This window comes from Talpa occidentalis, unplaced genomic scaffold (genome assembly GCF_014898055.3).
Source record: "Talpa occidentalis isolate TD23 unplaced genomic scaffold, MPIMG_talOcc4v2.1 talOcc4.8, whole genome shotgun sequence".
Lineage (NCBI taxonomy): Eukaryota > Metazoa > Chordata > Mammalia > Eulipotyphla > Talpidae > Talpa > Talpa occidentalis.
Window position 1 is genome coordinate 6,388,637 of NW_023605194.1, and position 72,089 is coordinate 6,460,725.

The 72,089-nt window shown below is 43.4% G+C and overlaps 1 protein-coding gene across 1 annotated transcript; it reads right to left on the minus strand.

Annotated features, from left to right (window-relative positions):
* Window positions 1-10,478: 10,478 nt before the first annotated feature.
* Window positions 10,479-54,431, minus strand: WDR11 (WD repeat domain 11). The gene is made up of 29 exons (XM_054690762.1): window positions 54,302-54,431; window positions 53,320-53,431; window positions 50,422-50,575; window positions 49,350-49,523; window positions 46,920-47,106; window positions 44,260-44,425; window positions 43,738-43,852; window positions 42,784-42,979; window positions 42,404-42,507; window positions 37,330-37,506; window positions 35,318-35,402; window positions 30,046-30,152; window positions 29,433-29,508; window positions 27,820-27,928; window positions 25,861-25,985; window positions 25,028-25,175; window positions 21,270-21,376; window positions 20,728-20,842; window positions 20,182-20,353; window positions 19,207-19,315; window positions 18,365-18,427; window positions 17,183-17,248; window positions 16,302-16,479; window positions 15,603-15,698; window positions 15,043-15,208; window positions 14,461-14,558; window positions 13,899-14,044; window positions 13,125-13,205; window positions 10,479-12,033 (listed from the first exon to the last, which is right to left on the minus strand). Exons 1-29 carry the CDS (start codon window positions 54,385-54,387, stop codon window positions 11,883-11,885), a joined length of 3,669 nt encoding a protein of 1,222 aa, XP_054546737.1. The 5' UTR covers window positions 54,388-54,431; the 3' UTR covers window positions 10,479-11,882.
* Between the last annotated feature and the right edge of the window lie 17,658 nt (window positions 54,432-72,089).

Below are 72,089 nucleotides of genomic sequence, written 5' to 3' on the forward strand. Positions count from 1 at the left end.
CCCTGGGGAGAGGAGTCGTGCTCCAAGGGGGCGCAGGAGCCCTGTGGCGGTGGCAAGGATGTGCTGCGAGTGTCTGTGGTCTGGAAGAACAAAAAGCTGTTTCTAGGTTGTGCTTCCCACTGTCAGATGCAGCGGGCTCTTTGGGGGGCTTGTTAAAATGAAGAATCCCGGGTGCACTGATTCAGAAGGGGTCGTATCAGCTCAGGAAGCTGAATTTTAGCAGCCTTCCCCTCCCAAGATGGTGCCATGGTTGGTTCTGACCTGCCCCAGACTCTGCCCCTAGGCCCTGCCTCCAGCTCTGCCCCTAGGCCCTGCCTCCAGCTCTGCCCCAGGCTTTGCCCACAGGTCTGCCCTAGGCCCAGCCCCAGGTCTGCCCAATCAGCAGCCATCTTCAGCAGACCGTCTGCAAGCATCTGCATGTCCTCTGTCCCAGCAGGCCTCCCTAAGGTTCCAGAAAGCCCTTTGTAGCAGCCCAGCTATGGGCCCCAAAGCCAGCATCTTTTCAGGGCTGCTTTTCATACCTACAGCCTTTACCTCCCACACTGCCCACAGCACCCAGGCCCAGCCTAGTGGGCAGGCCTCACCCCCCGGTGTTGGCATGGGCCAGGTCCCTGAGCACACCCAAGTTTCCTACAAGTGGCTAGGGAACCTGGCCTCCCATTAAGTGGCCTCTGAAGCTTCCTAGGGCTGCGGACAGGGGTGGACGGCCTCCTAATCGCCCTGTCTAACCACCACCCCTTTGAGGCTCCCTAAGCCCAGGAGTCCCCAAAGCCTTCTGGACATCTGTTCTCTTGGAAGGAACTGGAATCCTGCCTGCACAAATCAGCTGCAGTTCCACCTTCTGCCCCAGTAGCAGATGGGAACCCTGGTCTCTGGTCTGGGGGTTGGGAGACTCGCCCACATTCGGGTGGGTCTCCTGGAGGCGCAGAATCAAGGCCAGACTCTGAGGAGTGCGGGGGTCAGCAGGAGCAGGTCTCCCAGGGCAGGAGGGGCAGCCTTGAGGCGGCTCTGACCGAAACCCAGGCAGAAGGGCACGGGACCTGCTCTGTCTATAGGGTGGGCCTTTGGGCTCGGGGGTGCCCAGTGGGTCCTGTGCCTTGTCCTTCTAGCGTTCACCTTGGTGCCTGGAGCCTGCGCCAACTCCAGGGCTGTGTGGCTGAGCCTCTCCCAGCCCTGTCTCCTGGGGGGTCACAGGGCAGTCAGGATGAGGGGCTAGGGGCAGAAATCTGGACATGTGGGGCTGGGGGACACTCTCTGTTGGGCTGACATGGTTCCTCGATGTCAGTAAAGAGCAAGAGTGGACCTGGGCGGAGGGCAATTTCTGAGATTCTAGATTCCAGCATCCCTCCAGGTGATGGGTAAGATGTCCCTGTCAAGGTAGAAAAGTAGTAAGTGTTCTATGTAGCAGCTAGTTATTTCAATTAATAATATTAATGATAATATATTAATATGATACATGATAATGTAATATATTGATGATAATATATTGGCATCTATGAATATTAATTACCGTTAATGATGTTAATAACACTTTTGCCGCGGCCGCTGTAGATGCCAGGAAGCTGGGGACAGTGAGAGGAAGCTCGGGGTGGAGCTTGGAGCACACGCACGGGGACGCCTGTGCTTCCACCTCCACCTGGTGCCACGGCCCCAAGGTGTTCTCCAGGTCTGGCTGGAGAGGAGCACCCTAAGTCCCCTGCAGGCACCTGCTAGGCCTGCAGCTACCAGCCACCCACCAGATCTGAAGGGTGGGGGTGCTGGGGTACATCCCGGGAAGCCGGGTCTCTTGCCCTCATCCCACCCCGTCTCCCACCAGGTGACCCAAAGGCACTGGGCAGTGTGAGCCCTTCCTGGCAGTGGGCACTGGGCAGTGTGAGCCCTTCCTGGCAGTGGAGTCACGTTGTGCGGGGGCTGGGGCCACCGGAGGGGTGAGACCAGAGACTGTCTGTGTTCTGAATAGAAGTTTGTGGAACCCCAGATCCAGGATCTGCAGGGAACTCCTCTCCGACTGCCCTGAGCGCGTGGGGCCCACCTCAGATACCACGCATCCTCCCCCACGCACCAGGGCCTGGGCCACCTCCAGAGCGCCCCGATCCTGACAGTGTCAGCTCTCAGAGCACTGGCTGGATCGTCCCCGCAGGAACGTAAGGTGGACCCCAGGGAGGAGGGGAGCCCTGTGCAGTGTCCGCAGCAGGCCGCCAGCGTGTGACCTTGGCCATGTCCTCCCGCCCTGGGCCTTGGTCTCCCACGTGCACAATGGCTTGCACAACTTGTAAACATCCCATGTCCTTTGATGTCAGTCCTCGTCGCCTGTGCTACTCACAGAGGAGGACCAGTGGATTCGGAAATGTCTCTTGCAGCCAAGGGTTTTCAAGGGCTAAACCTCCAGACTGAGGCTGCTCTAGAGAAGCCTCCGGTGAGCTCAGCCGGGGTGGAGCCACCAGCAAAGCACATTTCCCATTCTCTGCTGCCCTCTGCTGCCCAACACTGGCGGGTGCAGGCTGCTGAGAGCCGGGTGCAGGGCACCCCAGAACTTGGGCTTTCAGGCTCAGAAGGGGCATTGATCTCCTCCAGGCCACACAAGTCAGCACAGATCCCCCGGGGCTGGGGCCCAGACCAGCAGCAGCAGCCGCAGCCGCGCCCGGGGAGGGGTTGACCAGGCAAGTCCTCGGCCCTACCCCTGAGCTCCTGAGTGAAATGCTTGCGTGGAGCTGAGCACTCAGCTTTTTAGTGAACCATCCGGGCCATGGCACCCCTGTGGGGGGGGCCCTCCGTGGCCGCTGGAATTAGAAGTCCGCGGGAGGAGCGAGCTTTCGTCTCCAGTGTGAATCTTTGAAACTGAAAGGAGACACAAGACCAGGTAGGCCTTTGACAATTTCCTTCTTCTCCTCTGTCTGGGGAGGCCAGGGCCGTGACAGCGGGTGCTCCCAGCACGTGGCGGGCAATCTTCCCGAACTTGCAGAGAACCAGACTCCTCAGGGGCAGACACTTAGGGAGTCCCCTTGGGTGCTGGGTGAGGTGTGGGTCCCCCCAGTGTGTGGCACAGTCTCCACTGCCAGGCAGGACCTCTGCCTTTCGCCCAGTCTCCCCAACCCCGTAGCCATCCATCGCTTCTCTGTACCTGTGAGCTTGGTGGTTTCATTTCTGTTGTTTTTTGTTTGTTTTTTTTTTTAATGTCTTATGTAAAAGTGAGACCATGTGGTATTGGTCTTTCTCCGACTTCACTTAACACAGCGCCCTCCCGATCATCCATGTTGTCACAATGGCAGCTTCGTTCTTTTTTCTTAATGTTTTATTTTCTTACATTGTTTACTGTTGTACAATATTTGATTTCTCCCCTCACGTGTAGTCCCCGTAAATCCTTCCCACCCCCACATCACCCGTGACTGTCCCCAGAGTCCCTTGCGCGCTTCCCTCCTGTTTTGACCCTTCTCCCGCCCTCTGCCCTGCTGGCTGCCTCAGGGGTATGGTTTGCCTGCAACTTTGGGCTTTTTCCTGACCCTTTGTTGGGTTTCTCTTTATTCCCCCGGAAGTGAGACCATCTGATATTTTTCTTTTTCCTTCTGACTTATTTCACTGAGCATCATGCCTTCCGGCTCCATCCATGTTGCCACACATGCCATGAGTTTATCATTTTTGGTCAGGAGTAATATTCCATTGCATACATATCTACACCACCTCTTCCTGAGCCATTCGTCTGTTTGGGGCCTGTAGGTTGTTTCCATACCTCAGCACTTGTAGGCAGGGCTGCAATAGACGGGAATACAGGTTTCCCTTGGAATTATATTCCCTTCGAATGAATGTCTTTGGGCCTATTTCCAGGTGTCAAGTCACCGAATCCTATGGTCCATCCATTTTTGGTGTTTTGAGGAGCCTCCACACGGCTTTCTGTAGTGGTTGGGCCTGTGTGCTTTCCCACCAGCACTGAAGCGTGCGCCTCCTTCTCCACATGCTTGCCAGCATTTGTTGTTGGAGTTTTTTTGTTTTTATTTTCTTAATGTGGGCCATTCTCACCAGCATAAGGTGGTGTCTCATTGTGGTTTTGATTTGCATCTCCCTGATTACAGTGATATTGGACACTGTTTCATAAACCTGTTGGTCATTGGCATTTCTTCTTTGGAGAATTGCTTTGTAGCTCTTCTGCCCATTTTTTAACTGGGTTGTTTATTTTTGTTAAGTTGTGTAAGGTCTTTGTAAATTTTTGATATAAGTCCCTTATCAGTTGTATAGTATGCAAATAGTTTCTCCCATTCAGTGGGGTGTCTCTCTGTTTTGGTTACTGTCTCTCTCCCTCTCTTTTTAACAATTTATTAAAAAAAAAAATAGGCCTGGGGTACAGGCCAGAGGTGTGGGGGTGAGAGGACTCACCAGAGACAGAGTGGGGAACAGAACAGGCAGATCTACTGAAATCCACTGCTGAGGGGAGAAGCAGGCAAGACAGGAGAGGTCTGCTGCACCATGTGGGTAGCTTCCTGGCCAGGGATAGAACTCGTGCTGCAGTGGCTGCGGATAGCTTCATAGTCCTACGTCTTAGCCCCTTGTGCCACCAGGGAGGCCTGGTTACTGTCTATTTTGCTGCACAGAGGCTTTTTAGTTTGATGTAGTCCCAGCTGCTTATCTTTCCCTTCATTCACTGTGCTTCTGGAAGTGAGCCTCTAAGATGTTTCGAGGTATATGCCATGGAGTGTTTTCTTCTACGTATTTTACGGTTTCAGGTTTTATATTCAAATACTTTATCCCAGTTTTTCCAGAACCATTTATTGACGAGACTATTCTTTTTCCAGTGTATAGTCTTTGCTCACTTGTCATAGATTACTTGGACCATATATGTGTGACTTTATTTCTGGGTTTTCAATAAGATTCCATTGGTCTGTGTGTCTTTTTTTGTTACAGTACCATGTTGTTTTTATTATTATGGCTTTGTACTATAAAGTCTGGGAGTATAATGCCTCCATTTTCCTTACATTTAGTTAGGAGAGCTTTGGCTATTCAAGGGTTTTTTTTGATGATTCCATATGACTTTTAGCAATATTCTAATTCTTTGAAGAATGCCATTGAGATTTTTATTGGAATTGCATTGAGCAGTAAATTACTTTTGGTGGGATGGCTGTTTTTTAATGTTAATTCTTCCAATCCATGAGCAGGGAATATTTTTCCATTTCTTTGTGTCTTCCTTTTTCTTTTGACAATGCTTTGTAATTTTCTTTATATAGTCTTTACATCCTTTGTTAGGTTTATTACCAGGTATTTAATTTTTTTTTTTGGTACAACTGTAAATAGGATGGTTTTCTTAATTTCTTCCTCTTCAGCCTGATTGTTTGCATATAGGAAGGCCACTGATTTATTGTTGATTTTGTAACCTGCTACTTTACTGAACTGGTGTATTATTTTAATAGTTTTTCCATGGAATTTCTAGGGTTCTCCCTATACATTGTCTGCAAATAATAATAGTTTTACTTCCTCATTCCCTGTTTGGGTTCCTTATTTGTCTTGCCTAATTGCCCTAGCTAGGACTTCCAGCAGTATATTGAAAAGCAGTGGTGAGAGTGGACATTCTTGTCTAGTCCCAGAGCATAATGGGACGGCTCAGGGTTTCACCATAAAGAATGATGTCAGCTGTGGGTTTGTCCTCTGTAGATGGCTTTTATTATGTTCAGATATGTCCCTCTATTCCCAGAGTATTCTGAAGGCCTTCATCATAAGTGGATGTTGAACTTCATCAAATGCTTTCTTAGCATCTACTGATATGATCATATGGTTTTTATTTTTCTTTTGTGCTGATGTGTTGGATAACAATTGACTTTTGGATGCTAAACCATCCTTGTGTCCCTGGGATAAATTCCACTTGGTCAGGACGTATTATTCTTTGATGCATAGTTGGATTCAGTTTCTAAGATTTTATTAAGGATTTTTGCATCTGTGTTCATTAGCCTGTAGAGTGTGTGTGTGTGTGTGTGTATGTGTGTGGTATTTGTTTGGTTTTGGTATTAAGTGTAATAATGGTGGCTTAGTATGAAATGTATTTGGTAGTATTCCTTCTTTCTTAATTTTTTGACAGTGTTTTTGTAGGATAAGCACCAGTTCATTTTTAGGATTGATTTGTTTATGCATACAAGAACTGGGTTGTAGGCAAGAGGTGCGGGAGATGGGGAGAGAGGAGTTGGTGAGAGGAGTGGGGAGCAGAGACAGAGTGGGGAGCAGAACAGGCAGATTGACTGAAATACACTGCTGAGGGGAGCAGCGGGCGAGACAGGCGAGGTCTGCTGGACCATGTGGGTAGCTCCCTGGCCGGGGATGGAACTCATGCTGCAGCAACTGCTTACAGCTTCATAGTGCTGAGACTTAACCCCTTGCACCACAAGGCAGGCCCAGGTGCCAGTTCCTCTTTGAACACTTTTTCCCCACCCTTTTGAACATTTGGTAGAACCACTTGTAATTCATCTGGTCATGGGCTTTTGTTTTGGGGAAGAGTTTCGGTGATTGTTTCAAGTTTGCTGTTTGTAATTGTTTTGGTTTTCTATTTCTTCTTTATTCAGCTTTGGATGATTGTATAGGGCTAAGTATTTGTCCATCTCATCTAGATTGTTGAACTTGTTTGTATCTAAATGTTCATAATAGTCTGGTTATCCTCTGAATTTCTGCTGTCGTAAATTCTCCTCATTCATTTTTGATCTTATGAGTCTGAGTTTCCTCCCTTTTTCTCTTTGTGAGCCTGGCCAGAGGTCTATTTTTTTTTTCAAAGAACCAGCTTTTGGTTTTATTTCTGCTTGAATTTTTATTTCCTGCTACTGGCTTTGGGGTTTTTGTTGTTGTTGTTTTGGTTCTTCAAGATGGGAGATTAAGTTGTTTTGGGAGGTTCTTGTTTCTTGATGTGGGCCTGTCCTGCTATATACTTTCATTTCTGCTTTTGCTGTGCCCATACATTCTGGAAAGTTGAGTCCTCCTTGTCATTCGTCTCAAGGTATTTTAAAATTTCTTACTTGGCCTCCTCAGTAATCCAGTGGTCTTTCAGTGGTGTGTTCTTTAGTCTCCTTGTAATGATGGGACAGGGGTTCCTTGCTTCCTTTTCGTAGTTGATTTCTACTTTGATGTCTTCACAGTCAGAAGATAGCTGGTATGATTCTGGTTTTCACATATTTGTTGTTTGTCTTGTGGCCCAGAACATGGTCTATCCTCGAGAATGATCTGTGTGCACCTGAGAAAAATGCGTATTTTTTGGGGGGTGGGGGAGCGTAGTGTCTTATAGATGCCTGTTAGGCCCATGTGGTCTTGATCTTTATTTAGGGTTATTGCGTCCTTGTTTATTTTTTGTCTCGGTGATCTGTCCATGGGTGAGAGTGAGGTGTTGAAGTTTCTTACTACGTAAGTATTTTCTCTCATGTCTGTTTTAGAGACAATAGTAATTGTCTAATGTATTTAGCTCCTTCATTTGGTGAGTAGATATTAATGACTGTTCTGTCTTCCTGCTATGTTGTTCCCTGGTCATTATATAGTGACCTGGCTTTTTATTGGTAAGTTTGGTTAATTTACATTTGGGGTGACTACTGATACATGGGAGTCTGCAATGGCCATTTCCGCCCCACCCCCCATCATTTTGTGGTTCTGTTCAGTACCTTGTTCAATTCTTCCTGTTCACTCCTCTGTTTGGTTTAGTTTTTAAGTCTTGTAATGTTTCTTAAAGTGAGGGCTTAGTAGTAGTGAATTTCTGAAGGTTTCATTTGTTTGTGAAGGTCCTTATTTTTCCCTCATAGGAGGAGGAGAGCTTTGTAGGATAAAGTATTCTTGGCTGGCATTTTTTGTCTTGGCAGTTTTTTGAATATGTTACTCCATTCCTTGCCCTTAGTGTTCCCTCAGATGTCTGATGTCGGCCTAATCGCTTTTCCTTTATAGGTTATTCTCCCCCTGTCAGCTTCATTATTTTTTCTTTACCCTGGACTCTTGGACTCTTGACTATTACATGTAGTTTTCCTTTTGTTATGGCAATTTGGTGTTCTTCCGGCTCCCTGTATGTCTATTTTCATTTCCTTCTTCACATTTGGAAATTTCTTGAATAGTTTCTCAGTTCCCTTGTCTCTCTCTTCACCTTCTGGGATTCCTATAACTCACATATTTCCTTTCCTCATGGTGTTTCTTCTGTGGTTTAAAAGTGGCGCTTGAGAGGCTCAGAACGTTGGGGAGCTTGCAGTAGAGAGTGTGATAGGGTACCCAAGAGGCTCTCGATGCTCTCAAAATAGCAGCAAATCTCAAAACCCAGCTTTGAATCATCTCAATTCCCAACTGCATTAAGATAACCTAGTAAATCCTCTCTGGTGGAATAGCGGTACAAGTCCAAACTTTCAAATTATATGTTTTTTTTTTTTTAATATAGAATGACTGATAATAACTTATCAGGGATACTCCAAATGAGTATCAATAAGATTGACAACTGACTTCTCCATAGAAATAACAGCAACTGAAAGATAGTGAAGGATCTTAAACGGGCTCAAAGAAAGTCATTTCCTACTTGGGACTACCCATTAAAAATAACCTGAGGGCGAGAAATGTCTGCTCATGTGGGTTAAGTCTCAGTGGCTAGTGACTACATAAAATAGCAATTGCTGTGTGTGGGGGTGGGGAGTGAGATAAACATCGAATTAAAAGATTTTTGCAACAAAAGGACATAAGCCCGAAGACAATGAGCTAATGAGATTGCTCGAAGGTTCACGTCACAGTCCAGAAACTGATAAAAGTACTAATTTATGTTACAATTTAGGGCAAATGTAAGGTCCTAGCTCATGATGAAATGAGTAGAAAAGCCCTGACAGGAGAGAAGGAACGGAGGGATTCTTTCATTGCTAAAGTGCAATCAAGCACCGTAAGCTAGAAGCAGGCAGAACAGAGAACCAGAGAGACCAGGAGTCTGGAATAGTAAAAGCCATGAATTGGTCTTCATTTATTTAACTATCGTTATTCCTGCTGTGTGCTGTAGCCCCAAGACCCCCAAGCCTGCTTCTCTGGATTCAGCAGAGTGGCTTGGACCTTGGGGACCAAGGGGACAGCTGGACTGACCCCTGAGGAGCCCGCACAGCACCTGGCCTTATGCAGAGAACACAGAGAATGCAGAGGCCTGACTGGGATTTCCGTTTTATTCATATTTTTTTTTTAAGTTAAAGACATTTACATTCTCAGTAATAATGTATAATAGTCACGTTGTATTTCCATTACTGGAAGAACACAAAGACAAAATTAAAGCACAAAGAGAGAGGACTTCAAAAAGGAGGTTACTGTAATGGATCACAGAGGTTAAAATATCAAAAGGCTCCACACAGTGGAACAAAACATAAAGCTTCATTTCCCTGTGAGCCTGAAAGTGCAAGATTTAGCAACTGCCCAAACCAGTGACTCAAAAGTTCTTTCTTTGCAGTAAGAAGACAACGAATGCGCTGGTAGGTCATCCTGGCCGTTTACATTATCTCAGCCTTGCTTGATTCCTGAGTAACTATCTAACACGGGCACAACAGAGTTGAGAACAGGTCTCCCAAACTTCTTTCACTATAGATTTTCACGAACATCTTTACATCTAGTCAATAAAAAATGCAATGCAGTCTCTTGAATTGCAAGTTTTAAAAAACATGAGCAGTACTTTTAGAGTACCAGGACCCAGGAGGTTCCGCTACTGTGAATGCACAGAGGAGTCCAGCCAGCACGGGGCTTCCGAAGCGTCCTGCCAGCCTTTCATTCCAGGTCCCAGGAAGAACACAACCTATCCATTCCCACAGAGGCTTCCGAAGCCCCGGATGAAAAGCTGACCCTCCTCCAGCTCCCCATGGGTGGGAGTTGGGGGTCAAATGTTTGTATCTCAAGAAATACTACCCTAGGATGACCTAAAAGGGTCCCATTTTTTCCCTTAAGATAAAACCTTCTCTGAGAATGTTTCAACTCCTTCCATGTTGCTGCAGGTGGCATGTGTTTGTGTGTTGATTGCTGAGTAGTATTCTATTGTGTGTGGATACCACAGTCATGTGTTTTTGGGCATTTGGGTCATTTCCCCACATTTCCTAGTGTAAACAGTGCTGCAGGAAACATAGGGGTTCAGGTATCCTTTATGAATTAATGGTTTTGTGTCCTTTGGGTAGATCTGTAGTAGTGGAATTGGCGGGTCATGTGGAAGCTCTATTTTTAGTAGTTTCATGAAAAATATCGGTGGTTTCATTTATGGGAGGTATGTAGGGAACCATAGAAGGGACCCGGAAGGAAAAGTGATTGTAATCAAAATTAACAGGCAAGTGTGAATCAGCGACATTGTGCGGGGAGCGGCAGGGAATACGTTGTCACGCAAGGGGCTGTGGTGCTGGTGCACGGGTGACGTGGTGGTGGCGAGAATGAAGTAAAATGTATATAAAATATAATGTAAAAAACCTTGGTATTAACACTCATTCTACCATGACATCACGTTGTGATCATCAACATCATGTCGTGGGCCGTCCCTCCCCTTCTGACCCGCCTCTCCCCCCACCCTGCTAGCCACAGGGAAGTCACTGAGTCGGTGCAGCGAAGTGGAAGAGATGCTTTTATCCATCATAAAAAGCCCTAGATGGGCTTTGAATGTGTTAGCTAAATTTGGTCCCATGTAAGTCTTGTAATCATGGAAGAAAGAACAACTTTAAAGTTGTATTCAGGAAGAACATTGGGTTTTTTTTGAATTTTTAATCAGGAAATCACAATTTTCATTTTTTAATATTAAATTTTTATTGGTCTCCTTGGACTACACCTGTGTATTCTGTAGGGTTATAGGTCCAGTATAGGTCACGGGGCTCCCTCCCTTTGGTCTCTACACCCCCACCCCACCCCCGTCATTGTGTGTACATTCAAGGAAAGTTCATGTTTGCCAATTTCAAGTTATGGCAATTTAATAGAGGTGTCTCGGATTCATGGAAAATACTTCACGGGACGTGGAGCCTGTATTTCCCAAACTAGGCCTCAGCAAGTATTTGGAAAGCATTATGCGCCCAGTGCTGTGATCTACGGCCCGAAGTAGCCTAAAGTGGGAGTGGCGGGTCAGTGAAATGCGCTCATGGGTCCATTTAGCTGATTCGGTACAGGTGGGCTTGAAGACCTTGTTTCAGGTCCTGCCCATCTTTCTCCTCTTGCGTCAGCTGCAAGCTCCTTAATAGGCAGCCTGAACCACTCCAGGCTGGCGGCCTCCCTGGTGGCGCAGGGGCGTAAGGCTCAGTGCGGTCAATGCACGGGCCTAGAGTTCGCGCCCCGGCCGGGGAGCCCAGCGCAGGTATTAGGTGCAGCAGCCCTGTAGTGTTTCCGCTGCTGCATGTGTATGTGCGCGTATGTGCGCGTGTGTGCCCCGGGGGGGGGGGGGGTGTTGTTGTTTCCAATATGAAACTGAAACAAAAGGTTTATTGTCTCACTAATCCTGAGTCTCATTTCCAGAGGCTCTATTCTGACACACTGTGGGAACTGTGGTCTACATCATCTACTGATGCGCTCCCAGAATTCTTCTGGTCTTGTCATATGACCAGATCTGAGCAGTGGGGAGCTTCCTGTGCAGTGTGAATGAGGAGGATTTGGACTCGAGTAGGGGGGGGGGGGGAATTGTAAATGTTCACAGTTCTGCCTAGATCTTCAGGCCAAAATTTCTCAAGACACTGAAAAGGGAGAGGGGAGTTAGACATTTTCAAACTCTGAAGTGGTCACGTTTTTCTGAGCTAAACACGGGACCCAGAGCTCATTCCGAGCATCGTAGGTGCTCATGCCCTGCGGGGAAGCCGCTCCCGAGGCCCTGCGAGCGCAGCACCCTCCTCAGTCAGGACTGCGCCCCTGACCTGATGGCGCCTGGACCAACTCCGGGCCACCCTGCTGGCGAGGTGAGTCCCTGGCTTCCGTGACCGTCACGCCTCTTCGGGCTTGGGGGATTCCAGTTCATTCAGTAAGTCTCTGCCGGCTGCTCCAGCTTTTGAAGCAAAAATAACAGCGCCCTGTTTAAACCCGAGATTCCGCAAGCTCCGGGCATAATCTGCATATATAGCCGCGATGAGTTTCTGTAAATCCCAGTCAAGGAAAAGAAGGGCAAAGGGGTGGTGAAGACACCCCCAGGCAAGAAGGTCTCAGTCTGCAGCCCCCCTACACTTCCCAGCAGCTGGGCCCAAAGCTTCATCTGAGCAGTGGGGGATCTTCCTGTGCTGCTGGAATGAGGATTTGGACCTAACCTCCCCGATTCTCCACATTCACAAGCATGACCACAGACTGGGCAGAGGACAGGAGAGACATGTGTGGCTGAGAGGCTGGCCCTGCGCACTCCAAGCTCACCACCAGCAGTCGAGGCAGGGGCGCTTTCGGGCAGTCGGCTGCAGTGAGGGGTTCCACTCACAAGTCTGTCCCTAAGCAGAAGGCCAGGTCTGGGCTCTGGGAGAGCTCTGTCCTGCTGTTGCTGATAATCAAAATGGCTCCTCGGAACCGGAGTCAACTTTACTGATGAGTAGATAAAGGATTTTGAATATCTTTTACAGAAAACTGAATATCTGAATTAAATAATTCAAGAAAAATTGTGAAAACAAGGAGAGTTCTGCTAACACAAGGAGCTGAGAGCTTATTCTCAAGGCCATTCTTCTCCAAGAAAACACTATCAGGTGATTCTAGAAGGAACACAATTCTCTGGTCCAGGTGTACAACACAGGACACATTGTCCATTTGAAGTCCTGTGTCTTATTCTACATTCGACTGTCATGGTGGGTAACAGTGAGTCTTCCTTTTTTACTTATTATAGCATATATTTTATTAATAAATATGTATGAATCTTACTCCATAGAACGCAGTTTTGAATACTACGTTGAAACAGCAGGCTTCCACACCTCTCCTAAGTTATTGCCCTTATATTCTCTTGCAAGACCACCCAAAACCTTATAAATACCCGCGCCCGCCCCCGCCAGCCTAGCCCTCTCAGGGAGCTGGCGCCACGGCCTTCCTCCCAATCTGTGCCCGTCTCTTCCTCCCTCTTTCTGGCTTTGGTGACTCAGAACGTGGAACGTCCTGCATAGAATGGAGTTCCTGCTCAGGCACAACGAAAAGGAGTCCTAAATCACCCACTCATGTCACCTGCTTCCCCCTCAGTGTAATTGTCCCAGCAAAGGATATCCGTGTCCTCACTGACTTCGATCGCGCCGTACTTGAGACAGGCTTCCACGAACAAGGCGGCTCGATCAAAGTATCTCATGCTGCTCGACAGAACACAGTGAGTCAGGCCACTGTGACGAGGCAGCCAGGGAAGGCGCCTCCAGAGCGTGCGTCTCTGTGAAGCACACGTCTCCCTGGAAAACTGAGCCACACCAAAGCCACGCAGCACCCTTCTAAGCCCTGGTTTCTAGAGGAAAGGAGGGGAGAGCACCCAGGTCCTCTACCCCAAGCTCTTTGTTATTATCACTTTAGATGAACTACACAGAAATCTACAGAAGCGAGCAAGTATCCGTGTGCCCACCGCCCGGTCTGACAAGGGACCTTAGTCATGCTCGCTTCAACCTGCCCCTCACGTTTAAATAAATAAAAAGTTCCATAATGAGTGACGCTGTGAGGCCTCAAGAGGCCCAGAGGGGGCAGCTCCACTTCTCCACACTCTCCGTCCCCTCTGCCCACTCCCTGGCCTTTGTCAGTCTCAGCTGCTCTACCCAGAGCTGAACTGTCCCCATACTCTGAAGACTTCTTTCCTAATGTTTTTAAACAGATACCCATCAGATCTGACTAGAATGTTGGTAGGACATGAACCTTCCACTCCCTTTGGCTTTTTCAAATAAACCCTCATCTCACATGCTTTTCCTTTTCCTGCAGGCTTGAAGGACCACCATCGACCCGCAGAGCCTCAGAAAACACGGAGTGATGGACCTTGGCAGCGAGCCTCACCGGCCCCAGCGTACCTGTGAAGCGTCTCAGCCACGCTGGAAAAGCAGCCCAGGGAGAGGAGCACCAGGAGGGCCTTTGACTTCTGGTTGACTTGTGGAGAGCAAAGGTGGTCAACCCACCGCTTCAGAACATCAGCGCACTCCTCGGAATTTAAGCGGACCTGAGAAGGATGCCCGTGTTAAGTAAACAAAGACACCCTGTTCCATATAAAAGAAAAACATCATTCAACAAAACTGGGACCTGTTCTTACAAAACAAATACTAGGTGAGCACCTAGCACTTAGCACCCTGCCCTGCTGCTTACCTTACTACATCTCGCAGTCTAAGGCCCCATCGATGGGCCATGGGGCCTGGCAACACCCTGGGCTGTAGACCTGGGCTCACACCTGAGCAGGGAGCAGAGGCAGCTGCTTTCACTTAATTGTTACTGATTCAACCGCCATTTTTCAGTAAGAAGAAATATACTTTTAAAAGAGTAGGTATGTGAAAGCTGCAATAAATTATCTGCAAAGCAGCTTTGCAGCCAATACAAAAGCATCTAAACCATGTGTCAGAACTTCAGGACTGAATCACCTACTTTGGCAAGCCACGCTGCCCGGTTCCACTCGCCGTACGTCTGCAGGTAGCGGCAGGCGTCCGCGGCTTTGTCTATCAGGCAGAGCAACTGAACGCCCTCTGGAAGACAAAACAGCAGCCCCCTAAAGTGACACAGCAGCTTGCTCTGTCAAGTTGCTATAACGTAAAATCACCATTTGATTTCACTTAGTCCTGTGCATCCTACACCTATTGAAGGCATTATTGAAATTTTAAAGGATTAAAATGGAGTTTTACAAAGCTACCACTCAGTGACCAGGGTAGGAAGCACAAAGAGAGTCCAGAAAACGAACAGTAAAGCATTCTCACTCACTGGTTTGCATCACTTCATTTCAGTTTGCCCACCGTATGCCTCTTAGGCAATTGTTAATCGCGTCTGTCACTCAGAATTCTGGCTTAGAGGACTGAGTTAAATGGTCATCTTATAAATAGCTAGTAACAATCTACTTTTCTATAATCTACTTTATATAAAAGAGAAAGGTGGAGTCCAATAATGAAATACTTTGCTGGGGTCAGGTCTGATTTTCCAGAACACTGACAGGTGCGGCCATGAAGCATGTCTTACCTGCCAGCTTGCCATTGGCGATCATGTTTGTTGCTACCAGCTTAATGGTGCTCTGGGAGGGGCCTGACGAGGTGACTGTCGTGACCAAACAGGCTTTTAGTGAATCGCAGTAATAATGCTGGTTCTCTGCACTTGTTTCCAACAGCAGCTGCACAGCTCTGTCTGTCTAATAAGAGGAAGAACACTTCTAGTATGAAACCATTTCCCCCAACATAAGCTCTTTTAATCGTGAACACTTGGTTTGCAGATACAAGAATCGCACCCTTAGAGCACTGCACAGTTGGTTTGTAGAAGTGGTCAAGGAACTGCTTGTTCTAGCTGTACAACAATCATTTCAGAAACACAAAAATAAAACTAAATAATTAGATCTCACTTGACATGGAATCAAAATCAGTTTGTTAATCAGATATTTTTTGCTTCTGTTGTTCCTACTTTGTGACAAAGCCTAAACTTACATTTACATTAATTATACTTTCAGGGAGGCACTATAAAGTGTGTCACACACACTATGGTGTGTGTGAGCCTGCATGAAACATGGAAAGTTGCAGAAATTGACTTACTTGACCCAAGAGAAGCAGCTGGTCTGTGCATTTCCTTGTATGATCATAGGTTGACCTTTTTACTTCCTGTAAATTAACCCTTTCCAACTGAAATTTCTATAAAGAAAACAAAAAGGAATCCTGATACTCATAAATTATAAGACTGATGAACTATTTCAATTTTTCTCTACCTAATAATTTCAGTCAACATTACTTTGACTTCTGAGGTTATTACATGATAATCAACTTTATTGAAATCCAACAATGGAACAGGAACTGAAAGAGAAAATGTCGACATGTGTTACCGCTTGTAAGCAAGTCCACCCACTCACAGAAACTGGCCCTTGAACAAAGCTGTATAAAAGCAAGCCACCTTGTGGAAGAACTATAGGCTACAGAATCATGAAGCCTCCTTCTTATCTGCAGAATAGCAACTTCAAAGCCAGTGAAAGAAATGTTTGTTAAAGTAATAATGCGAGAGAATTAAAATAATCTTGTCAATAGTTTTAAGACAAAAAATTAAAGGATTTAATAATAAAAGTTGGAGGTGTATTAAAAAAATTCAGTGTTTGTAAGATTTTCAGGTCCTCAGTAAGGTCTTTATCTGTAAACGTACAGAGACTCATTTCTATGATGTGAACCTTAACTTAGAAAGTTTCCCGAATTTGAGACCCTGCAGAGACGTAAGTAACCAAGATGACAGCTTTGAGGATTCCATACCTGGAAGTAGGCGTTCTCGCAGAGTAAGTCATAGCACATGTCGAGGGGGTCGCCCGCGCCTTCCTGAGGAGCGGGTCCCGCGGCGGCGGGTGTGCCGGCTGGCCGCCCTGGGCCCAGGCTGTGCAGGTAGTGGGCCGCCACCGTCCAGAAGTGGAGCTCGGACTCGTCGCCGTAAAGCCTGAGGAGGAAACCGCAGCGTCCGCTGACCGGACACGGCAGACTGGCGGCCTGAGTGGCTGCCCATGGCGGGGGGGGGGGGGTCACGTGCTGGGAGCCCCGGGCTGCACGCAGAAGACCCATTTGGGACACTTTCACCATATGAGTAAAAGAGGAGAAGCAGTGAGTTCTCCAGCCCCATCTCAAGTACACACAGGCCTGACTGCGGACGGCCGCGGGACGCCACCTCTCCCTCCCCTGCGGTATGAGCAGCACCTCAGTTCTAACAAGGTCACTCTAAGCATGCCTTTCACTGCTTCACACTAAGGAAGAAGATTCTTGGAGATAACTGACAAGATAAGGGAAAAATCTGTAATTTGTTCACTGGGGAATAGAAGGAATTTTTTTTTATAAGTGACTACTATATAGTGGAACAGTACAGGTTACTGCTTGTAAATATAACTCTGTAACATTCAAGGACATACACTCATAGCTCATATTTTAAAAACTATACGGAGATGTCTACAGAGAAGGCATAGATCTCGGTCTAAAATACATTTTTTTAAATTATATTACTACTTTCAAAACTAAGTCAAATCTAAAGGATGAACTGATACATTTTTTCTTAAATTTAAAAGCATTTGGTCTTAATGAAACACCCTTGTAATAGAAATGAGTTAACCTAAACTCCTGTCTCTTGTACAGAAAATTTCTAACAGCCTTACCTTGAAACAAGCAGGCACCTCTGCAAAAGAGTGAATTCTGGATCGAGCAAGAGTTTCTTTATATCACTGCAGACAGGAATTCAGAAAAAGGCAAGACAATTTTTTTTAATCAAATAATAAAACGGGGATAAATCAATGCATTCTTGAAATGGAAAATTCCACTCAAAAGTTACTTTGTCATGACCCTGAACTCACAACAGTTGGGCAGAGCTGCTGGGCAGTCATGCCCATGTAAGACTCTGATGCTGGGGTACATTCTTGTGATAGTTCAACTCACATTTTTAAAACCCTGAACATCTGCCTAACTACTGGAACAAGCACATCACTGCTGATAAAATGTTTTGCTAATTGTCAGCATCAGTGTATGTGGAAGAGAGATGCATTAATTTATTTTTGAAACGATCTCCAAAAAAAAATTTAAGGAAGACCTTTTTTTTCAATAAATTGCTGTATCTAAAACATGAAAGGAAAGGGAAGATAGTGTTTAAATCTATACGTTTGCATTTAAACAGAAATGTTAACCTGTGGATTGAGAAAACAATAAAGCAATTATTTGGATCTTGACATCAATAAAACCTCCTATTATGGTTCATTTATTAATTATAGTTAGAAGTGACAGACTAGATTGCAAAAAAAAAAAGGTGTTATACCTTACCAAGAACTCCTTATGAACCTATATATATATATTTTTTACTTCCTTTACAATATTATTCCCAGAATACACTTTTAAATGCTTTAGGCTCTAGGGCGTATGCTCATTTCTTAGCCAAAGTTGTGCACACACAACCTCTGACACGGAGAACATTTTTAGAAGCGGGAAGCTGACATGGAGGAATCCTCAAGGTGAGGCTTCACAGAGGTTCTGGAGGGGAGGCAGGCTGAGCTATAAGGACTTCGCACCACAGCCTCCACTCTGGCCCAACAGGAGACCAGAGCAACCCAACACTCCGAAAGCTGCTGAAGATAGAGGCTCTGTCCCTGCCCTGTAATTTCTAAACAGCTGCTTGCTCTATAAAACAAAGATGCTAAAGGAAAAACAAACCTTGGTGAACAAGAATGGTCTCTCCTTGAGCCACAAAGTTTCTAAAACACAACTTACCTTAATTTTAAAAAGCCTAAGTTATTCTATTTTTCTTTCTCTTATATTTTTATCTTCCAATAAAACGTAGTTGAAGTGCTTACTTGGACAGTGAATTCAACTGCTCTTGAAGGAGATTCTTTATTTCTTCATTTTCTGGATAATCACTGTACAGAAAAGATTTCAACTGAGTTTATCATCTTTTCACTTACAAGTACTTCTTTCTACACCAGAAAAAAAGCTGTGTTAAGATAGAAATAACTTTTGTATTCCTTGGTCAAAAACCAGGTTATAGGCCAAACAGCAACATTCTACTCAAGAAGCTGCCCTTTGAGGCTTGATTTTATCTCCATAAGAGCAGTTAGGATGAGAAAGGACTCCACTAGTTCTGCCCTGTGCACAGCTGTCTCCTTCTCTAAGGAGATCGTTCTTGCACAACAGTCACCTCACTGTTACTCGCCTCCACCCTTACCACATGAGCTCTAATGGTGTAGTTTCAATAACATCTGTGAGCTTAATAACCACAAATCAGTGTCTGTGACTATTTTTTTTTTTTGCAGTGAGGCAGACGTTGAGTTTACAAAACCTAAAATCCTCTGAAGCAGACCCATTCATGCTGCTTGTAAAAGGAATTGAGCCTGGACCCCAAATCCTCCTGCCTTAACTGGCCCTCTTCACACTCACTCTGCCACGCCCCATGTTGACTGTGAAATGACAGCACAGCCCCCCAGGAGTCAGATGCCCGCAGCTCCCAGCCCCCTGCAGACTCGAACTTCCACAACGGCCACGGGGGGGGGGGGGGGGGGGGGGGCCGGCGGCGCACAGGCATTCTGTTAGATCCTGCCTGCTGTCTGTCCCAGTTTGCTTTTAAGTTCCAGTTCTGTTAGGGCCAGGAAGACAAGCCCAAGAAAATCAAGAAAGAAAAACAAAAACGGAAAAAACTTACACATTAGAGATGTCCAAGGAGTACCGGCCATCCCAAGGCTGGTGCAGTAAGAAAGCTTTCAAGGCAAGGGAGGCCCTTGGGACAAGAAGATAGGGGCACCACACGGGCTCTAGACAAAAATTGTTTTAATGAAATATTTTATTATTTTTATTTTAATGACATATAATTTTATAGTACCTTGGAACTTCAACATAGAGTTTACAAAGAAGTCAGCAGAGGACAATGCAGACGTTTGGGCGTAATTGATCATCTTGACATACAGGCTAAGAGTGAGGAGATTCTCTATGTTCAAATCTTTTTTTTCATCAGCTAAGGATATGTCATGTGACTCACGACAGTCACATAGTAGGAACTTTAGTAAATATGTACTGAGTTAAGGAATGAATGAACCAAATTTCTTTTTAGCCAATGCAAATGAGTATGATTCTACTCTGGAATGTTGTTTCATTTTTGGTCAAATTAAATATATTTTTCTTTCCCTTCTAAAAATGTAAGTCTCCTGTGTGCTATAAAAACACTACTTAAATAAAACATTCAGTACAATGATTCACTGTCTTAAGCTCATTATTTAAAAACACTAAGAATCCTGTCACCTGTGTCCTGCCACCGGACGCCTTCGCTGTCCTGAGGTTATTGAATTAACGTAGCTGCTTAGACCGTCACTAGGGATCACCCCTCTGCTCAATGGCTTTGTCATGAATGGAAATATCCTTGGCCTTTTGACGAAGCACTCAGGAAAGGGTCAGAGAAGGGGGACTTGGTAAATTGGAGTTGGGGAAATGATTGACAGCTGCAGTCACAGGGAGTCTAGCATCTCAGTGGTAACAACATTCAAGCTTTAAGCTAATGTATTTTCTTAAACTCAGATGCTCAGAGAGCAAGACTGAAATGAAATAGAAGTGCTCTTTCCCTAGATGAGAGAAGCTGGTGCAAAATAAAGACAGGTTCAAAGTACCCTTTCATTAGAATTCCTACCGGTCAGCTCCTGCTCATCCATCCTGAAACATGTAGACTTCATAGACATATCGAGGACTCTGACACACCCATCATCTGAGGCCAAGATCACCTTATCTGACGTACACCAGTCCACATCCAGTATACGAAAGGTCACGTTTCTTCCACTTCTTAAACTGCTCACCATCTGAACCTTCAAGAGTGAATTTGGTTGTCACTTTCAGAAAGAAAAGGAAGATGTTTATCATTCTGGATTAAATGGGCAGTGATGTGGCAAAGGACCAGTGCAACTTTAAAACTGAACAGTCTGGCCATTTATCTCCCACACACAGACTGCCTTTTAAAGGCAGACTATTTCTCAAATAACATAAGGAAAACAACCCCATAGAGTTATCACACCTTTCAGACAGAAATACTGTGAAACTAAAAGATTCAAACGAAGAAACTTGCTTTAGGAAGTATGATAAACCCATTATGTAGTTTTCACTCCGAAATCAGGGGGAGAAAAAGTTTCTCTGACCAGAAGCCCCACATGCAGCTGATGCTCATGGAGCTGGGCCTACCTACCTCTTTAGAGTCCCACACTTCAGCACCATCATTGTACATTGCTATTAACTTCTGGTTTCCTTTACCAGGGGCAAAACGAATCTTCCTCACCCAACTTCGATGAGTAGGTATCCCTCTGAGGACATACAGAGCAAACAAAAACCAAAACACCAATATGGTGCACAGCACCATCTTTTCACCAGAAAACTCCCTTTCTTGTTCTTCTTTTGACAAGGTCTCATGATGGCATAACTGCCTTACTTTCTAGGATAGGGGCTACATCTAACAGAAGGGCCTGCCCGTTGACAACAGCTGGAATAATGTCTTAGCACTTCTCTGCATGGACCAACTGCAGAGAAGGATTATGGATGACCCAGAGCCTAGCTCTGGTCCTTTCTCCCAAATTCAAAGGCAAGAGACCCAGGGGTGCAAGCTATAATTGGCTATGCTTACTGAATCTGCAGGCCAAGTTACAAACCCCTAGGGAAACCACATCAAGAGATTAGTTGTTGTTTTTGTTTTTTTTTTTTAATCTACTAACAAGGCTGTATTCTTGTTCATACCTGGACACTCTGCCTTTCAAATCCCAAAAATTTAAATTTCCATCCATATCTCCAAGAACTAGTGTATCACCTTTCCAAGCGATGCAGGTAATACTACCCATGCTTCCCTAGAAAACAATGGCAACAACCATCAGAAATTTCACTGTAACATTATAACAGAAACATATTTGTACTTGATAATGGTGATGAAATGACACTTTAATAAATGGTAAATAAATATAAATGGTTTTGCTTCAGTATAAATTCCCCTAAACACTAACTGGACACTAAAAGTGTTACCAGGCGTATCAGCTTCAACTATGAAATGAAAAAGATTTCAATTTGGTGAACACTAAGTTATCTGAATTAGATTTATAGTGAAGGCTGTCTTGCAGAAGGAATACCTCAGATGAAACAAGATAAAAGATAAAAAGAGAAGGAAAGGAAACCCTTTCCAGCTCATCTCCATCTTCTTTCTCACGGCAAAAGGACAAATAGATCTATTCCAAGAGAAACTCAAAGCTGTTTCACAATTGTGTAGTCATCTTTCTACTGAAAAAGAGGCTCCAGAGTTTCAGATACCTTCTGAAATAATGAAGGGGAAGAGATACTGTTTCCATCCAAAGGCATCTCAATGTGTATGAATTCACAGAAAGCTTTGCAAAGTTACACACAGAAATACCAATATAGTAAGAACCCACTAGTGGAAGGAAGAGAGCTTGCAGCTGTAGAGATGCAGAGAGAGAGCAAGCTGAGGCTCTGCCATCCGCTGCCTGGGCACAATCCAGCTTCATCACAGAATTTGTTGTGTGAATTGGGGCACATTTACTTCACCTTTCTGTGTCTTAGAAAAACGTACATCAATAAAATGGGGCAAGTTCATAAACCCGAGGCATTCCTTGTAGTCATAATACATGTATAAGGCGAAGGCCTGAAAACAATGCCTGCCACGTAATAAAGAGCCAATACACGTTAACTGCTAAATAACATTATTGATCAACATCATCTCTACTTATTAAGAGAAATCTTGTTCTTATTTTTGTAGAACAATATAAAAATCCTCATGTTTAGCTCTCAAGGTATCCACTGAGGAGTAGGGAAGTTCCAAGTATCTCCCGAACTGTTAATAAGCTGGCCACACCCCAAATAATGCAGAAATCCTAATGGCAGCCAAAAAACAAAGAAAAACTGGACTGAAAACCAATGTTTAAGTGAATTCAGTTAAGTAAATAGAATGCTGGATATGATGCAGATCTCATTTCTGCCTCCTAAGCACAGTAACAGGAGGTTTAATTGAGAATTTTCCTTGACATTTACTTTTTAATCTTGAAAACTTGCTTTCTAGGGTCTAAAAATTAGGATATTGACATTTAAATGAGTCCAGCAGTGCCAGCTTAGAATTCAAGTGATGGATTAATGCAATGCACGAATAAGCCAGGCTTGTTGATGGGATGCAAGGCACACGAAGAGTGCAAGGTGCTTTCAGGGGACTTGGCCCCGATTAACACCAAGAGAGCCCACGTAAGATTAAAGCTCAAATTATTACTGCCGGGCACTGATTCTGTGCCTACATGCAAAAGACAAGAGTGAGCAGCCAGTCGGGGGCAGCGTAGCTACTCATCCACTCTCGCACTCGTAGTGTTCTCACAAAAGCAGTGCAGCAACTGTCCTCGCAGACGTAGCCTCACTATGCCAAGCTTTCTTCTTCTGCTTACCATTTTTATATACTCTATAGTTTGGGGACCAAAATCCAGGGAAAGTTTCAATTCAAAATGGCATTCAATACTTTACATTCAGGAAGAGGGTAAGGTAAATATTGGATTAAAAGAAACCTTTGCCTAAAGTCTACATTATCATCACTGGAAATCTTTCAATTATAGAATGGAAAAAACAAACCAAAAGCCTATCCCTTGTGTATTATATATATATAGTGTGATTTGGGGCACATTTCGGAGTTTTGCTGTTCTCCCCCTGCATGCTGGTTCCTTGCCCAGTCGGACCTAGGGACCGTGGCGAAAGCCATTAGCCCTAAAGGTCACTGCAGGGGGAGGTGCAGCACATTTCCTTCCCTAAAAATAATCCATTCTAAAATGTGTACTAATTCCACTGGGGGCTGGATCCGTATCAAGCTGGTTCGCCTTTTTAGGGAAAGCTGCATCTGGCTGTGGAAGACAGGATCTGACAGGCAAAACACCCCCTACCCCCAATACAGGCCATCACGAAAAAAGATGGGACCTTAAAAGCTGCGTGGCACAATTATCACCTAAAAGAAGCACTGATAAAGCAGAAAAACTCATGTGTTTAATGCTCCAAAACTGTACGTTATTTGTTGGGGGTGGGGATGATACTGGCATCTCAAACATACTGGATTCTATCTACATTCTAATCTCAAATGTGACGTGATGAGAAAACAGCCTGAGTTGTTGGCCAGAAGCACTAGAGAACTGAGGTAGGGTCTTCTCTGGGGCCCTCAGTGAGGAGCTGCGTGTATTACTAGGAAAACAAACTGTGATCTTCCACAAAACACCTAGACGCCCTGAAGCCCTATGTCTGCACTCTTCAACAACAGCTTCTTTCCACACACTTAAGTTAGGTGACTTTTCCTATTACAAATTCCAAATATCAAATTTCCACATTTGCATTATTATTTTCATCCTTTCAAACTACTGAAAATTTGGAGCAATATTAGAGACAGTCCAGAATAAATATCAGCATCTCAGATGTGATTTGTTCCGCACATAATAGTAATAAAGATGAAATTATAGTCTGAAAAGCATGTGGCATGTTAAGTTTCTGTTTGCAGGAGTGAAGGAGGTCTGGATGCCCTCAGTTCTCCTAGAGCTGCTAATATGGGAGATGTGGGAGCAAGACTCTAAGAGGTCCACACCGATCCTGCCTTTTGGTATTCATGCCCCTTGCTCAGCCTCCTACGTGCTCTCTCTGGGATCACCTGCTCTCGGGGGAAGTCAGCTGCTGTGTCATGAAGACACTCAGCCAGCCTCATGGAGAAGCATATGTAAGAAATGAGGCCTCTCCACAGAGCCAGCACTAATTTGCAGTCTTGTGGTAGAGCCTGGACCTTCTGGCGCAGCCAGCACCCTGACTGTAGGTCATGAGAGACCCTGAGCCACTTGTATGGGGCTGATATTTGATGAAAATATCCCAGTTGCAGATGATAATTTAAACATGTATCATCATCTCATGCCACCACTAAACCATTTTAAGTATTAGTTAACAAAAACATTTTATTAATCCATTATTAAATACAACCTGTAAGATACACACTGAATACAAATGATTAGCTACAAACCCTCAGGCAGGAGGAAGATAGATGTTAGTAATTACCAGTAACACTATCATCACACGTACAACCTGCTTACTACTATCCAAAAATAACGCAAGGTTGTAAGTGAAATCCTTTAAGGTCGTGCCTAAAATAGAAGAGGAGAGATACTAGTCAGACAGGCAGACCTGAGTTTGTGACACTGCTCTGCCATGGGGGCGCTGCCACCCCGGGATAGTTACTGACTCTCCCTAAGCTTTGTCATAAGTGAAACAGAAATAATTCCTCATGGATTGTCCTGGGGATAAAAATAAGTAGCACACAGTGCACATTTAACGAAAAAGGTCATAATGCTATATTCTCCAACAGTGAGAAACAAGTCTAATCAATGGTAATATTTCTGTAAGTAGTAGTATTTACATTAAACTTTTCTGCAATAGAGTTCTACTTAACCACACTTCACGCTTAGCGAAGATTGGCCAAGGGCTGGACTCACATCGGGGGGAATCCGAGCACTGTCTTTCACGGAGTTTCCTTCGACAGTGAGATGATAAACTTGGCCGTCGTTATCAGTGAACACAAAATGCTCCCGTGCAGAGATGTTCTGACTGAGCTCAGATTTACTTTCTGCCTCCTGCAACAAGCTTTGGGATAGGAAAAAATAAAATAACAAAGTTATTCCTTCCCCGTGAGTGACACCCATACTTGATTAACTTGCCTCATGATAGATGCATTAGCAGTAGGTCCAGAACCAGTGAAAAGATAAAAAAGCTGAAACTAGTCTTTGTCCACTAATAGGAAAACACAAATTACTCTCCAAAACCTCCTACTACGAGGTAACATTTACGCAGAGACCCAGACTCCACAGACAAATACAAACACCTCTTAACTGCTTTACTGAGAACACTCCTTGGCAGAAGAGAGGCCTTATACTGACCCGCCATTCTCTCTGAAGTTCTTATTTGTAAAATTGGTGGGGATGGGTGTACAGAGGTACATAAATTTAGAACTCCCATACATTTTCTTTGGTATGCGTAACAGTATAATCCAGCTGTTCAAGCTTTGCTCACTTGAATTTCTGAAGCTGAAATGCAGCAAACAGGACAGTGAGGGGAGCCCAATGCTGACGCGCGGCTACCACCTCCACAGGCCTGACTGCGAGAAGCAGCAGGGATCAAATGCACGCTTAGGTAATCATGGTATGTGCTCTGTTTGGTAAACTAAGCTCTAAAAGGAGAGTGCACTGGAGACTGAAGATGCCTTTGGATGACACTAGTGAGTTCCCAACCACGACACAGAGTCACAAATGACAGCAGCAGTAAGGAGCACCTGATCACAGAGGACTCCACAACACTCAGTTCGGTATCTGAGACCACGGTCTGGCGTGCCATGGCTTCTCGGGTGGCCAGCTGCTTCTTCCTCAGGCTCTTCAGGTTGTGAGATGGTGACCACTCCTGTGAAGCAAATACAGACAAACCTACCAGCGCCTGGTTTCTTTCTGTCAAAGAATCCTTCCACAACAGAAGGTATATTCCCCACTGCCACATCACAAATTACTACACGTGGATTCACAAACTGTTCTCCCATTTTATCTATTTATGGAAAGACCAAATGAATGCATTTTAATTAGTGCTTAAGGTGGAAGATTTTAGTAACCTACCTCTATCTCCTCTAATCTTTAATTAGAAGTTAAGGTAACAGAGCTTAATGGCAAACTTCCAAAAGGGCTAACCTTCTGATGCTTTTTTTTGACAAAATGAAAATAATAAATTCAATGATGGTATTGCCTACCCTCTACCCACTCAGGTAAACAGAGTGAGGTGATCATGCCCTTCCAGTCATGGTCCATTAATATCCAAAGGTCAACCCCAAACCTTATTTTTTTATTCTTTACATTCCCACCTATTCTAATGCATTTAATCTAATCCGCTCATATGTACAAATTCCTAACATGAAGTTGTCTTGAAGGCACGTATTTGTAATTTACATAAATATCATATCATCCCGTTTCTAACTCTTTTCCCTCAGTATCATGTATATAAGTCCCGTTGCTGCTATTTCTACATGCTGTGTAACTTGTTCACAACACAGCCACCAAATTTCCACTAGTCTGTTTGCTCAGCAAAGGACACCCAGACTACCTCCAAACTCTCATCATGACAGACAGTGCTGCAGTCGATACCCTCACAGAAGTTCCTTCACGACCAGGAGCTGAACAAACAGATGGAACACAGAAGACCTCTGGGCTCTGCAGACAGCCGTCCCAGCCTACAACTTCACCAGCAGTAGACAGGATTTCTACAGCCTGTATTCTACTCATATCTGATGTTATCTGGCTTTCCAATTGTGTTAGTCTAAAAGGTGTATCATGGTTATTTCATTAAAAACTAATGAACTGAGTATCTCTTCCTATCCTCATTGGCTTTCATCAACTGCTCATATACTTTATGCTTTCCATTGGGGTTCCTGTCTTTTCATTGCTTATTTATTTGTAGGAGTTTCTAGAATACCAATCTGGATTAGTTAGTCCCTTGTTGGCTCTAGACACTGGAAAATTTATTTTTTGAACTTGCCTTCTGTACTTGACTTTGCCATTGGGGTCCTTCATTGAACAGTAAGCATCAGTCTTGGTGTAATCAATGATTTGTCTGCCTTTCGGTTTGAGCATCTGATGTCTTCTGCTGTCCTCAGAACACAAAAATCTTCTATATTTGATTATATTAAATTTTATAACTGTCTTTTTTCACAGTTAGGTCTTTAATCCTGTGCCACTCACCTCTAATTATGGCATTAGGCTGAGATTAGTATTTTTCTCCATAATGTGAGCTTTCCCAAAATTGCCTACTAACCACATGGATTTATGTGCTATCGAGTTTCCAAATATTCACAGGCTTGTTAATGAGCTCTTTGCTGTGTTGGTTTACTTTCTGTTCTTGGACCAATACAACATTGCTTTCATTTCCATGTTCTCTAATATGCGCTGTATCAAGTAGGATGGACCCCCACCCACATCACAATCCTGTTTTTAAGGAGTGATCTTTAGTGATCTATTATGATCTTTATTCCTTCATAAATGTTTTCTGAATATGTTTATCATGTCCCTCAAAACGCCTAACTGAAATTGTAACAGGAATTGTGCTAATGCAATATTAAACCAGCCAAGAAAACAGTTATCTTCATTTATTTAGATCATCTTCTCTGAATATTCATTTTTTAACAAGAAAACACATGGCAGTAATGATTTCAATTCAAATTAAAGAAAAATGGCCAATCTTAAATGTGACTTACCAAAGCAGTTACTGCAGGGAAGTTTTTTGACATTTCTCTAAGGATGGTACAAGTCCTAATATCCCATAACTCCAGGGGCTTATCTTTGAATACAACTGCCAAATACTGCCTAAAATAAACAAAATTACTATATAAGCCCCTTTTTGCAAGATTTTCATCATAAAGTATAAATAAAAAGCTCAGTAATCTGAAAATTCAGATGACACATTTTAAACAGACAATTGCAAAATAACTATTCCAATAGACAATAAATAAGAAATTGAAATGAAAAACAAACCGTTTACAATAGCATCAAAGGGAAAAAATAACAAATGATGTGTAAAAACTATATTAAAAACTATAAAATATTACTGAATGAAATTAAAGAAGAGCTAAGTAAGTGAAAAGATACACCATGTTCATGAATCACAAAACCTGCTAAAATGTCGCTCTTCCCCACACTGATGTATGGATTTCAGGTATCCAATCAAAATCCCAGATAGCCTTTTTGGTAAAATGGACAAGATGGTTCTAAAACAATCACAAATATCCTAGAAAAGCTGAAGCAATTTTGAAACTATTTTAGAAAACATACTCCTTTCTTTGTTCTTTTGGTTATCATTGTTTTCTATTTTTAATAATTCTGCTTTACATGTATTTTCACTTGGAACAAAAAACTAAAAAAACTTACTGGGTTTAAATAATAAAGAAAGTGAGTACTTTTACCCAGTAAGTCCATGCTGAGGTGGAAGTGCTTAAGAATTTCATCAGATGACAAATAACAATTCCTTAGTGGACAAAGGGCATTCGCATCAGTTCCACTTAAAGCGGAACCGAGCGGGGTTACCAGATTACCCATCTGATAAAACTCCTTGTGTTGCGTCAGGCAACACCACACTGTCAAAGAAACAGGAGTCGTGGAACAAGCTGTTGTGGCAGGATGCGCCGAGAAGGCAAAACCTGGCATTTTTATTGACTGAATAATTTCATAGAGTCAATTACTCAGAACAAGAGAACAAAGAGAAAAAAGTTAGAAGGAAGCAAGTGTATGCTTAAGTTATCTAGGCTTTTTGGGGAGATGAGCCCCAAAAAGGATTCAGATTAATTTTATGGCCCTTGTTTAAAGATGGAAATCAAGCTTCTGACCCCCACTGGTGGTTCTGATCTTATCAGCAAGGCGTTCCACTGATCGGTCTCTGGGACGCAAAGTTCCATGTGGGTCTACAGCGCTAGGTATACTCACTGCTCCAGGGGTCAAGCCTCCTGCTCTTCTTTAACTTGACAAGAACCTTGCAAGGTCAGCACTTTGCATTCTTGAAGTTCAGGTAACTGATTGACTGGGCCAAATGGACTTTGTACTGAAAAGGCCAAACTGCACAGCCAGCATGGTGGCTTAAGCAGCCCATTAAGCCTAGCAGAACCACAGCCTGGATTCACATGCAAATCACCTCACTTTTCCGAAATGAAGAATTAATTGTGTGATCAGATTGTATTCTTTAACAGGGCTGCATATCACTACTTGCTATCACTAATTAATTCTATATACATTCTAACATATTTTCACGTTGTTAAAAAAAAGAACTTTGAGATTCACTGTGGAAACACCACGGTTTTTTTTTCAGGCTGACACTTACTTCAAGTGAGATACTTTGATCATTTCGATGGGCGATTCATCATTGCCTCGTTCTCCACGAAAGGCAATACTTCTACCTTTAATTGCAAACATTAAAGAAAAAGTGAAAGCAGCGCATAAACAATCTGAGAAACATGAAGCCAAACCAATACAATGTAATCAGCGCCTTCCTCTACTTTCCCGTTCATTCTTCCATCTGTTTCTAAGCTGTACTAATAAAGTAGGTACAAAAGGTATCCTCGAAAGTCTTACACGTTAAAGACCAATACCATAAAAAAACACCTCTTTTGTAAAATAGTTTCTTGAATTTCTTCTCTGGCTTCTTTCAAATAATTTCATTTTAGACATTTAGAAATATCAATCTCTAAAATCTTAATGCCTCTATGTTAAAACAACTGTCTACTGGGCCTCCCCTGGTGGCGCAGTGGTTGAGCGCTGGGCTGCAAGGCTGCCTGCAGCCTCGCAGTGCCGGTTCATTCCCTGGCCACTGGTAAGGGTCCCACAAAAAAAAAAAAAAAAAAAAAAAATTGTCTACTGTTAAAATGTTTTATAAATAGCAACACCTTTGATCAATGACAAACCACTTTGAATAGCTGAAGTCTAAATATACAAACCTGTTGGAAGATCAACCAGCTGAAGTTCATTTCTCACTAATCCCAAGTTGTTTGGTGTTGAGGTAGCAAAAGAAAGAAACCCAGTCAAACTTGTCCATTCAATACCCCTATAATGAGAAATTAAACAAACACTAACTAACACCCTTTCTGTTTGAAACTTTTATTTGATAAAACTGTTTTCCTAAAACCGAAATTTTATTATACAAGTTAATTAAGAAATATTAGTATGATCTCCTATGAGATCATATTACCAAACATTTCCAACACAAGTGAAAATATTTCTAAGTAAAGCTTTATCTGCAAATGTAACCACAAGACAGTCTAGTCATCGGGACTCATAAGGGCATTCAAGTCTGGAGAGGCAGAGAGAGCCACATCATGGTAGTTTCTCTGAACTCTATGACTTAAAAACAGTAATACAGAAAGATTCTGAGAAGAATGCTTAAAGATGGATGCACTTAGAAACTTGTCAGATTTTCTCAGTTCCTAGTTGGTTACAAAGCAGAAACCCCTGCAGCAAAGAATCTGACCTGAGTGCTTTGGTTTGGAAGTGGGTGAAAGTTCCAAATGGTACATTAACTACAGGAAAAAGCACACACACACACACACACACACACACACACACACACAAAAAAACCTCAACAAAAAAACATGCATGACAAGAAAATAAGCAAATGTCCTGGAGTCTCTTTCATGGAGGACTGATCACAGGGAATCTCCGATTTCCTCACCAACAAAACTGGAGAATGCTCAAGATCCTGGCTTCAAGGAACAGAAGAAGGGACAAAGCACAGTGGACACGGCAGAATCACAGAAGTGAGAAATGCGGTACCTGCATCGCCCACAAGGTAACAGAGGCCGGCTGGGAGGGGAGTGTAAAACTCAGCTCACCAGCATTTCTGGGACCTTATTCACAACATACCATCCCCACTGCTTTCATGCAACAATGGCAGAGGTGAGCCGTTGTGACAGAACTGTTAGGGTTTGCAAAGTCTCAAATATTTAGTATCTGGTCCTTACAGACAATGTATGCTGACCCCTGATCTAGTTTATCTAATTCTACCCCAATCTGAATGCTCTGGCCAGATTTATCATCAAATACTGCTGTGCGCACCGTTCCCCTTTGCAAGAAGATATGATGGCTTCCTACATCAGCAATTATCATCTTTACTGTTACTGTCATTTCAAAAGCTGACTCAAGGGGCTTCCCAGGTGGCGCAGGGGTTAAAGACACAGCGCTATCAAGCTATAGCCAGCCACTGCAGCATGAGTTCTATCCCCAGCCGGCCAGGGAGCTGACTCATATGGCACAGCAGACCTCTCCTGTCTCCCCGCTGCTCCCCTCAGCAGTGTATTTCAGTAGATCTGCCTGTTCTGCTCCCCACTCTCTCTGATGAATCCTCTCACCCCCGAACCTCATGCACCTCTGGCTTACACCCCAGTACTTGTGTGCATAAATAAATAAATCTTAAAAATAAAAAAACCTGACTCAAGCCCTGTTCCCTTCATGGGACCCTCCCACTTAATAAACCGAAACCACACCTGTACTGAACACAATATAATTTGGTTAATTATTCACCAGAAAAATTCCTTTGTCTCTTTTTTCTCTTTCACCTAAGATGTAAATAATACTCGTTAACTTTAGGAGAAAAGAATCATTTGGGGCTTAATCAAATCTGTCTGCCCAAAGAGAGCTTAAGACACAGTGCCCAAGTCTTGTTGACGACAATCTGAACTATCACCTTCCAGCACAGTAACACACCCCTGGACACTGAGACTTCTAGCCCTCCCTTTCTGCGTCCATTATTTTAAAAACATATGTAAGTACATAATACATGCTATCACCATGCTGGGCACTGCAACTACAGCTGTGAGCTGTCCTGGAGCTTTCCAATTCAACAGAAACGAGATAGCAAAACAAGTGATTCTGCATCACCTATATGACAGCAAGCAGTGCAAAGTTCAACGGGAGCTTGTGAAGTCACATGGAATTTGATCGCAGAGACCAGGCAGGGCTTCCTGGAGAACCATTAAAGAGGAGACCCAAAGGGCAAGTAGAGTTTTGCCTGAAAGTCTGAGCAACTGGAGAAGACTGCAAGTGGCTAAGAAATACCACAGTGGACTGTACTTTGAAGGGAGGAACCATGTAAGAACTAAGTACAGTCTCATTAAATGAATGTACAGGGAATACTTAGCATTTCTCCTCTTGTTTATCAGTGTCAGACATAGCCAGAAACAGGCTCTCTCCACTGCTGACAAAGGGTCCAGTGTTCAGGACAACACAGAACATGGGTGACTGCTTGTTTCTATCTAGCACTATGAGTATTTTGCCTTTGAGTGGATTGAGAAGCAGTTCATATATCCCATTTCTACTAAGAAATAAAAATCAAGTTGGGCTTCAAAGTGGATTCGACGAGGAGGGGATTATTTCTCAAATGAAAAGCATAGAACTCTTGTCAAACAGCTGAGCACCACACTGCTCCCAGGAAAACTACTGTCCACACTTAACTGTATGCTGAGCTCTATAAGACACTTGTAGAGAGCAACTCATATCTGATTCCCCCTAGGTTTGTTTTATAGGCTTCCTAACTACAAACAACTATAACTTGCAGGTACTTGAGGCTCTGAGTCCTACCAATTCCTAAGTGCAGCCTGTTGGGGTTCACAGAGGATGCTATAGAGGCTACTTCTCAACACTGGTGAGCTGGCGGGGGCGGGTAGAGAAGGGAAGGACACACTTTCTGAAAGACCTTGAAGTTCTACAGTTATATGAAACCAGCTTCTGCAAATTTAGAGACAGGCAAAATAGAGTGTATTTTATTTTCCACAATCACTCATTTTACTCAAAGCAATGCTGAGTAAAGGTTCTAATATCTACATAAACTATGTTACAATAATTTCTGACAATGAAAGTGGTATTGGGCTGTTCTATTATAAATTTGGCACGCTGCACAAAGGCACAAATGAATAATTTAAGAAAATCTACATGTACTACTCCACCTTTGTTTACTTCTAGCATCTTTCACTGAACGTAAGCCTCAAAGGTTTTGTCTGTTTACAGGCATAAAGAAGGTGTACCATACATATTTATAAAGTACATCTGGTTAAAACATCATAGTTTTAAAAAACAGTTACAACTACCTGCACTTAGGCAGGCCCTGGCCACATGTATTTCTAAAATTCTGGTATTGAAAAGTAGGTGGTTTTATTTATTTTTTTTTTTAAGATTTATTTATTTATACAAGAACCAGGGTACAGTCACAAGTGCGGGAGGGTGAGAGAATTCACCAGAGCCAGAGCGAGGAACAGAACAGGCAGACTGACGAAGAAATACACTGCTGAGGGGAGCAGCGGGAGCAGCAGGAGAGGTCTGTGCGCCATGTGAGACCCTCGCTGGTGGCCGGGGATCGAACCAGCGCTGCAAAGGCTGCGGGCAGCTTCACAGCCCAGCGCTCAACCGCTGCGCCACCAGGAGAGGCCCAGCATTAAGTGGTTTTAAAGGACACATTTAGTACAAGGTAGAAAAACATCTTTCAAAAGTTGGCCCTTAATTTGCATATGAATGACAGCATGTATTGGGCTTGCTAATAAATTCAGCAATTTTTATAACATCTGTGAAATTTTCATGACTTTTAATTTAATGCAATTGCTAGAACTGAAATGCAAAGACAGCATGATTTAAGCAACCTCCTGAGCACCATCTCTGGATAAAAATGTGAATTATCTTCGAAATAGCAATTAAGAGGGAAAATTTGTATTAAAAAATGGAGCACAATTGTGTGATCATCCACAAAACCAGTCTGACATCTCAAGTAATTTCAGTGTTACTCAGTAACACTACTGTCGCAGCAGATGTAGGTCATGGATTTATTGATACACTGATAAACTAATCCGGGGTAATAAATCTCACACAAAATGAAAAGCTCACCAATAAGCCAGTGATTGTGTCTTTATTAAAGATTTAAGTGCTCTGATTAAAATGAAAATATGCTTGATTTCCAGAAGTATGTACTAAATTCTTAGCATGACTTAGTTCAATCAATACTTTTATTGTCAAAATATTTCCTACTAATCTATGTGCATTTTTGAGCTGAAGATCTAGCACATGCACTGTCAGAATAAGAGCCAAGTTCTAAAACCTGGAAGGTCCAGATTGAATTCCCTCTACCCTTTTCTCAGATTAAAATACTCTGTTTCTTCTTCTGTAAACCGGAAATTAGTAGAGTTGTAGCAGAGACTCAACGAAATGAAAGATGCAAACTCTTAATATTTAACATAATACTTAGAGCAAATACTGAGGAAATGGAGTTTTGACTGGCGGGTGTCAGCCATGAAGGAAACAGCACACATGAAAAGACAAGGGTAAGACAATGTCAGAAGAACACAGACAGACAGAGAAAAGACAGCAGTGGCAACAGGGACAACTGTAGGAAGAGAAAGAAGATGAACGGCCCAAAAGGATCTAAACATATACCAGTAGCACTGCACCCCGAAAGTCTAATGTTTCTGAAGACATCACTATATGTGAACACCCTTAGGGAGACAGTGCAGCGCACAGCATAAGGTCAAGATAAACAGTCACCGGAAAGAATAAGGTAATGCAAACTTTTACAATTTCCATCACAATCAGTAGTTGTGAATCTTTAAAAGCTAATAACTCTTCCCCACTCAGAAAATTCTCATGACGTGTTCACAGAGGGTTCATTAAGAATTTTAACATACACATGGGACCTACAGTTACACAACCTCTAGAGGATAAAAAAAGGACATCAAAAAATATACATATAACTTTACAATCCCTTGCTGCTGCTGGGCTACAAAGGGAAACAGTCAAGCAATCAGCAAAATAATGCTCTGGAGAGACATATATGCCTCTTAGGACAAGGCAAGAGGAATCTTTGATCACTTCAGCCTTCCCCTCAGAGCTCTCTGAGAAGACAGCACACCTGAACAGATTAGGTCTCAGAGTAAAAAACTAAATGTTATAGGCTGTGGTCCTTTCTAATGGTGTTCAAACAAAGAAATAAATGGGACTGATTAATAATGAACATGATTGTACAGATCTTTATAGAAGAGGAAATCAAACTATATAAACCTAAATAGGGGACTACAATGAACTTCCAGTGAGAAAATACTCTGGACGTTAGGTAAAAAAAAAATAAGAGGCAGCAATAAAGATAAGGAAAAAATTCTATACTGCACAGAAAAGCCTACCAGGTCTTTTCTCAGGTATTACGTACGTTCAATTGTAACGTCACAAAGGCAAACTCACTTGACTTCACACGAGTGGATGCTGAGCTCCTTGTGCAGCAGCCCACTGGTGAGATGGTACACCAACACAGAGCCGTTGCTGGTGCCTGGAAGATGACGCCACAAGAGAGTATTTCAGCAACCTCTTGAGCACCATCTCTGGATGGAGTTCCAGAGTTTTCCAACAAAAATCTTTTCTTAAAATTTTAATTCTACTACATCTATTACTTAATATCCAGCTATCCCAAGACGCAGTTTTCTCTAAGAAATTGACAAATTAGATACCTCGGCATTATACATACATGTACGTATAATATACACTGGCAAATCCTAATTACAGTCTCCTTTTATAAAAGGAACTAAAGCTACATAGTAAAAAAAAAAAATCAATTTCACTGTCATCTCTCTCATGAAAAAAAGAGCTAACTCTCATATGCTCTGAAATCTTACCTAAATCCAGGGATAAACTTGCATAGAATGACTTCAAGATCTAACTCAATACCCATAAAATTTGAGGAAGCATTTTCCCAAGCTTTTTTCTACATGGGAGTTTATGCTTTTTGAGATTTGGAGTGTTTATTACAACCAGTCCTCAAAACTAAACTTTTTTCAATTAACAAATCTTCATAATAATCAAATTATTCTACATTTTGCAAGCTTTAATGATGTTCAGTCTAATGTTCTAGAGAGACACAGAGTCCCATGGTGGAACTCTGCTGCTCTTCCCTAATCACTCTGCAAAACTTTGTATTTCTTATTATAAATATAATTCTCATACTATTTTATATTTCTTTGCTTTTACTTCATTATACTAAATTCAATAAAAGACTAGATATTCATTCTATGCCAGTATAGTGAGGCTTATTCTACACTAGACATCTCAGACGCAGACTTTGCTCTTAATATTCAGCTATCCCACGACATAGTTTTCTCTAAGAAATTGACAAATTAGATACCTCGACACTGTACATACCTGTACGTATAATATACACTGGCAAATCCTAATTCCAATTTCTGTAAGAGGTTTACTATGAATCAGAAGTTTCTAAAACAAAATTTAAACATTTACCTGTACTTACAAAATCTGGACACGTGCACAGACTACTTAACTTTATCATTCAAATCACTTTCACAAGGTAGTACTAATAGGGAAAATGAGAAAATAAAAATACTGCCAAGTAGTCAGACTCAATGAATTCTTAGGATACTGAGAAGTCAGTCTTTAAACTGAGACCATTAGCCACAACATAAATGTCATCAGATTTTAATTTTAGGGAAAAAAGAAATGGAAATCATGTTTACAGACCTAGGGGAAAAAAGCTAGAAGCCAACCAATAGCATCTTAAGAAAAAAGGTTGACAACTTCAACCTTTCAACAAATATATTGTTTTTCAAGTTTAGTGAAATACAATTTAACCTTATATTTTTAATAGTAAAATACTGGTTCCTCTGTCAAGAAAATCAGATTCATGGTACTATGAAATTAATGTGGCAAGTTGAAACTCAGACCAATTTTTCTATCCACAACATAAAAATATGCAATTTTAATCCAAAAGGCAAATCTTAATTTACAGAGACCACAGTCCCTTTAAGCAATGTTTAATATTCAATTCTTAGCAAAAAGAACAGTGCTGTTATTACATGATTGACTGTAACTACATTATTAGTTAACAAAAACCCGATACAAAATGACACACATAGAAAGAGCCTGGATGGCCCCAGAAGAGACAGAGTGTGCAGACCCAGTGTCCCGCAGGAGCTCGCCTTCTGCCACTCCAGAAACATACCCACAGTATCAAGGCCTCTGTCGGGTGGTGTCAGGTGGATGAGTTATCATGTGATTAAAAATAAATAAATAAAGAGATGGGTGTATTGAAAGGACAAAAAAAAAAAAGAGAAACCTTTCAAAATCAGTGTTCTCATGAACATTTAGCCTCTTTCTCCCTTGAAAGCGTTCTCAAAGAGAATACAGGATTTCCTAACAAAAAGCAAGTATAAACGTCTTATCAGATGTAAAAGAGGACCCACACTCACCAACAGCAAGCAGTGGCTGATACATCTTGATGTTTTTTGTGGTCAACGGTGGGCACATGCGGATAGCAAACTGTGGTGAGGGCAGCCCCGAAAGCAGTCCTGTTAGCAGGAATTTGAGGTGCACTTCCTGCAGAATGGAACCTTTGGGCTGTTCTTCCCCAGCAACTGCACTTTGCCCTAATTTCAAATAATAAAAATACCTTAATTATAATGTATGCTGATCTTAAAAATCTAAAAAAACTCATGGGAGACAGATTTGGGACTAGAAGAAATGCTCTTAAAGTCCATTGCGGTGCAATGGAGCACTATGAGCATGCGGCTACGCAACGCCCTGTCCTCGGCTACGGCGCTTAAACATCATCCTCCAACATCTCCAGGGAGAGATTACTCCCAAGTATTGGTATCCAGGAATCAGGGACCTTTGACGTCTAAAAAACACTATTTCAGCTAAAGTTCTTGGTATTAGCTAACTAAAGAAAGGTGATTCAAGAGCCCTGGGTGTGGAGCAGTGGCAGCAGAGAGGAATGCCACTGCCTATTCCCCTCGCACTGACTTTCTGAAGGATTACCTTTCAGTCTGATGTACTTTAAAAAGTATACATCAAACTGGTAATCACAATCAGCAGGCTCAAAGACCTCATTTAGGTGTCTAATAAGAAATGTCCTTACTATGTTAACTACAAAATTTAAACTTCATTATTACATACATATGTAAAAAATAGAAAACTATACATTATAGTTTATGACTACATAATATATATGACATAATAGAGCCCATTTGTGAGTGTAGAGTTATATGTACATACACACACATTTATACTGTAAATATGAAAAGTATAAATTACTAGGAGTGTGTGATGGAACTCTGATTATAACCTTTGAAGTTGTGAGGTCATCGTTACAATATTTTAAAATCCATAAGATACGCACAAAAAAGATGGTCATCAATTTAATCCAAATAAATTGATCCCTTAGGATCAGCCATACAATTAATATCAGTTTTTAGTAACAAAAGATGGGGTCTAAAGGAAAGGGAAGTTCAACAGTTAGGCCCATGTCTACCTATCCTTGGTAGGCTGAAGTTGACTCTGAGGAACTGCCACATTTTTCTTCAAGCATCTTCCACAAGAGGCAATTCACAAGGTAGGGCAGATCAGGCCTTAATAAGCAGCAGCTCTTACACAATGAATATAAATCAAACCTCTGTATTTAACTGAACTGTTTTCAATTATCACTAAGTATGCAGTGAATTTCAAATTAAAAGTTTAATTAAGTTTTAATTAAAATGTTTTCAAGTAACAAAGCTTTACTTATTTAGTATTTTTAAATCAATTGTATTGTCAAGAATTGCTATACAATCTGTATGTTTTTGCCTCCTAAAAAAATGTAATTTGTATCATTTAGGTACCTACACAGCATAAAATTTCAAGCGTTCTATGAGTTTCGCCTGAATGGATTAGTTCTGGGTATAAATGTTTATGATTCTTTTCACTTTAATATTTTATATCAAGTGCAGACAAGGTCAATTAACTCAGAAAATTGTGTTACTGATAAAATGAATATTGTAAACAAGTGTCTAAACTTCCTCATATAGCTTTATGTCTGGACATGAAGAGAAAGAAATTCAAATATGTGTCAAGGAACAAAAAGATTTTACCACTGGTAGAAATCGTGAGGAAACCTAGTGGCGCAGGTGGCTAGGCACAGTGCTGTGAGGCTATCTGCAGCCTCTGCAGTGCAGGTTCAATCCGGCCGGCCAGGGAGATATCCACATGGTGCAGCAGACCTCTCCTGTCGTGCCTGCTGCTCCCCTCAGCAGTGTATATCGGTCAGTCTGTCTGTTCTGTTCCCTGCTCTGTCTTTGGTGAATCCTCTCACCTCCTGTATCTCTGGCCTGTACCCCAGTTCTTGTATAAATAAATCAATCTTAAAAAAAAAGGCCTGGAGAGCTCAGGTCTTGCCTAAGATCATTGTGGAACAGAAAGAACTGAGGCCATGGCCAAGGAGCAAGTTCTAGACTGGTTGGCTGGGTCACATTTTGATTCTTCTCCTATTAGCTATGTGGTTTGGGGCAATTCTTTAAAATCTCCCTGGTTCTCAATTCCCACATATGAAAAATGGAAACAATATTGCCTGCAGGGTTGCTATACTATCTAGAGCATTTATCATTTTACTTACAGTACTAAGCATACAATAAATGTCATACCTAACATTTAAACAAGAAACTACTAAATAATATCTATTTTCAATTACAGTATGGAAGTAAAATAATATAGAAAGTCCTTTATAAACTACATCACAATTTTCAAAGAATTAGATGTCAAAATTACTTGATATAATTCCAATTTTTTTGGCCTATTTACAAAGTCTTGTAATTCTAGGTGTATAATATTCAAACTCACAAATCCTCATTCTTTCTTTAATATATACTGGCCCAATAAAAAAACTTGGAAATAATATTTTATCTGCAAATAAATAGTTGTTTGAAGAATCCCAAACTAAGAAAATGTATGTCAAAAGACTAAAATTATTTTTTTCTAATGTTGTTCAGTTCCTTCATTCCTTCAATTAAATACTGCATGCTAGAAAGATCTGTACAATGAAAACTTTAAGAAATTGTTAAAAGAAATAGGAAACAACACAAAGTAATGGAAAGATATTCTGTACTCATGGATTAAAAGAATAAACATTAAGTGGTCATCTTATCCAAAACGATATACAGATTCAATGCAATCCTTATCAAAATTCCAATGGCATTCTTCAAGGAAGTAGAACAAGTATTACAAAAAGTTGCATGGAACCACAAAAAAACCTGAATTGTCAAAGCATCCTGAGTAGAAAAGAACAGAGATAACACACTCCTGCAATTCAAACTATACCGCAAAGTGGCAGTTGTCAAAACATTGTGCAGTGGAATAAAAAGAGACACATAGATCACTGCAATAGAATTGAGGGCCAAGAAATAAACCCCCACATATATGAACTGCTAATCTACAACAAAGGAGCCAAGAGCATACAAAGGATAAAGGAAAGTCTCTTCAATAAATAATATTGGGAAAACTGGATATTAGGAAAACTGCAAATGAAACTAGACCACTATCTCACATCATTTACAAAAAGTAATTCAAAATACATTAAAGAGTTGGATGTAAAACCTGAAACCATAGATTACATAGAAAAAAACCTGGGCAATATACTCCCTGACAGTGGCTTTCATTAGAGATGTTTGGGGCTTTGATCCTAACAGCAAAAGAAACAAAGGCAAAAATAAACAAAGGTGACTACATCAATTTAAAAAGCTTTGCACATCAAAAGAATCTATCAATACAAAAAAGGCATACTGCTGAATGGGAGAAAATATTTGCACATTGTACATCTGACAAGAGTTTAATATCCAAGATATATAAAGATGTCACACAACAACAAACACAAATAACCCAATCAAAACATGGGCAGACGATACGAAGAGACATTTCTCTAATGCAGACACAGAGACGGCCAACAGGCATACCATCACTTTAGGGAAATGCAAATCAAAACCACAATGAGATATCACCTCACACCTAGGAGCATGGCCTATATATCTAAAAGACCAGAAACAACAAATGTCAAGCGTAGAAAAAAGGAACCTTTACACACCATTGGTAGGAATGTAAACTCGTGCAGTGTCCTTTGGACACTGCCAAAATAAGCAAACAACCTAAGTTCCCCCTGACAGATAAGAGGATAAAGATGTAGGGTATGTGTGTGCATGCACAGGTGCATGCATGTGTACGCACATAAACACACACACACAGATACATATACATACAATGGAATACTACTCAGCTATAAAAAGATAAAACCTTGTGATATGGGACAACATGGATGGAGCATGATGGAATTATGCAAAACAGAAACAAATCAGGAGAAAAATACCAAATAATTTCACTCACGTGGAATGTAAAGACACAAAGAGACCAGACGAAACAAACCCTTGAATTCTGACCCCCAAATTGAGGATACCAGAGTGGGAAACAGGGATGAGCAAAGGAGGTCCAGTGGAATGTGGTGGAGGGTTAGTGGTACTTTGGTGGTGGAAATGGAATGACAACTAACATTTGAGAAGGTGTGAACCTACAGTCCTATAACATACACGGGGATATAAACCAATGTCACTTCAATTTTAAAAAACTTTTTTCACCAAAAACAAAAAAAAGGGGCTTCCCCGGTGGCACAGCGGGTTGAGTGCAGCGCTATGAAGCTGTCTGCAGCCTGTGTAGCGTGAGTTTGATTCCAGGCCAGCCAGGGAGATACCCACATGGCGTGGCAGACCTCTTCTGTGGCGCCCGCTGCTCCCCTCAGTAGTGCTTTCGGTCTCTCTGCCTGTTCTGCTCCCCACTCTGTCTCTGGTGAATCCTCTTGTCCTCCCGCGCCTCTGGCCTGTACCCCAGCTCTTGTATAAATAAAAAAAAATAAAGCTTATTAAAAAAACACAAAACATGCACACCTGGAATGTACAAGGCCCTCTGCTGAGTGCTAGGAATACAAGGTTGAATCAAATACCATCCCACTCTTATGGACCTTACAACTGACTGGAGGAAACAGGTAAATAAATAACACAACTACAACACAGATGACAACTATTAGGGACCACAAAATAAGACTGAAATCAGGCTTGAGAGATTAAGGAAAGCAGTGCTTGAGTTGAATTTAGAATTAGGAGTTGCAGAAAGATGCAGTTATTCAATTCTGATCTGAGGGTGGGCACGTGAAAGCTGAGAGGGGGGGTGGTAGCTCCAGCAAGGGCTTCATCTAGAACCCAGATGCCCAGTGTCTGGCATCTTTCATTTGAATCAGAGTCTCTCATGAATGAACAGTCTAATTCCAATAACTGGAAAAAAATCTAGGCTACTTTAGGGACTTTTAGTGCTTAATTATATTTTATGCTTCTCCTATTTAGGAGAGAATGATTCTACAGTTTAGTTTTCTTAAGTATTAACTTTGATTATAATTGCCCATCAATGATTCTACTTAGATTTGGCCCTTCAAAACCAATCCCTCACATGAGAAGTAGAGAAACAACAAAAGCTTACCGATCATGTTATCTAAGGAGAGATCTGGAAGTTTATTCTGCAGCGCTCCAACAGGAATCCCACAGAAAGACACTGGTGAGTACAAAGGTGACACACCAGAGCTACTGCAGAGACAGATGACAGAGGGTTTCACGTTAAGATCTTCACTGCATATCAGTAATTTCAGCTCAGGACTGACATTCTGCCTATTTTTACAGTATTTATTAATTTTACCTATAAGTGAAATATCTCTAGCAGGTTTACATAGCCCCCTAGTAGTGTAAAGTTTTAAGTATCATTTTAAAAATATTTTCACAGAAAAAGTCTCTATCATTATATGATTGTGGTAATTTTAAATAAAAAGAAAGATCAGAAAACCCCAATCCTCTTGACTTATTTACCTGTTCCGTGAATTTCGGTGACAAGCAGCAGACTTCAGTTCCCATATCATGACTCTGCCATCACTCACTATGAGGGCAGCCGCATTCTCGTTGACAGGACAACACACCATGCTGAAGGGACGGACAGTTTTTGTCACGCGGATTGCATCACACTGGCTTCGTAAATCATAGTTAAGTTCCTGGACAGGATCTGGGTCTTAACATAATATTGTTTTCTTTTAAAAATTCAGAACACAACCATATCATTTAAATAAAACCTCAAAATAAAACCTTTTCATTTAAGTAAAAACCTCAACTAAAAAGGATAATATTCCTTCACTATTGCAGAGTTAGTCAAGCATAGCTTCCCCTTTTATAATTATAACTAATTTTTTCAGAGTATAATTATAAAGATAATGCACTTAAAGATGATCTACACAAAGTTTAATTTTCAAAACAACTGATCAAAGATCACTTGCTTTAAAATATTTTTTAAAAGAAATAAAATGTTTTGGAAAAAGATCAATGATGCATGATTAAATAATAAGCAGTTGAGAAAGACAATCATAACTGCAGTGGTCACATTCACCTTTGCTTAGTACATCATTTCACAAAAACATAATTTTTATTCTCCATGATAAGACTGAAAATGAGGTCATTTTCAGTCTTAAACTTGTCACTTTATAATGGAAATTACCAGAGCAGACAAGTGAAGGGGATATAATAATGATATATACACAAGGTTGGACCTGTGCTAGAAAAATTCACAGAAGGAACATCTACTGGATCATGGACACAATGAGTTACAAGGTATTACTTTCTCTGTTGTAAGTAGGAGGTACACTATCATATTCCACTTTCTTAAGGCAAGGATTCTCATTAATTCCTTGCTTTGGCTGGTATTTGCAACATGAAGCTTCAGAAAATAATTGTGAAGAAAAATATAATTAACATTATTGCAAGATATAGACTCACCTGGTTCCTCAGTTGAAGTGGTGAAAATATTATTATAAGATCTCCGAACACGTAAGGTTATACAACCGTTTTCATGTAGGCAAAATAAACCATCACGTTGAAAGCAGGGTATTACCTTTAAAGAGAGATGCATTTACTTTTAAAATTACAATAGAACAATAAAGTATATACCGTGAAACTCATAAACTCAGCTTTAGAGAATACAGGCAAAAAAACAAAATATACAAGCTGTTGCCAAGCTTTACAGCTAAATTAGTATTTTAAAAACCCATTCATAATACTAAAAAATTTCTCTTTATACATGTTACTTAAATAGTTCAGTAAATATCTCCAGATAAAGCAAAATTTCTGGGATAAATCAACACAACAGTGCAGAAAAATAAGGCATAAAACAACATTGTTAATCTTTAAATAAATACAAAAGAGAAAGCAGAACTGAGGACTTTCGCAAGAGTATGTAGCTTCTCGCTATGTAACTTTCATAATCAACTTTAAGGGGTATAATTTACAAATTGTCCATACCTGCAAAAATGGAATTCCTGTTCGTTCTATTGCAATCACACCCACTGTCTGATTCACCTCAAGGTCAAGGATTAAAATCTCCCGAGGATAGAGTAACAGCATGTGATTTCTTTTGGAAGGCAGATAAGCCAACTGAAGGCAATCATTCAGAGTAATGAACTCAGCACTGAAAAAAAGGGAAACATTTACTTTAGGCATGGAGATACTTACATCAGAAAAAGCTAGTAAAGGATTAACTTTTGCACTTTCCACCTAATAATTGTTAATAAGAATGTAGAACTATTTCCTGAAATGACCAACCTGAGCTAGCACCCAAAACTTAGACCTGGCCTTCAGTCAAAATCCAAATTATAGCAATAATACTGTACAGGCTGGATAGAGATGTGTGTCTAAAATTCTGAAAAATTTAAAGTAGAAGCCGCCACTGGCATTCATAAGACAGTAATTTGGGATTTTTTAATTTGACCACTATACAGACTGCCACCACCACCACTACAGCCACTGGGTGGGGACGACCTGTGGGCCTCAGGCACGGCACTTCCTCTACTCTGCCTTCATTCACTTTTATGCTGTCTTAAATCTGTCTTTGCAATAAACTGGGATATTTAATTCAGTCATTTCAGCATGTTCATCTGAGTAAATAAAAGAAACTATCAGGATTACAAAAGACTCTTCAAAGAGTATTAAAAATAATTTTAGTGGCCTCCCACAGGCAGTTGAGAGCAGCGCTGTGAAGCTGTCCGCAGCCTCTGCAGTGCGGGTTTGATCCCGGCCAGCCGGGGAGATATCCACGTGGTGCGGCAGACCTCTCTTGTCTCACTCGCTGCTCCCCTCAGCAGTGTATTTAAGTCAGTCTGCCTGTTCTGCTCCCCATCCTGTCTCTGGTGAATCCTCTCACCCTCCCGCACATCTGGCCTGTACCCCGGTTCCTGTATGCATGAATAAATAAACCTTTTAAAAAAATCATTTTAGTAATTTGTGAGTGTTGCTTATAAAGTGTGATTTAATAATCACATTTTAACATTAAATATATTTCAATAGGAACAGACATAATGTATACTATTTTCTTTTTACATGGCATTTTTTTTTGAAGATTTATTTATTTATGCACACAAGAACTGGGGCATAGGCCAGAGGTGTGGGGGGGGGTGAGAGGACCCACCAGAGACAGAGTGGGGAACAGAACAGGCAGACCGACCGAAACACACTGCTGACAGGAGCAATAGGCGAGACAGGAGAGGTCCGCTGTACCATGTGTGTAGTTTCCTGGCCAGGGATCGAACTCGTGCTGCAGTGGCTGCGGAAAGCCTCACAGGCTGCGTCTCAACCCCCTGCGCCACCAGAGAGGTCCTATACCGCAATTTTAAGAGGTTTTGCAATTTAAAATAAAGTCAGATTAGAAAAAAGGTGTGGATTAAATTTCAATCCTGGCTCTGCCAATTCCTTGTTGAGTGACTTTACCAACAGATTTCAAGAATGGGGGACTCAATACTACTTTCCAGGATTCTAGTGAAGTTATATGTAACAATGTATGGGGAAGAACCCACAATCATTCCATTTAAGGGATATAAAATGTATTTCCCTAATATTCAAAGTGAACATATGAACATATCATTCACAAGGAAGAAAATAAACATAAATCACAACTTACAAAACTAGTGAGATTACCAAAAACACCTATTTATGACACAGAATCAATGAAAAATAAATAGGAAGTTCCCTGAAAATATTTAAGAAGCTACTTTATATTATTTCATGGGCGGGGGGGGCGGGGTGGTGGTGATGAGGGATAAATTAGACAACCCAGCTATGGTTTAATACATAAAATTCATATCTACATATCAATTTAGAATTATCTGTACAATTTATACTTCACAATACAGTTTTCCAGGTAATTACCCACAAAAAGATTATTCTAATCACAGAATAACTTTATAGCATATTAAAGAGACTTTATAAATACATGCAAAAAACACCATTAAAGCAATAAAAATATAATAATCAAAGCTCTAGGTAAAAGAAATCTATTTCTAATGCATGAAATAGGTTACTTAAAATTTCATTCTGCTGTACATTCTGAAATAAACACTAATAGCTAGCATCTACCAAATGAATACTTTCTAAGCATCAGTCACTATGCTAAGTCCTTAAGTTCTAATTCTTAAAACTATATGAAAACCTTTACAATCCTTTGTTGGGAAAGTGAAATTTAAGCAAAAGGAATCAATTTTCTCAGGGTCACAGAGCTACAGCTCCTCCTAGACTCAGGCCCTTAACCATGTGTGAAACATCTTACCTGCACATTTTACTGGCTAATGAAAGTGCACAACATGTAAGGCAGGAAAATGTATTTAAAATGATCCAGCTTTCTCCCCCAACTTTAAATGTACTTAACAGCCTCATCTTTAGAAGTATCACATCATATTTTAGAAGTCAATGGGGTTGGGAGGAGGGGATTAGCACTATTAGTGAAAAACAAAGAAACCATGTTGAGGCTGAATCTCCTCCTCCTAGGGGAAAAGACTAAAAGAATGAATTTGCTCTAATAAATTTAGAAGTGAAATTAGAAGCATGAAGGGTTCAGATAAGGAAAGTCAATCCTCTACACCTCCAAACAAATGATAAACAGATGACTTATATCAGGTACACTTGTAACTTACCTAGGCTTCTCTTGCGTGAGTAAGATTTTTACTTTATTCAGAGCCTTCTTGGCACCTGTGGCTGCAGCCAGCTTGTTATGAGCTGGGCTAGAGTGTGGGCTGGATATGTAAACTTTTTTCCCAGGGCCTGAGGGAGGCTTAGATGGAGAAAAGTCTGAGATGAACACAATACCCTCACTGGTGAGTACTAGATTGGGAAAAAAAGTAAACGCTGATTAAAATTTAATCAAGTTTAGCAGAGAATTTCATTCCAATACAGTTTTGAGAGCAAAGTAATGAACATTTTAATAATACAGAGCTGGCAGTGTTATGTACTCATAACAGGGTGGGGACATTCTCCACACTGAAGTGAAACAGGTGGTCCATTACAATTCATCAGAAGCCTCCAAGCTGAGCATTCTGAATTAATGTTTTATATTAAAAAGATACCAGAAGGTTATTGGTAGAAAGAACAAATATTTGTTCTTCCACATAAATTCAGTGCACAAACTTTCATTAAAAATCTTTCCTCATTAGATTCAGGAACTTCAAAATCCAAAGACTTCAGAATGTAAGAATTACAGAAAAGAAAACCCCATGTATGACGCTGCATGTCACACTTAGCTCATTTCAAATATTTGAAGACACTGATTTTTTTATGATTATCACAAGCTTTTCAGTCCAACTATATTTCCTTTCTCTTGGTGAGCATCAGATTGAACTTAAGTGTTTAACATAAAAACTATTCTTTTCTCTTTATATCTAGAACAAAAAATAAATGCAACAGTGGCTTCCTAAGTATACAGGAAGCCAAATATTCCAGGAGGCAGCACCTCATTGAGCAATACAAATTAGGCCTGTTTGTGACTGAAAAATGAGTCTCCCTCAAAACTGGGGCTAGGATAGGGATATCTGAGCAGAAAAATCTTGTCTACTCTGGTTCTCCAGTGAGGCTTACGCACAGGAAACAAGAATTCAAAAGATGTGACAACTCTAGAAGTATTCAACAGCTGTGATTACCTGAACATGAATGAGTCAAAGATGTCAGGCCAACTGACACCCAAAAATATTATGCTTCCATCAACCAAACTACAGGGGGTCGATGAGTGAGGCGGAAACCCTATCTCCTGTTCTTCAGATTACAAAACTCACCCTTCAAGATCCCACCCCTCCCCTCCTTTTGCCATGCCCTCCCTCCCTGAAGCTACCAGCCCCACCAGCTGTTCTGTGCTCCCCCAGCACTGCATCTCATAGCAAATCAGAGCATGTGCAGATGCACGTTTATTCACATAGGCTCATCTACACAAAGCCTGAACTCGTAGTATTGCGGAAGTTTATACAGACAGGTTTCCTTTTTCATTTTTACTTGTCTGCCCTTTTCTTCCTCCTTTCACACACACACACCCCTCATAAATTGGTGGTGACACATTAGAATTGCGAGGCATTCAAATCCAGGAAAATATTCTTTACTGTTGCTAATTTGTCCTTTTAAGTTTTTGATCAAATATCAAAATAAAGCCCCCACTTCAGTGTTGCCTGTGTGTGTGTCAGGACTGCAGACTGTAAATATCTCAATACAACTACCTGCTGCTCCCTCCACCCATTCCCATTATCACATTTTACTTTATTATACCACTTATTATCTCTCTATACTAGAATTGATTAATTACATCCACAGCTTATGATCTGACTCCCTCTCACTAGAATGCAAACACGACGAAGGCAGGAACCCTTGTCTTAGTTCACTGATATATTCCAGGTTCTCAGAATGTGTCTGACATGTAGTAAAAGCTCAAGAAACATCTGCTGGATAATAAAAAATATTTCCTAAATAATTAACACAAAAAAACCCTATGTAAATACACATCTAATAGATCAATGGCTCTATAAACTGTCAAAAATGCACTGGCAAAAACTACTTCTGCAAGGAAAAATACCTATGGGCTTATTCTGTTCCCCATATGCATCTGTTTATGGCGCTCAAAATGCATGCCATGAATCATAGTGATTCTTTAAAAAGAAAGGCCACAGCCTACATGAAAGCCTTGACTCAGCTTCTCAAAGCTTCCTAGAAAAACAAATTTAATTATATCTGCATTACAACAGCATAGCAACTCTGTCTCCCGGGCTAATAAAATTCTACTCACAAATTCAACACAGTGAAGGGGCAGCCAACAGATTTAAATGCTAACTGTTGAAGTACTTGCACATGACATGGGGCTATGACTTAGCATCTGCAGATAGCATGGACTTGATGTGTATCTCGACTTTGCCTAGTCGTTTTAAGATTACAAATGTGTTCTAGTATGATGTGTTGTGTCTATCTTACATATACAGAAGACAGTACAATTTATGTATATAGGATTTAAAATAATTGGTGTACGTAGAATTTAGTAGAGTATACAGAATTCCAACATTATAACGAATTTTCCACAAGAAACTATCACTCACAGGTTAAATGTGAGGGATCAAAAGGGTCAAAAGAAAAAGAAAGAATGTTATCTGCATAGCTCTTCTTCCACAGCTTGGTGCCAGTATCTGCATTCCAGAGCACGATATAATTTGGTGGGTGGATGGCGAGCAGCAGATCTCGTGAAGCATCTTGATTCCACAACCACTGCACATCTGTAAAGACCAGAGAAATAAAGGCAAAATTCAGAAATCATTCACTTCAAAACACGTGGCTAATGTACCCTTAATGTCCAGTTTATCTTTTTTACATAATCCTTCAAATAGTAATTCTGCCCCTCACTTCAATGTTGTGCGTATATGTGTCAAGATTGCAGATAAAAAGGCTGATATTTTATAAAAAAGAGCTGTCTGAACATGAAGATCTCAAGGTCAAAATTTTCAAGTAATCTGAAATTCATTACTTCAAAGAAAACACAAGGCAATTTGCACCAATCATTACTTCACACTTGCTGTTAAAGACCATCTATGTGATCAACAAAGTCATCTAGGAGTTTGCTGAGTCTCTTGATTTTTTCACAACGATCAACAGAATAATCTAGTTTGTTATCCAGCACATAGTAAGTATTAAACAAGTATTTTTTAAATAGTGATTTAAACAATTCATTCAGCACAGAAAGCCATTCAGTCAAAGCCTTGAGTCTAAAGAATGCTGTATTGGTTTAGGTCAGTAACATAAACAAGCAAACAAATGCTCTAAATGAAAATAAGAATAAGGTTTTGATCATCGCCATGAAGAGAAAGTAAGCACTGAAAGTTAATTCAGAACAGCAGTTGCGCCCATAACAAGACTGTTGGTAGCAGCTTTATTTTCCCCATCATGCTTGACTGAGGCTGAGGTTGAAAATTAACACATTTAACCAAAGAAGAAATCAACTGAGATTTGAGGAAATAAACCCACAAGTGTACTGACAAGGAAAAGAAAGATAGATTCAGATCAGTAGGACAGGCTAAACATTTAATAGTTAGCAGGAAAGGGTTGAAATTAAATGAATGGAAAAACCCCACTTCATGAGTAAGTGTATCAACACAAATACTCAGCAGACTTTCTCACCCTGAATAGGTCTGGCATGCTCTTGGATCTCACACTGAGCTACTCCTGCTGCTACATCCCATACGATGATCTTCCCATTGACATCAGCGGAAGCTAAGCGCAAGGAATATGGTGAGCCAATGTTATGGTGATAATTTTCCCTGGCCCATTTAACCTGGTATCAAGAAGAAATCAAGTAAATATTTGCAATGGATGAAACCAAACATAATTTTCACAAAACATCTGCCACAACCCATACTACATTCTACAGTTATGTTACAAAAGTATATATGAGAATAAACAGGAAACTGGTTTCCATCTTGAAAGTCAAACACTTTTTTTAAAATTGCAGTTGAAGTATTTTTTTAAACATCACAATGTTCCTACATTTAAAATGAGAAACACAGAGTCCTAATATTTTGAGAAATTCAGATTAAAAACTCCAAAATAGGGCCTCCCTGGTGGCACAGGAGTTAAAGACAGCGCTATCAAGCTATCCCCAGCCACTGTAGCACAAATTAGATCCCCGGCCAGCCAGAAAGCAATCCACATGGTGCAGCAGACCTCTCCTCTCTCACCCGCTGCTCCCCTCAGCAGTGTATTTCAGTCAAATCGCCTATTCTGCTCCCCACTCTGCCTCTGGTGAATCCTCTCACCCCTTCCCCACCCCACACACACACCTCTGGTCTGTACCCCAGTTCTTATACGTATAAATAAATCTTTCTCTTTTTTGAAAGTTAACACCATGTCAATTATTTCTCAATAAAAGTAGGGGAAAACTAACACAAAATAGATTAAGAATCTAACTGTAAAACAATAAAAATTTTAGGAGAAAACAGGTGTAAATACTGACTTTGAAAAAAAACAATGGCTTCCTGGATACAGCAACCAAAATTGGACTACGTCAAAACTAAAATGTTTCTGCTTCATTAAGACACTATCAAGAGAGTAAAACACAATCCACACATGGAGAGAAAACTGCCAACCATTTATCTGCAAAGAGACCTGTGTAAAGAACTCCTTACAACTCAATAATGAGAAGACAAATCATTTTAAATGAGTGAAAGACTAAACAGGTATTTCTCGAAGATACACAAATGGTGGCCAATAAGCACATGAAAAGATGCTCAACATCCTTAGCCACAACGAGAACCACTTCATAGCCACCGAAATGCTACCATCAAAAGGACAGACAATAACAAGCATGGGAGAGGGTGTGGTGAAACTGGAATTCTCACGCACTGCTAATGTGAGTGTAAATAATGCAGCTTCAAGTCTGGCAGTTCCTCAAAAAGTTAAACACAGAGTTTCCACGTAAGTTAGCAATTCTATTCCTGCATATACCCAAGAGAAATGAAAACAAAGGTTCACATACAAGCTTGTGCATGAATATGCACAGCACTATTATTCATGGTACCTAAAAAGTTGGAAATACCAAATGTTCATAAATATATAAATATGGAACATTCATATAGTAGAAAATTATTCAGCCATGGAAAGGAATATGCCTCAACATGGAAGGATTGGGAAACACTATGCTACGCAAAAGGCAAGCCCAAAAGGGAACCTAGTATATGATTTCACTGACATTAAAATGTACAGAACAGGCAAATCCACAAAGACAGAAAGCAGATTAGTGGTTGCCCAGAGATGAAGAGAATGGGGGAACAGGTGCTAATGGGTACAGGGTTTCCTTTGGCTTTGGGGGTGATAAAGACTGTGGTGATGGCTATAACTGAATATTCTCAAAGCCATGAAACTGTATCTTTTAAATAGGTGAATGTTTTGGTCTATTTCAATGAAACTGTTATCAAAAAACAAAAGAAAACAAAAAGCAAAATCTCCTTCTCTAATCCTAACCTCTCTCCTAAAATTTCAGATCACTATTATTCAACTGTTCCAGGCATCTCAGACTCAGTATATTGAAAATTTATGCTCACTGACTTCAACACTCACCTTATCCCACCAACACTCACGCAGTTACTCAAACAGAAACCACCATGGGGTCATTCTATTTTCTGATTCACCCTGAAATCGACAACTGTAAAGGCTATCAAGTTTACCTCTTCAGCAGTTCCTAAATACCTGAATGACTTCTTCAGGCCTCAACTTTATTTTAGGCCCTTAGAAAGTCCTACCAGAGCTACTGCCTAAGTCTCCTATATAGTCCCTCTGCCTCATTTTGCCTTTCTCCAATAGATCCAGCCCCGCTGCTGGCGTGAGTTTCTCTAAAATGCAAGTACGATCACATTAATCTCCTACTTAAAAATCTAAATTGCTGTGTAATCGTAAAGCTTCTGGGACAGGTTAATCTCCTCACTCTCCATGGGTGTCCCCCCACTCCCCTTGGCCACTCCAGGGCACACTACTTACCTCTGAGTACATGCTTCCTTCTTCCTGCAGTGCTCCTCCCCCAATTTCTACTTGGCTAACTACAGTTTACCAACCTCCACACTGGAAAGACTTCTGTGACCTTCCCTTGATGCCCCCGCTAGGTGATAGGTAGCTTCTTTGTCTTCCTACAGCAGAGCATGATGTCTCACTATCACACTCTGAGTATGTGTTTTCTTTTCATTCTTCTTCATTAGACAATCAATTGCTGGAAGGCTTTCACCACTACATCCTTAGCAAACGCTAAGTGCTCAAAACTACTGAATGAATGAGTGGTAAGGTTAGGTAAATGGTAGGATTACTGCTTTCCATCAGCTTTAAAATGACCTAAGAACTTGCATTTTAATAGCACATCCTGGATTGATATTAAGTCATTTAAATGGAAGTGCTAGGCTATCCCAAAGAGGTATGTGAAAGCTAGTCAACATTTATATACGGGACTTAATTAGTGATAATTAATACTTGAGAACAGCTAGTGATAGTACTTGAGAATAAACAATATGCTATAGGTACGTGGATCTGACTTACCTTGACAACATCAGCTTTATGTTTTTCTAAAACTTGAAGCGTTTGGGCGGTATTGGAATCAATCACTACCACCAGCGAATGACATCCATAAGCAATTAAACCTTGCCAGCCCCTAGCAAAAAAGGAATGTTGAAATTTAAGTAAAAAATAAAACAAGACTTAACTTCTCTATTGCCAAGAGGCATCCTAAATAGGTGATAAATCTAAATAATACACATCAGCATTAACAGAATTATTTAAGTGCAACGGCAGCATCATACACTGTCCCACTAAAATAAAAGCTCTAAGGTCTAGCTTGTTGAAATTCATTTTCCCTTAGGATTAAAAAGAGTTCTAAGAGATAAGCACCCAGCAGTGCGGATCTATAAAGCCACTCCAGGACTGACACCTGTGCTTATTCCACTTGGAATCCGGAGCGTCCACAAAGGGCCTGTGTTCCCGCTCGGCACAGCCGCCCCGTCCTTCCAAGCAGGTCACCCGGCAAAGGCCGGGCGGGGGGGTTCGAACTCTCCACACCTGCCCAGCCACGGCCATGCAACTTGGCCTTATTATGTGACCAGCGGTTCACCTGCAAAGCGGCAGTGTCGTTTCACAGTGAGAAGACACAGGTGACAGGAGGCACAGGTGAGAAAACAGGCGCCCGCCACAGGGTTTGGCAATTGCTGGATCAATAAAGATAAACCAGGGACGAGACGGAGGGGACAGAGCAGCTGGGGAGGAGGCCGCGGGCGGGAAGGCCGGGGCGAGAACTGGCGAGGAGGCCGGGAAGGAGGAGACGTGGGGAAGGGAGCAGAGACGGGGGGTGACTATGTTTGCGCGGGGGGCTCCCCACTTGGGCTTTTCCTCATTTCACAGCAGCCACGAAGCCGCCAAACAGACTCCACGGCGCGGGGCGGCCTCGGCGAGGCCACACCGGGGGGCAAAGCCCATTCTCTGCCCGTCCCCGGACATACTCCCGGCGGCCGCGAGCCCGCGCCCTCACCAGTCCACCGCCGCCTTGTTGTGGGCGTTGAGCGCCCCGGTGAGGGTGCGCGCCGACACCTTGAAGTTCACGGTGTAGGGCAGCATCGCGGCGGCCCACCCCGGCCCTCGGGACCGACCCGGAACCAGGAAGGCGGCGACTGCGCTTCCGCTGCTAACTGAGTCCGGGCAGCCCCGAGGGCGCCGCTCTCTGGTTCCGCCGGATCCCAGGTTCCACCACTCCGGATGCCGCCTCCTTCAGGTTCCGCCACTCGCGCGCTCCATCGCCTTAAGGTTCCGCCTCTGCGCTCAGGCTGGAGCTCGGCCCTGGAGGGAGTCGCTGCGGTCCTAGTTTCTCCACATGGGCCCTGGGTAGACCTCTGCGCCCTTGCAGCGAAGGGTGAAAAGCAAGAACTGAAAGTCCTGTTAGGGGGAAAAGGATGTCCTAAAGCTAATTCCATACAGGCTTTGTGGACTCCACCCCCACCCCAGGGCAAAGCCAAAGACACTGGGAACTCCACATCCCATCCCCACCCAAGGGAAGGTGGCTGGGACCTGAGGGTGGGGTTCAGCAGCCAGGTTGGTATAAAGGCAGACACGTGGGCTTTGGGGGATTCTCTTTTTGGCTCTCTGCCAGCTCGAAGTGCTTGGCCAGCTCTGAGAGTGCCTTTGGGTTTCCAGGTCGGCGGATCGGGTAGGACGCATTAAAGACTTTATTTCCCTATTTTCTCCCTGAGTTGTACATTTTCCTCATTTCCTTTTCCCTTGCAAATAAACCTTTTATGAACCTTTTGTGTGTGCCTGCAGTGTTGTATTAATAAGTCCCTTTTAAGCGCGGGTGAGGACCCACAGCCAGGCAACCCGTTCAATATTGGGGCTGCCCTAAAACAGTCCCACTAGTCTTTTGCCATTGGTGAGTTAACCTAGGACAACTACCAGGCACAGTTGTAGGCCTGGGACACAAGTTGCTCTCGTGGGATTAATGGAATTAATTGGATGAAACTGAGGAGTGAATGAGATGAAAGGCCGAAATAGAAACAATTTCCAAATATACATAACACTCTCTCGCTGGTCTTGAAAATACTTGATGACAAAATAGCACCGGCTCTGAGGCCCCCTCTCGGATTGCCTGTTTGTCAGGGCAGCCTTCATCTTACAGTTTCCCCTCTGCTGCTCTCTGTCAAGGCAATCTCAGCCACCCCCATAGCACCCCCACCCCTCTGTGCAAAGCACCCTGTTTATAGCCTTTACTATAGCACTTGATTCAAAGATTTCTTTCCTGGAATGATTTTTGCAAATGTTCATTTCTCCCCCAATTGTTAATTCCTTAGTCAATAAAAGGAACAAAATACTGATAATTCTGTCATCAAGAGTCCTTGTGTCCACCTTGTCACTCTTATAAAACAGCTTTCTCCAAAATACTCTTAAATTTGAAGTTAATTGTGATTCTATAAGCTAATTTCACTCTCAGTTGGAAGGTGACCATTCGACAAGCAGGACTGACACTGATTAGGACTGGAGGCTGCCAGAATCCATCAGCACTCTGGCCACAGCCTCACCCTGGAGGCTGCTGGGGATGACCAACACAATAGACCGAGTCTCAGCCTGGACACTGCTGGAGTTGACCAGAACTCCGATTGCCTCAGTGTAGAGGCTGCCTGGTTCAACCAGCTCTCCGTCCCTGCCTCAGCCTGGAGATCGCCTGGGTTGAACAGCACTCCTGACCTGACTGAGCCTGGTGGCTGCCAGTGTCAACCAGCATTCTGGCCCCAGCCTCAGCTTGGAGGCTTCAAGTGTCGAAAGTCAATCCACCCATGCCTCAGCCTGGACACTGCCGTGGTTGACCAGCAATCTGTCCTGCGTCAGCCTGGAGGCTGCCTAGATCGACCTGTACTCTGTCCTGTGCCTAAGCCTGAGACTACCAGGGTCCACCAGCACACAGGCCCCACCCTCAGCATGGAGGCTGCCTGGGTAGGCCAGCACTCCATACTGCCTCATCTTGCAGCTTCCCGGGTCTACTAGCACTCCATCCCCACCTCAGCCTGGAGGCTACCTGTGCCAACCACACTCTGTCCCTGCCTAAGCCTAGAGGCTGCCTGGGTCGATCAGCACTCTGTCCCGCCTCAACCTGGAGGCTGCTGGGGTCAACCAGCACTCCATCCCTTCCTCAGCCTGGTAGACCAGCACTCCAATCCCTGCCTCAGCTTGGAAGTTGTTGGGGTTGACCAGCACTCTCACTCCTCAGCCTGGATGCTGCCAGGGTCAAACAGCACTCCATCCCCAGTCATAGCTTGGAGATTGCCTGGGTAAACCAGCACTCTGGCCCATGCCTCAGCCTGAGGCTGCCTGATTCAATCAGCACTCACTCCCCTGGCTCAGCCTGGAGATTACCTGGGTCAACTGGCACTCCGGCCCCTGGCTCAGCCTGGAGGCTGCGGGGGTCGACCTACAATCTGGCCCCCATCAGCCTGGATGCTGCCAGGATCAACAAGCACTCTGGGGGCCTCCCTGGTGGCGCAGCGGTTGAGCACTGGGTTGTGAAGCTGCCCGCAACCTCTGCAACGCCGTTTCAATCCCCGGCTGCTGGGTGAGGGTCCCACATGGCGCGCAGACTTCTCCTGCCGCCCGCTGCTCCCCTCAGCAGTGTACTTCATCAGTCTGCCTGTTCTGCTCCCCGCTCTGACTCTGGTGAATTCTCTCACCCTCCCATGCTTCTGACTATACCCAGTGCTTGTATAAATAAATAAATAAATCTTAAAAAAAAAAAAAAAACAAGCACTCTGGCCCTGCCCCATTCTGGAGGCTGCCTGGGTTGACTGCATTTCTTCCTGGGGTTCACCTAGCAGCACTCGAGCCCTGCCTCAGCCTGGAGGCTTCTAGTCAGAGTACTCCATCCCTACCTCAGCCTGGAGGCTGCCTGGGTAGACCAGCACTCCGGATCTGCCTCAGCCTGGTAGCTGCCAATCAACCAGCACCCTGGCCCCAGCCTCGGCCTGGAGGCTACCAGGGTTGAACAGCATTCCCTCCCCACCACAGCCTGGAGTTGCCTGGGTAGACCAGCACTCTGCCCCATTCCTCAGCATTAGGCTGCCTGAGTTGATCAGCACTTACTCCCGTGGCTCAGCCTAGAGGTTGCCTGGGTCTACCAGCACTCTGGCCCTTGATTGCCAGGGTGATCAGTACTCTCTCCTGTCTCAGCCTGGAGGCTTCCTGGGTAGACCTGCAGTAAGTACCCTGGCTCAGGCTTAAGGCTGCCTGGGTCAATGAACAATCTGTCCCATGCCTAACCCTTAGACTGCCAGGGTATCAACCAGCATTCCTTCATGGCCTCAGCCTGGAGGCTACTGGGGTTGACCAGCACTCCATCCATGCCTCATCCTGGAGTCTGCTGTGGGCGACCAGCACAACACCCAGCCTCAGTCTGCAGGCTGCTGTGGTCGACCGGCACTCCGGCCCTGCCTCAGCCTGGATACTGGCAGGGATGACCCGCACTCCATTCTGCCTCAGCCTGGAGACTACCTGTGTCGATCAGCACTCTGTCCCTTCCTCAGCCTGAACACTGCCAGGATGGGCAAGCACTCCATCCTGCCTCAGCCTGGAGGCTGCCTGGGTCGACCATCACTCAGGATCTGCCTCAGCCTTGTGGCTGCCCAAGTTATCCAGCATTCTGGCCCCTGCCTCAGCCTGGAGGCTACCAGGATTGACAGCAGTCCTGCCTGGTATTCTGCCTGGAGGCTATAGGGGTCTAGCAGCATTCTGACCCTTTTAGGCTACCATGGTCGACAGCAGCCCTGCCAGGGGTTGTTCCTGGAGGGTATAGGGGTCCACCAGCCCTCTGGCCCCTGCCTCAGCCTGGAAGCTGCCAGGTTTGACCAGCATTTCAGACATGGGCTCAGCCTGGAAGCTGTCAGGGTCGAACTGCCATCCTGCCAACAGTTTCTCAGGGAACTACAGGGGTCGACTAGGACTCCGGCCCTGCCTCAACCTGGAGGCTGCCAGGGTCGACCAGCAATCTGGCCCCAGACTAAGCCTGCAGGCTGCTGAGCTGAAGCAGCACTCTTGGCACAGCCTCAGCCTGGAGGCTGCCAGGATTCACAGCAGTCAGGTCTGGGGTTCTGCCTGGAGCCCAAAGAGGTAGACCAGCTCTCTAGCCCAAGCCTCAACCTGGATGCTTCTGGCAGGGCTCAACCATCACTCTGTCCACAGGCCTCAGCCTAGAGGCTGCCAAGGTCAATGGTTAGTCCTGCCAGGAGTTCTGCCTGGAGGCTATAGGGGTCTAACAGCACTCAGGCCCATCCTCAGCTTGGAGTCTGCCAGGTTTACCAGCACTATGCCCTGGCTTCAGCCTGGAGGTTGTCTCAGTCACTGAGCTCAGCCTAGAGGCTGCTGGGCTTGACCTGAATATACATCCTGGGTTCATCCTGGAGGCTGCTGCTTTCCACCAGCAATTGGCCATGGGCTCATGTAATATTTAAGTTATAAGTATTGGTTTTCTAAATTCTGTATGTAATAGGAAGATTGTAGCTTCCATGTCTGTGAATCGGGATCCTGGAGGTTTGCTTTCTGTGTTGCAGTATTCACTTGAACACTCAGGATGTCATTTGTTGGGTTTTTCCTTCTGGCCGTATTAGCTTTGGAACCATCTGCTCTTGGTGGGGCTCCCTTTGTGCATGTCTCCTCCCAACTCACTTGTCAGGGTCCTCACCTATCTGGGCAAACCCTACTTGAGGCCTCTGGCCACTCTGGCTCACTCTCTGATACAGGTCTGGGGTCTCACTTGTCTGTTTGGGGCCCACCTTTCTCTGATCGGGATCTCATGGGCAATCACAAGTCTTCCATAGGTCTGGTCTGGGCTGGCTGGGTTTTGTGCGACCCACTATTTAAAAGTATCTTTTAATTATGCCTGTTCCCTTCTCTAGACCTCTTGGGGCATATATTCAAGTCGTGATCATCTTGTATCCTTATCTACTAATCTCTATGCCTGTCAAAACATGTTTTTAATCTTAATCAGATTATTTCACTTAAATGTTATTGTTGATGAAAAAAGAAAAAATGACCATATTAAGCATTTTTTAGGGTTTGGAAATAAATATGTATTCCTCCTACCTAGAAGAGAAATAGAAAAGTAGAATGTGATTACTAAATCAAACTACTCTTTTCTTGAGAACAAGGGATAGGTACCTTCTGGCAAATCTTTAAAAAAATAGAGAAAAAGTACAAATGACATTATAAATACAGATGAATATGGGAATGGAAGTATTTTTTAAAAATATAATTACCATACACACTTACATTTTATAAATTTGGCAGACTAAATGAAATGGATAATATTTATGATAAATAAAAATTGGTATCAACTTTTTTTAATCTGAAAAGACACATGAGGAATAAAACCAAATACTAAACCCACACTCGTCTACCTACTGCACACTGGCAACCTGGACTATTTTGTAGGTAAATTCTTTTACTGTCAAAAACTGAGGCTACCATTATCTAAAAACCACTATAAAATCTATAGCTAAGTACATTTATATTTACTGGGTTATCACAAAAGTCATGCTGTATTTTTTCTGTTTTTCATGCAAATATATGTCATGATTTTTGCAACAACCCAATAATGTGAATTGCAAGCAAGAAACTACTCTGGTTAAAAAGAAAAAAAAAGTTCTCCCAGTCTCACTCTTAGAATCCTGGTGAGGGTGCCCACTGCTTATTATGGGGCGAGGGACATTATTTTAGTCCCTTTGTGCTTCTGTAAAAAAAAAAATACCATAAGTTGGGGGGTTTATTCCTCTTCTAGGTGTTTTATTCCAAACACCCTAAAATATGCTTTATTTGGTCATTTTTTTCTCTTTTTTCATCAACAGTAACATTTAAGTTTTTATAAAACTTAGCAAATACTGGAGCTGTGTGTTCTAGAAGTAAGTACTAATGTCATAGGATGGGTATAGACCCCAGTTCTGCGCTTTTTCTCTTGCCTGAGAACCAGAGTGAGGGAAAAAAATCTGGGTCAATGAGGATCACAAAAACGCCACTTTTCTTGTGGAGGTGGCATGAATATCTAGGAAGCTGCAGAAATGCAGGGCCAGATTGTGTTCTCCTTATCGAGTCACTTAGATTCCTGATCTAGAACATCCCCTTCTGTTTGGTCCTGGATTCTGGTTGTAGGAACCCTTTAAAACTGAGAATGTCTGGAACTTAGAGTTGAGAGAAAGACTGGCTGGGATTATAGTTCTCTCCTAGTAAACTTATAGCAATTATGGGGCTGTTATTATCATCACTTCAGTCATTCGTAGAAATCTGTGAACTGCTTTATTGTCATCTTATGCAGAAAAAGGAGCTGACTATTGCTAAAGCACATTCAAAAATTGCTGTCAATTAAAGACTCACTCTGGTGAGGAAGTGAGTAACTGAAGCTAATTATAGAAATCTGAGAACTGATGATGTTGCAAATAATAGTAAAGGTAGTTAACACTGCATGGTGTTTGCTGTGTTCTAACTGGCTTATATCATTTAGCTCATTTAATCCCTTACAATCACCTAGGAAGGCAGGTATTACTATCACTCACTTTATTCTATCTAGTCTTGTCTCCTCTGCCCCCTCTGGAACCCTCAGTCCTATAGGCACTTAGGCACCTGAACTCCAGGGTCCTTAGAGTTCCTGAGCTGCATATCACTGTTTTGTCTGAAATAAACTCTTCCCTTCTGAGGACCAAGTCCACGCTCTGATAGAAGGCAGGGCCATCTGCTGGCTTCAGTGAGCACTCAGTACTTTGCCTTCACAAAAGCAGGTAAAAGATTATGACTGCACTGGTATGAGAGAATGTAATTCCAGGTGCATTATTTTTATTATTTAAATTAGGATTTTAAGAGAATTTAGAACTTGTTCATGGGCCCTTAAAAGTATCATGGGACTCTGAATGAATGGCTTGTCAATGGTCCCCTGGTGGGGGTGGGGGTGGGCAACAAGGTATTCTGTCCTGCACATCACAACACTGCGATGAAGCCATTATTCCTGGACAAGTAGCCCTGGATGAACGGCACCCACTGCCAAGTTCAGTGCCCGTGGTAGAGGCCACTGCAGCAGTGAAGGGCCCAGCAGCCCCTGGGCCCAGGCCTGAGTAATGTCTGCAAATGCTACCAACTCGAGGGTGCCTTTTCCTTCAGGAACTCCAGAACTGTTAGATCCCAAAGGCTGTTCCTGGTCACTCTGGCCTCCACAGGACTGGCATCTAGTCCACCTGCTGGTGTCAAAATCAGCTGAAAAGCCTTGGCAGTGTCCTTGCTGCTTTTGAAACTTTGTCCTTCGGGCACTGGCAAGCAGGGGGTCTTACATTGTTTACATTATTTTGGCAGCCCCATGAGGGAAGGGGTGATATCGGGTAGTAAACCAAGTTCATACAGCAGGAATCTGCAACCCTAGGTGATCCAAGCCCAGTGACTGTTGTGGGTAGGACAGATGGTGTTCCCTTCAAAACTCCCACAAGTATAACTAGATTCCAAGAAAAACCTAGAAAATGTCTTACCACAATAGCCATCTCTAACTCCCATATCTCTGAGTGGGGTATCAGTGAAAGTGGGTCCCCAATCAAGAAGAACTGATGGGGCGAGAGGGTTGTGTGTAAGCAGTCTGCACTTCACCCCCTTTATCTTGCACTCAAGAGAGCAAAAAGGAATGTGAGGGAGAGTCATCTCATTATCAGGATAACCTCGGATGCACTCTATTTTATTAGAAAAGAGATTTATTCACAGATTTTAATTAGAAGTAGCAATTGCCCGTGACCTACCTCACACTCTACTACAACTCACCAGGGTATCCCACATCGTGCATGAGAGCAGGGAGGGGGGCACCCCCACCACGCTGCTCTGTCTCTGGGCACATGGACACAGAGCCAGCAATAAAGTAGAACACTGTCACTCTTAGAAACGTTCCCCTTGATTTCTCTTTTGAACTCAAAGCCTCCAGTGAAGGCTCAAGAGTTGGGGGAGATGCCGGGAGAGAATTCGGCTGTGGGAAGGTCTGAGTGCCTGGTGGCGGGGAGAGGGACACGCTCAGGAAAGCGAAGACGCGATGAGGGCTGAAGCCTGGTGTAAAGAAGTGAGCCCCTCCCCCCCCCCCCCCCCCCCCCCACCCCCCACCCCATCCGGAGGGTGTGATACTGACAGAGTAAAACGTTAGGGGAGGTAGGCTTTGCACCCACCCTTTACTCCCGCAATTAAAAGAGGGACATGCATGTGGTTTCTCCTTTGGCGCGAGGGCAGAGGCGCTGGCTCACCCACTGACACCCAGAAGAGGAAGACGGAGGAGCCCGGCTCTGCAGAGAGCTGTAATGGAGTTTTCTCCGTCACTGCATTCCATTTTTCCTTGCCACAGATGCTGAGTCCCCTCTCCCCAGCTGAAACACACTCCCTTCCGGCTGCAGTGGCCCATGTGACAGGGCAGTGTGAGGGGCTGCCATCCAGACTTGCAGATGTCCTGGCTGGTGAGTGGAGGCGGGAGGTGGCAGAGCTAGAACACAAACCATGGAGTCGAGGGCCCTCCCGGAGTGCTAGCGAGGCCCCAGAGGCTGGTCTGCAAATCCACTTTCTCTTGTCTCCCATTCTTCAGGGTTTCTCTTCCTCCTTTTTATCTCCCTCAGCCCCTGCCCCTGGTCTCCCTGGCCCTCTGATTCAGAGCACAGCACTGCAAGAAGCTCCTAAATTGACTTTTGTGGTGGGTCACGAGCAGTGTTTCTTCTTAGGACCTGCAGGGCACCTGAGACAAGGTAGAGCTGCTGGGAGAAGGGCTGGGCTGGGGGCATCAGCCTGGTGGACCTCAGCCTGCAGGAGTATCTCTTGTTTGAATCAGGGAATGTGTAGTGGGCATGACTGTTCCCCCACTCTGCACACTTAAGAAATGTCACAGGGTTTTTATTTTTCTAAATCAACTTTAATCTGCTCTGAACTCCCACCCACCAGTCTCTGCCATAGGTTATGGGGTCTTCCTGCCCCTCCTCTGAGATGTGCCCAGGCCTCGAAGGTACAAGAGTCTAGAACATTTGTCAAATTTCCTCTGGTCTTTGGCTCACATTCCTTATTCGATGAGTACATTGAAATGCCCTTGCAGGCAGGTGGCTTCAGGGTTTCCTGGGTAGGTTTTGCACTGAGATCTTTGCCAAAGCCCCACCCACAACCCAATCTTGGCACACGGCACAGGCACAGGGTGTGGATGTCTACTATCCCTGCAGTCCTCAAACACCTCCAACTCTCAGAGCCTGGGGAAGCTCTGAGTGAACTTGATCCAAGTCTGTGGCTTCACTATCCTCAAATTGCACCCCACCCCTTCCCTTGCATGACTGTTCTGTGAGCACAGACTTCTGTCAAAGACCAAGACGTCAGCAGGGTTGGTTTCTTATGAGGCCACAGGGGAGCATCCGGCCCAGGCGCCTCTCTCAGCTTCTGGTGGTTTGCAGCCAATCTCTCCTTGGCTTCCGCAGCATCAGCCTAGTCTCAACTTTCCTCTTCAGGTGTCCTACTGTCCCTGCAGTCCTGTCTCCAAAATTCCTTTTTTTATAAGGACACCAGTCATGCTGGACTAGGAACCCCTCCTAGTCCAGGATATCATCACCTAGTTCCTAATTAACTAATTACAATGGCCCTATTTGCAAATAAGGACACATTCTGATATGTCGGGAGTTAGGGCATCAAGATATAAATTTGGGGATGACGTAATTAAATCTGTAACAGTGAATAATTTGCTCCATTTATCTAAGACTGTCCTGAAAGTTCCATGTTCCTGAAAATTCCTCAGTCTTCTTAGTCCAAAACAGTTGGTCACCTTCACTGGGGACAATACCAAAACAGTAACAGAAAGCGTCAAATACTTGGTCATTTTCTGCTGTATACACTTCTCAGGAACCTCACAGGAAAGGCTGGTTGGTGACAGATGCATCTGGAATTCCCAGGCTCTTTGATGAATGTCATTTCTTTGACTCTTGACGTGTCGCAGACACTCAGTAATTGATGGGGATGGACAGGAGAGGTACAGAGAAGAGTGGGGTGTGGGTCAAATGTGGGCGGACAAAGGCGGGATGGGCTGGACTGTGGAGGAGGGGTTTCTCTGGAAAACGAGGAGTCTGAGAGAGTGGTAAGAGGAGGAAGCTATCAGATGCTGAAGTGCAATGGGGAGTATCGGGGGGCACCCCTAACTGATACCCCCTTCTTCGTGGATGGGAGAACCTCAGTGTCTGGTTGTTGAGAGAGAGCCACCATGGCCTGGAGTCCCCATCCAAAGCTTCTGTTGCTACTTCCAAGGTGCCGGGATGACCCCTCAATTCTCCCATGAACTGAAGACAACGAGCGGCTGTGTTTGGGGGGTTATGTCTAAATGATGTTCGAAGCATGTCTGCTTTGCAGTATGGCTGGATGCCAGGCTCCCCCTGGGATGTATCTCCGTGGAAGTGGAGGGAAAACCTATTCTGGACAAAGTATTTGCACTTCCTGAAAATCTGAACTGGGAGTGGGAAATCCACCACGAGGAGCAGAAGTGGCGTGGTCGGCGGGGCTCCCCTGCCGCGCTATCAGTGGTGCTGCTGTTTACCAGTGAGGCTTAGAAGTTGAAGCAAACGCTTCCCAAGGGACCTCTGGGTTATTTGACATGATCTTGACTTAATCCCCTTCAAGCAAGTTTTTCGATTACTGATCCAGCTAATAGAGAAATCGAAATAGACTCTAGTTCATAAAAGCCACTACCACAGGTAGGTAAAAATGTCAAGCGCTGAGAAATAATTTCAGAAAAAGGTATGATCTGGACAAATGACAGCAACTGCTCTGGCTAAGTAAGCATTCTCCCTTCTCGAGGTCACAGAGGACTTGCAGCTCAGGGGAGGTACGGTGGTTGAAAAAGCATATTTTCTTGTGTACCGTCTGTTGATCATGCTATTTTCAAGAAACTATTGGGTAGAGTACCAGATTTTCAGGAAGTCCAAATACTTTGTCCAGAATAGGTTTTCCCTCCACTTCCAGAAACACAAGCCACTTTCCACATGGCCAGTGACCCAGTCCTAAAAGATAGTCTCTCTGGTTTTCATTAAAACATCATCCAAATTTCTCTTTGGCTACTAAGGAACCTATTTCATGGAAGGAAAACCGGAGGCACTTAGAGCCTGGTAGAAGTGTGAGAACTCAGCCTCAGGGTTCGAGGAACACCAGCCATATGGTCTCAATATCTTATTTTACTTTTAGCTTTTTGATTGTTTTACTGCAGTAACATGACATTATGACTAGAGAAGCTTGAAGAGGTACCCAGTTGTCCTTTTCTGTGGGTCCTGGAGGCCAGGCTGCGGAGTGGGTCTTCAGAGGGGTTCATCCCGCACCAGCTGCTCTTCCTCCATGAGCACTCAGCAGTGTGAAGGTGGCGCTGCACCTTTTCTGTCTGGAATCCCAGCAGCTCCCTTTATAATTAGCCACCGCCACCTGCAGTTGGAAGGTGACCGAAGGGCCTGCCCGGTGTCGGGGTGACCCACAGAAGCACTCCCCTGACTGCAAGGCGCTCCAGGGGTGCGCCCCCTCCTGCCCAGCACCTTCCCTCGGTTCTTCTTCAAGCGCCATCTTAAGAGTCGCAGAGGGAACCCTGAGGAGGGCCAGGGGCAGGGATGGCCAAGGGCGCCCACGTCTTCCAAGTGGACTTGGAGGCCGCGGCCGTCTGCCCTGTGGCTCTGCTGAATCGAGGAAAAGCCTCCCAGGCTCTGAAGGATTGATGGCTCTATCTATTTTTATGAGATCTAATTCTCTTGCCATAAAACCCACTGCTTTACAGTATACAATTCAGTGCGTTTTACTGTATTCAGGGTTGTGCAGCCTTCGCCACTCACTCCCGCGCGTTTCCACCTCCCCCAGGACACCCTGCGCCCATCAGCAGCCCCTTCTCTTCTCCCCCACGCGCCCCCTTCACAGCCTGGCAGTGTGAATCTACTTTCTGTCTCCATGGATTTGGGCATTTTGCTGTTAAAGTTCTGCTGACAGCGGCCATTGTCGCTTGTCCCTGAATATCCAAGAAAAGGAGAAACGAAAGCCCAGAGTTGGGGAGGGAAACCCATTTCTTGACACTTGTCAGTGCTTTGTGGACCGTGGCAGGGACTCTACGCTCCTGCTAGCTCTCGCCCTGTCTTGCTTTCGAGGCCCCTGCTCACACGCTGTAGTGCCCTCCAGCCGTCAGTCCCCGAGGCCGTGCAGGCGCCTAGGGCTGGGCCCGCTGTCCACTCCCGCGGCTTCGATCGTCCCTCGTGGCACTGGCTGTGCTAATGTCCCCCACGCCCAAGTCCTCATTCTGAGCTTGGGTCTCACCAGCTGTGGTGTGTGGTGCTCAGATCCCTCTGGCTGCTGCAAGTGACCACAAATTCAGTGGTCAAAACAGAAATTCTCTTCAAGTTCTGCAAGTCGGTGATTGGAAATGGCATCACCGCACAGAAGCCAAGGTACCCACGGGGCTGTGCTCTTTCCAGAGGCACCTAAGACTCTGTTTCCTCGGCTTTCCCTGTTTATCGAGCTGCGTGCTGGCACCCTGTGGCTCACGGTCCAGTCTGTCTTCCAAGTCTGCAGGGGGACCTCTCCTCTCTGCTCTGCTGTCACATCACCTTCTCCAACTCTGACACTTCCTGCGCCCACTTTAATCACATGTGCAACATCGCCTTTACCATGGAAAGCAACAGGTCCTAGGAATTAGGACATGGGCATTGGTGGCATGACGGGGGGTGTGAAGGGGAAGGAAGAAGAGGAAAAGAGGAAAGATGAAGAAAAAGTCGTGATTCCCTCCCGGAATCTCTGATCCGTGGATTTTTCTGATGACTGAAGAAAGAACACTCTGGGGAAAGCAGGTTGTTAGGTGGAGTCCCCAGTTTTGGTGGGGGGTGGGGGAGAGGTTGGGGAGGTAGAGGCAGGGCACGTGAGTGCTTCTCTCAGCTGCTGTGGCTCTCCTCTCAACTTCTTGTGGCTTCAGCCAGCTTGGACATGGGGCAAGGAGATAGCGCGGGGTAATTACACGCGGCGCAGAGCTGGGCCGCAGGAATTCTGTGTCTGTGGTCCAGGGACATAACAGGGCAAGTCCAGTCCCCCTGTCTCACTGCGTTTGGAAGGCAGCCCAGAAAAGCACTTAGAAAATAACTAAACAAAGCACCACCTATAAGGCCTTCTTTTCTGCTTCCCTCACAGTCACTGAGTTCAGAATACCCAAAACATGAAAACTGTGCCTGGTCCAGCTGGAGAAACCACAACAAAACCATCAAGATTTAGCACGTCATTCTCATGCAAATTCTTGCATGATACGGCAATCACAACTAATGCACGTGTGGCCAAATAAACGAACAGTTACTTCAGAAATCAAAACTTGCAGTCAGCCTCTAGACAAGTATATAGGGTAAAATTTGTTGTCCAGGTGCTGAGTCCAGAGTCCGGTCTCTCAGTATGTCACCACCTGCTTCCCAAATGTAAAAAGAATCTTTTTTCCAAAATTCAACATCTATTTATATTTTTTTTTATAGAGGCATGTTTATTTATTTATTTGTTTGTTTGTTCTGTTTACACATGCACTGGGTACAGTCAGAAGCGCGGGAGGGTGAGAGAATTCACCAGAGTCAGAGCGGGGAGCAGAGCAGGCAGAGGGGCCGAAGTACACTGCTGAGGGGAGCAGCGGGCGGCAGGAGAGGTCTGCGCGCCATGTGGGACCCTCCTCTGGTGGCCGGGGAGCAGCCGGGGATCGAACCGGCGCTGCAGAGGCTGCGGGCAGCTTCACAACCCAGCGCTCAACCGCTGCGCCACCGGGGAGGCCCCCTATTTATATTTTTTTAAAGGCAGAAATCTATGGTGGTGCAGCGGTTGAGTGCTGGGTTGCGAAGCTGCCCGCAGCCTCAGCAGCGCCGGTTCGATCCCCAGCTGCTCCCCGGCCACCAGAGGAGGGTCCCACATGGCGCGCAGACCTCTCCTGCCGCCCGCTGCTCCCCTCAGCAGTGTACTTCGGTCCTTCTGCCTGCTCTGCTCCCCGCTCTGGCTCTGGTGAATTCTCTCACCCTCCCGCGCTTCTGACTGTACCCAGTGCTTGTATAAATAAACAAACAAACAAATAAATAAATAAGCTTTAAAAAAATAAAAAATAAAGGCAGAAATCTAGGAAGAAGAAGACTCTTTACCTGGTAGAGTCTGCCTACATCCAGAAATACCAGCCCTGATGAGTGGCATGTTACATATATTCGTTTGAAGTCAGGAATAAATACCATGTGGCTTCTCATTAACATTTCATAAAAGGTTTCAAGGCAGTACAGAAAAGAAAGAAAAAAAGAAATATTTAAGAGGCATAAAGGTAGAAACCAAATGGCCATAATGCAGACAAAAGTTCTGTTGACACAAAATTTCCAAGTGGACCAACAGAGAAGCTACTAGAATAAACAAGATAGTTCTATAATGTTGCTTGACAGGTCAACTTAAAAAATTAATGTCATTATTATGTCCCCGCTACTATTCACTAGAAAACATATTTTGAAATCTAAATTTCATCTTTGCAGATAAAACAAACTTGAACAAAATAAGTATTGAAAGCTATAAAGTTAGAAAGATTTGTTACTGTAAAGAAGTTATATCACCTTTATTATCTCATGTTATAAAAGTCTTATAAAATTCCTAAAAAAGTTTGCACAGATTTTGACAAGAGGGAAGAAATGCTAAGACCAATTGTCATGAGAACAAGAAAAGATAAGAACAGATTTTGCAAGCTATGTAATGGACAAAATTTCTGTAGCCAAAATATATAAAGAACCCCTATCTAAAGAAATTTAAAGAAACCCTATTCAAAAAGGCAAATCCCATAGACAGTTGAGGGTGAGGGCAGATGATTAGGTAATTCCCCAGAGAAGGACATCTTCGTGGTCAATAAGTATAGGCAAATATTCTTAACCTCTCCTCTCAATAAGCAGACCAAGATGAAATAGAATGAGTTACCACGACGCCCATCAGTTCAGGGCAATTCTCAGTTCAGGGCCATTAATAAGTTTAGGGCAATTAATAAGTTGTTCCAGCCACATGTTGGTGAAGATAGAGACGTGGGTGGGTGCCCTGTATCAGTGCCTACTGGTAGAAGTGACCAGCCCTGAGAGCAACTTGGCATTTTGGTACATGCTCTTCCAGAAAAACTCAGGTGTTCGCTGCAGCCCTATTACATCATAGCATTAGGCTTCGTGAAACTGCCCAGCAACAGAAGGATGATAAATAATCTGAGGTCTCGGAATTAAGCAGAAGCACCAAAATGGGTACATTTCTAAGGCATGATGTTGAATGAAAAAAACAAAGAGCAAAATTATCTAAATTTTAAAAACGCAGAACAGTAGTGCACCTACCACGGTGGGAATGGCAGGACGCATTCATGGGGCAGCTGCCAGCAGGCTCAGGATGTTTAAGGAGATACTTCAGTGTCTTTAAGGAAGGAAGGCAGGAAAGAAATGAGAGAAATGGATTTGTAATATTTTATTTCTATGAGAGCTAAGAGGCCAAACACATCTGGCAAAATATCATCTGTTTAGTTTGGGGGGAAGATGCTAGGTGGCTGAATGGGGATGGCTGGGGACCTGACTTCCTGAGAGCAAGCACACTTCTGAGAGGACTCAGGCAGGGCTGGAGTGGAAGCCAGGGCTGCTGTCCAACCTCAGACTCATCCACTGGCCCCTGCGGCACTCAGGGATGCTTAAAACATCCGGCCTTTCTGGCTCATACTAACACTAAAGCTTCATTTAGTATTAGCACCAAAAGTGCCAGGCAAGATGGAGTCAGCCATCCACCAAGGATTGGTGGGGAACCTGAGCACGGAGGGCGGCTGTGGACACATGGAGAGCGACAACAAAGGAGATGAGTAAAGCCCCATCATTTGATGCCCAATGATGTAACCTGGGAAAAGCTCATCCTCAGGTTCTCAGCCTCTACATAGTGATCTTTTAGGCTCCCTCCAAGTTAGCTCATATTCTCAAGTGCTTAATAAGATGACAGGTTACTGTGCTTATTTGACAAATGATATTGAACCCTCATGATATGAAGGAGGTGTGGTACCGATGAGGAAATTGAAGCACAGAGAGGTTAAGCCACATGTCCAAAGTCACCCAGCCTGAAGGTAGCACCATTAGGACAGAAATCCAAGGGCGTCAGAGTCTAGGGCCCTCTGGTGGGGGGTGGGGCGGGTAAAGACATCCAATGCAAAGACACTGCGGTCATGAGAGAGAGGAGGTGCAGGACCCAGCACAGCCACTAGCTCAAATGTGGGCATTCCATAGGAAAGCAGCTATTGAGTGGTAGGTGACTGGTGGGGAAAGGGGTTGCGGGGGGTGGGGGCTCTCAATCTCTGCTTTCCAAGGAGCCTATGCTGGCTTTTGAATTTTGTTATGATGCAGGGAGTAAATCAGATGTGTACTTTGAGAAAATTAATTTGCATTATAGCAATTTCCTCCTAAATTTCATTTTATTCAGTACAGAAAATCAGCTTTGGACACTATTGTATTCAGTTATTAAAGTGCATCTCCTTACAAATTCATAGGTCCTTTGCTTCTGAAACACCCACCCACCCACCCATCCATCCATCCACCCACCCACCTACCCACCTATCATTTATCTTCTATTGTCTATCATCAATCTGCCTCTAGACAAACCTAAACTATCTTTTATTAACTTTAATTAACTAATTTATTAATTTTAATTAACTAATTGTTTACTTTCACAGAGGGATGGAGTTCTAGCTAATCTTGCTTCCATGGAAGTCAGAGAAAAAATCATTTAATCAAAAATATTCTTTGAGACACTGTACTTGCCTTATACTTTAAAACACTGTGTTCACTCTAATTATTCAGTTCAGCCTTCATTCTAGCAAAATCACATTGCTCTCCTTTTGAAACATGAAAAGTGTGTCTAATGTCAGGAAAACCATTAGGGAAGTGTACCCCAGATCTTGACCTATGTCTTTTTTCCTTCTCTTTGGTTTTACTTAATTGGGAGATGTTACATACATTTTTCTTTTTCTCATATTGATTTTCATTCTTTCCAGCCTCATTTCAGAACTCACCCAACCATTTCTGCTTCTCCAGAAGATGCTGTTCCGTTGGTAATAGAGAAAGCTCCAGGTGCAATGCCGTAATCTAATTTCAGGATGTTATTAGGAGCATTTAATTCACGTAATTGTGTTTGATTAGGAAAAAAATGACTAAATCTTGGATTGAATTGACTGGGGCATAACTATTTTCGGAGTTGTTATTAAGAATTTCAGTATTATTGGGCAATTTCTCATGGTAGTTTGAGGTGTCTAATTTCAATAATAATAATGGATCTCGGGGCCTCTCTGGTGGCACAAGGGTTAAGACACAACCTATGAGGCAATCTGCAGCCACTGCAACATGAGTTCGATTCCCGGCCTGCCAGGGAGCAACCCACATGGCGCAGCAGACCTCTCCTGACTCACCCGCTGCTCCCCTCAGTGGTGTGCTTTGGTCAATCTGCCTGTTTTGTTCCCCACTCTGTCTCTGGTGAATCCTCTCACTCCCCACACCTCTGGCCTGCACCCCAGCTCTTGTATGCATAAATCTTTTTAAAAAATTTAAAAAAATAATGGATCTCCTTGTAAAACCTTCCATAGGAAAGCATTTTATACTCGATGGGGCCCAGTATGTTCTATTTGCTATATATCTTAGACATTTTCCTAAATATCTTAGATATTTTCCCATTATTTTCATTAAAATTGGGGAAACTGGGCCTCCCCGGTGGCGCAGCAGTTGAGCGCTGGGTTGCGAAGCTGCCTGTAGCTGCCCGGC

Coding starts and splice junctions, on each gene's coding strand:
- WDR11 (XM_054690762.1), bottom strand. CDS start 54,387: ATGCTGCCCTACACCGTGAACTTCAAGGTGTCGGCGCGCACCCTCACC. Junction 44,426..46,919: donor CTCACGCAAGAGAAGCCTAG/GTAAGTTACAAG, acceptor CCTTTTTTTCAG/TGCTGAGTTCATTACTCTGA. Junction 12,034..13,124: donor GAAGTCAGTGAGGACACGGA/TATCCTTTGCTG, acceptor CTGGGATTTACA/GAAACTCATCGCGGCTATAT.